At 45.6% G+C, this 60948-nt stretch overlaps 1 protein-coding gene and 1 pseudogene across 1 annotated transcript; one reads left to right on the forward strand and one right to left on the reverse strand.

The window, feature by feature from the left end:
* Positions 1-31021: 31021 nt before the first annotated feature.
* On the reverse strand, positions 31022-35066 carry LOC115312611 (annotated as a pseudogene).
* Positions 35067-45598: 10532 nt separating this feature from the next.
* On the forward strand, positions 45599-47153 carry LOC120847472 (putative nuclease HARBI1). Its single transcript, XM_040219252.1, has 3 exons — positions 45599-46069; positions 46777-47059; positions 47142-47153. Exons 1-3 carry the CDS (start codon positions 45684-45686, stop codon positions 47151-47153), a joined length of 681 nt encoding a protein of 226 aa, XP_040075186.1. The 5' UTR covers positions 45599-45683.
* The last annotated feature ends 13795 nt before the right edge of the window (positions 47154-60948 follow it).

The following is a 60948-nucleotide window of genomic DNA, read 5'->3' on the forward strand; positions in this document are numbered from 1 at the left end:
TTAGGGTCCGATGGAGCAAATCAACCACACAGAACAGTTCAAAACATCTATATAAGCAGAACCCTCTCTCTGTCCAATGTCTATAATGGACATGTTTTGATTGGTGTTGTTGCAGCATTACACCTTTTCCGAGCAACTTCGAAGCTTCGGCATTACGTTTTTGCTATAGCAGTTTATATATCCTAACACCTTTATAATTGATGCGCCCGAAGCGTCACAACTAAAGAAGCAATGCTCCTTCTCTTCCTTATAGGACTATACACTTATCTGTTGTATCAACCTTTTTAAAAAGTAAATACATGCAGCCTTGGAGAGCACTTGAGCTACATATAACACTTAGAATGTTTTTTCTTTGTTTTTAGAGAGGTTTCTAACGATAGAAAGCATTCTAAGAGTCATATGCAGCTTAATTGCTCTAAAAGGCTGTTTGTGCTTGCTTTTTAAACAAAAGTTTGATAAAAGAAAGAAATGCATGATCCTATAAAAAACATTCAAAACGTCATGCATGTACTTTTATTTTCGTCTGCAAGAAAAAAAATTACAGTTTTACCAAGGTACATCCTTGGTAAAACTTGTCCTTGACTGACAAGGCTTGTCAGGCAGGGACGCCCGGATCTTTGGGCAGAACCCAAGGCTATTTGGTCCAAAATGTTTTCCGCGTTACATGTATTGCACAGCACGGAAAAGATATGCCCCCCCCCCCCCCCCCCGAAAAGAAGGACTCATATCCAACAAACAGTAATATTTCATACGCAAACATAACAGCCAAGCTTTGGTTTCCCAATAAAATACATTTTATGAACAGTTTTTCAAACGCAACGATATAAAAACCACTAAGTTCAGAAGAGGCAGGAATTCCACTGTAATACAATTGATTGATTTATTACTATTTACTAATAAAGGAGAACATAGCAATCAAAAGAGAGATTTTCTTTTCTTCAACAAGTTATTAGCACCGAAATGTTTCAAAGGCTCTCCCTGATGGTTTTCGTTCGTGGCGCCACGCCCAGTATTTGCCTCGCTGTAGCGTCGCCAGTTGTAACCATGGCTACTTATTATCATTTGCGAATTAAGTTCGATGGTGTGTGTAAAAAGAACAATAAAAGCATGGAGTTTTTTGTATTATTAAAATATCACCATGAAAGTTGACAGCCCGGAATCGTTCTTATTTCCGTTGATTTGAAAACAGAATTATTTAACATAAACCTATCATAGTGAGTGTTTGGCCAACTTTTGAATGCCGACCAAAGAGAAGCATTTGGTCGCCCATATGTCATCCATAACCCCTCCCGTTTCTTTTTCTTCAACTGAGACGTTCCCCTCTGTGTCACTTTCTGCTTTTCTTCTTACTACTGTCTCGGCTGTTACGCAAAATGATTAACTATCACCAGCTCGCCTGCACACTCCCTGTCTTTTTTTAGACGAAATCTGTTCACAGAAACATTTCCCCTGCTACGTCACAATATGGTGTGAGCAAGACACATTTAAGTGACCTGTTACTACCAATTCTAGGTGTGCTGTTATAATATTCTGGTATTATTCGCATGGTTTTCACATAGTTCTGTTCTGCAGTAGCGGTATCTGGGTAGTCTGCACAGCATTTGTAACTTCCATTTGTGATGTTTGCAAGTTTTTGGTCCTACAGCCACTTCAGAACAAAAAGGGCTATAGAACCCAGAACTTTGTGAATTGGTTACCGAAAGTCGCATGTACCATCATACGACACCAGATGCCGCTATTCCAAAACAAAACCTTGCGCGAAACTTGTGAATTACGTCGGATGGTATGGAAATGCTCCTAAAATCAGTGGTATAAGGGGGCCTATTTTTAATTTTGCAACGAACAAGCAAAGGCGAATCTGCTTTATGGCTACCTACGCAAAAATTAAGTCATTCATGACGGAAAAATAAGAAAACAAACATTATAGGCCACATAAATAAATGAAAGTGACTGAAAAATCCCTCCAAAGCCCGTCGCCTGAAAAAAAATCAAATTACCCATGAGATAACTCTCAATACTGCTAGAGCTTAAAGTTAGAGGTAAAACCGCTAAACGGGCAACAACGTTTTGCGATACAGAATCACTGTACTAGTCTATGAGCATGACGACCGGAGGCTTCAGCTTTGTTATATTCAGTCTGGTGTATTGTTATATATTGTTATATTTAGATGTTGTTTTGATGCACCCGTTAGCGCGCTTGATCTTGAACAACCAGCACTTTGACATTAGAGCTGCTAGGTCTTCGGTGATGTTAATCGCTCTAAAGAGGTTCATTGACCCTCCACGGACAAAGAAGTGTTCGGAAAGTTCTAGGCCGTCTCCATAAAACAAAACGCAAGGCAGGCCTCGTGGAGTGTGTGCGTTTTCACTCGGAAATACAAGCAGGAGGCAGTCACAAATAACAATGACAGATACTGGAATGTAAGAAATTCAATACAGTTTTTGCGTTCAAGTAACTACAACTAGAACTTTTTCAAAATAAGCCATTCGGGAAATTAGTAACGGAACATAAGTTATAAGCTAATACCTCAGTCCATTTTTTTTAAATGCAGGAGTGGTTTTGAGTTTAAACTGCAAGAAGTTGTCCCACTATGGTCAACTTGCCTATTCTCAGATAAAATATTAATTCACTAAGGCATTTGAGAAAAAAAATAGTTTCGTATTAATATGTAGGCTACCTACTATTTCACGTGTGTTGAACAATTACGATGAAACGTTATCGTGTTTTCCGGGAATGGCGCTAATATAAAAGCATTAGAATACCAGCCTTTTTTTAAGTAAATGGTTTGTGGTTGAGATTTTGAGGTTGAGGGTTGCGATTTTGTGTGGCGTAAATTGTGATGCGGTTCAATGAGACAACGGTTGCCGAGAGTCAACGTAGAGTTGTTCGTAATCTCGAAGTCATAAAAGCTTAGAAGACGATAAGTTAGAGGGCCTTTAATGGGGACATCGTTGCAAGCGCTGGTACAGAGTACATCTGGTGCAAGCTTTTGCTTGCGACTGCAATGAGAGCTTCTGCGACGAACCAAAAATCGAAGCATGTCGTTCATTTGTTGAACGTGTCATTTATTTAGCAACTGAAGCAATCGACGCCGACATCGTGGGGGGTACTCCTGCACATTTGATGTTTTTTTATTCGACCGTTCGAACCCTTGACAAATACTGATTCCCTCTCTAAAAACCCGGTATAATTATCGCAGCCCATAGTAAAAAACTCGCCTTTGAGCACCGCGTACGAGCTTGAATATTCCTCTTTTCGGGTGCTTCTCCCATGGACTAGTGTGTATTGCTCAAGTCCATCAATGGTTTCCGGTGGCACCACCGGCGGGTCGCTGATCCGCGATCCAGCCTACTACAATAAATACCAGTGGTGACCACTGATCTCTTAGGGGACTGGATGGCGCATACCTGGTCTCCGAGCCTGTCGCAGGTGAAGCCACCGGAAGTTCGATGCTTGCCCCGGAAGTCGCGCGTCCACTGGGCTTCCTAGTGCATTCAGTCGATGTTTTCGTTCATGCTTTCTGGTGTTTCTGAGTGGGTTTTGATAACACCGTTTTGAATTGAACCCCGACAATAAGGCATTTGAACATAGAACATATGCAGGACTTGAAAAACTAGACTCTAAAAAGTTTCACATCCAATGGCTTTCCAGGAGACTTCTCGGGTCTTCATGCACAGTTACTGCGCACCAAGCAAACACTCTTGAGATGACAAGAAAACATCCAGCCCCCTGAGCGCTGTTCAAACCAGCAATTGAAAGGGTTGAATAGCCTGTCAAGCGCTCACTTCCGCAACAAGCCGCTTACTTCCAGTGGCTTCATACCTGTTTGTTACATGCACCATCAGCCCCCTAGTGGATATAAGTGGAGGTGACACTACGCCGTCAGCCAAAACGATTCATCGCGATCGCGATCGCGATGCAGCTTATGCAGCCTAGCTTCCACCCGACGTTACTAAAACCCTCAGTGGGGAAACTCACCGTTGAAACATGGGCCGCTGGTGTCCGCCGACACCGAGCTAAATACGACAACAGCGCCACCCTTTATCATTTGCCTTTACTGTGATCAACTTGAACTTTCAGACACATGTTTTTGCGTAACAACCAACGGGAAAAAAACTCTTTTTGTAGTAACCTTTATTAAAGTTTAACGCAAATTGAGGGCGCGTGATGTTTTCTAAAATCTTTAGTTCGCAAGGTTTTGCGGCACAATTAATATTGTTTTTATACAACCATGCCTCAGTGGAGATTTCAGGTAGCGCGTGCCGACATAGGTGCATCTTAGCTTCGGGAAACGGGGGTGGCGCCCCTCTAATCTCTTCCACCGTATCTGTCTCGGCGCCATAATGGCCGATTAAAGCCAAAACAGATGTCACGTGCATTTCCTCGAGTGGCCGCTTTGGGAGAAATGGCGGCGTTGTGATCGCCATTCTGGGTTCTGGAGGACGGATCGGTGCCTCTTTTCCAGGGCAGCCTTTATGGCAGTTTCCCAACTGAGTGGTTTAGTAACATTTCTTCCACCTATGTAAAATACATAATTGATGCGACCTAAACTTTACACAGATAATTTTATTTAAATTGTAGTGAAATTCTACGCTTTGGGAACAGCATTTCTTCTACAAGACCCTCGGCTGTGGCGTTTTGCAATTCTTTCTAGGGACATTTTTGGGTACAAAATTCCGATGAAGTTCCAACTCAATCGCCACTTTCCGTCAACATTATCAACACTCTGCGATGGCGTTGTTTCCCAGAGAAATTCGATGGCGATTGATCGGAGACTTTTTCCGCCGGCGACGTCCCGATAAAGTTCACCACTTCATCCCGCAAAGACAAAATGTTAGCGAGCTTACGTTCATGTTCGTGTCTAGCTTGTATTTTTCTGGGCTACAAATATAATAACTTTCTTTTTATTATTCACCCTTGAAAACAAAACCCACACAATTCTAATAAGTCGTATGTGCTCTGAATTGTGCATTTGCTGCTCACGGGTGAACAGCTTGACAATTATGCACATGACATAGATTGACTTCTCTGAGGCAAGAAAACTGTTTTCCATTCTAGAGCCTAAATGTTTTTCCTTTTTTCTTTTACGGGACGTTATACGCATATTTTTGCACATTTTCAATTTATACTTTTTTACAGTTTATAAGGCTTTCAATGCGTTGGTAAATTTTAATTAAGAGTTACGTAAACTGATCACCTCCCCATGTCTCTGGATGTAGTACGTGAAAATTCAAACGGGCAGCTCTTCCAATAAAATATCTCAGTTTCTTGTCCGGTTTCTTCAAGCCTTTGACGTTTGTTGTCACTTGTTTCACTGCTCAAAGAGTGTGGTGTGCGGTAATATAACAAGAAACAACCAAAACAAAAATACTGGTGTTTACACGAGTCTTCTAAAAGCGTTCATCATGTCTCATTCTTGCCCCGTTTGGTGAAGGTTTTCTCGCCTAGACTGTGTTATCTTTCTTCGCTTATAACTAACCTCTTCGCACTCTAGAAGATGTTCGATTTTATTTCAAACAGATTCTTAAGGAAAAGGGGCAAAAGCTAGGCGAGTGCCGGCTGCACCACGCAGTTATCAAGCGCGGCGGACATTGGAGGAGCGGATAATGTCAACGTCAGCTGACTAATTAACTGAAATGTGTTATTGAACTTTTATTTAATTTGATTGAAAGGCCATGTTTCAGTTGCAGTATTGACGGCAATTATTATTCAAAATAATAGCGATTTTTAGAAATCAGTCGCGAAAATCTTAGTGGTTTTTTAGGCCTTTTTCAATAACTTTTCGCGTTTTTGTTTTGGCCCTATTTCTGAATTTTTTTCAAAAAGAACGCCGCAAGACCTGCCCACAATGATATTTGAAAGGGAGACGTAGTTGCTTCAATCATGTCACTACCTCGACAGCGTGTACTTGGGGGTGCACCGACGACATAAGGGACGACGTAAATGAAACCCCGTACGAAAATGTCAGATATGGCCCTGATATATCTTATATAGGGCCATATATGATAATTTAAAGAGTCAAATATGGCATTGTACCGCTATATATAGGAGAAAATACGGCCGGATATTGCCATATAAGTGGGAAAATAGTGCCATTTATGGCCATATAAGTGCGTAAATACGCCCGTACATTCCCATATACGCGTGCAAATACAGCCTATATCGCTGTATAAATTGAAATACTGCCATATACGCCATATATGGGTAAAATATATTCCCTGATAATGATATATGGGCCCGTTTCGGTCGTGCAAGCAAAACATCATATGTACTCGCCGAGACACTAGTTGATTGATCTATATTGCATAAGTCTCATGGAATTGGTCAACTCTGGTTAACGTTCTTAAAGTGAAGTTATTCCATATATTTGGACCAATTATTCAATTCCGCATTTTGAAGATTCAAGGACAAATAAAATTCGGTTGTATGTTTAACGTGTGACATGACGAAGTGCATAAGATCGGAAAGCGAGTGAATCAAATAATGGATTTTAGATCGCAGCTCTTAGGCACCCGTTTCCTCATTAAGCGGTGTTGGTGTCGCCATCGGTGTAACCGCCCCGCTCAATTTAGCGAGAAACTGAACTGGTACTTATGTCACGTGACGTCAATTTTCCCGCTAAATCTAGCAGTGAAACTAATTTTGTTCATGTTTCCCCGCTAAATTGAGCGGGGAAACACGACCCGTTGGCTCACTGAAGATGCAAGACGCTACTTCGTCGTCGCGAATTCTTTTCCCTTCGAACGGCTGCGAAGCCGTTGCGCCCGGAGTACCCTACGCAGCATCTTTCAAGAACCGTTCGCGCAGCATCGCAACTTTCCGTTGGCGAGCGTCTGCCATTCATCGTGTGTTGGAAGTCGGAAGATGTGCTGTCCGTGGTGTCTTTTATGTGTAAATCTTTCGTTAAAAAATTTGAAATTTAAAAACGCGAACCTAACAGTGTACACATCATTTTAAATTTATTGGTAAAAATATATGTACATATTTATTTATGCATTTATTTATGAACATGGTGGGCAAAAAAATATTAGCGCTTATTTTTTAATTTAAAATTATAATGTGGGTTATACGGCGTAAAACATAGTATCTTCAAACTCGCATCGTTTTGGGTCACTTTTGAGCGGGACAGCTTCTTTGGAAGTTCAAAAGCTGAACTTCATAGAGCTGTAGTTCACTCGGTATTGACAGCAGGGTAGACGTAATGCATGTTTAGGCCAATCTTGTCTCCGGTTAGGATCACGTGACTACAGTCTAGAAGCTGGTGATAAGGCAGAACACAGCACTTGCCTGGAGCCCAAGGCCAGACATAGCATTCACTGAACTATCAACCGTGGGTACAAATGACAAATCCGCTCGTTGTGGTCGTTGATGCCCCAGATGATAAGCCTTCTGTGTGTGCACTCCCGTTTTGGCCTTTCCTTCTCTCCTTTTTTCTCTCTCTAAGCTGAAAGCGTGGTAGGAGGTGCGTGGTCGCGTGGTTTGACGGAAGACGCATTAGCCGTCGGCAATCGCGGAATGCGTTCTACCGGACCTAGTTTGGCGTGTGTTGCGCCCTGCGGGGCTGTTCGGATTTCTGCTTCTGTAGTAAATTCGGAAAGTCCTACACGTATATCGGCAACAAGCGATTTCTGCAAAAAAGCCCAAGAATTTTTTGTGATGCGTTTAGTGTTCCGTTCTACAAATGACATCGTGTGGAATCTTGACGGACACCTTCCTTCTCGTTTTTGTGTTTGAGATGTGGTCCTTCCGTGGCCGTGTCGACATATATCTCGGATTGCACCTTTCAAGTCCCGTCTCGTCAATGTAAGTTCGCTAAAACCTACTTCGTGAAAATTGATCGTTTTCCTAAAGGAATTCCTCTAAATTACCTCTAGAATTAGGCCGTGTCAACGGGGAGAATAATTTCTCCGAAATTCTAAAATCATGTCCCAACTGCAAGTAGAATACTGATTTGGTTTTACTCTCCCTGCGTTTCGTGATAACACGTTCCACGGCCACCTTTTCGTGGATACATGTTTCATGGACGCATGTTTCGTCGACATTAACGTTTCAACGACATTCGTTAAGCGAATATCGATAATCCTGCTTTCCCTGGGAATTAAGTTGAGCGAAATCAGGAGTGGCGCAAAGCGCAGCGCATGTAAAAATTAATAAAAGTAGGTACATGCTCAATAGCCAATTGGTATTTTTCTTATACAGATGAGAAGTCACTTTTGGTTGTTAATTGTAAAAAACAACAATATATATATAAAGGTTGCCTTATTTGATTAGGACATATCAGGCCTTATTTGGGAAGCAGATATACCCCTATTTGGCAGACCCAGATATGAATATATAAAAATTTGGGCATGTCTGGCTAGATAGCCTTATGTAAACTGGTGTGCTCGTTATGGCCAGATATGCCCAATTTGTACATAGCCATTTTTTATATATACTAGTCCACATAGGCTATTTTCGTGAAGGAAAACTTGGACTATTCTAAGCGTCATTGTGTGCAGGGCTTGCGGGGCTGTTTATGTGCGAGCATTGTAAATCCGGCAAAGAAAAGCAAACGTTGATCAATAATATCTTAAAAACGAACACCATTTTTCTCACATTAAAAAAAATGTTTCGCCTCCAATAGTAATTGCTGTCAATACTGGAATTGCAACATGACCTCTAGAGACAATAATTAAAAAGTTAAGTAACACAAGTTAGTTACTCAGTCAGGCTACCCTGACGTTTATTCCCTCATCGAATGTCCGCGGAGCCTGACAAATGAGTGCTGAAGACGGCACTCGCCTAACTGACACCCCAGTTTTTTTTTTTGTTTTTTTTAATCTGCTCGAACACCCGATGCATTGGGTTTCATGAGTATTTTGAGAAGATAAAATTTGACACTGAGGTAACTAACAAAGAATGTACAAGGCGGTGCTTCTACTAGGAAATGTAGAGACTTAAGTATATTGGTCAATAAGAATTGAAATCTCCTTTTTGTATATATCTCGAACGGTTGGGGCGACGCCAGTTTGCAAGGCAGCCAAAATTAGGGTAGGAACAAGGGGTATGCATGGCGACATTTTTGAAATGTTGCTTCGGGGTTTTCTGCCGTTGCAATGAGGGATTGGGAGTCCACTGCAGTTTTTATGGCCCTGGTGCACAGTGACCAAATTAATATTTTTTTTATAAAGTGGCATATATGATGAGCGATGCCTTTTTATTCCTCGAGAACCTCTTCGGTTGCAGGATGTCCTGAGGCGCTTCCTAGTCAGACCACCAAAACACGCTCATGAGAACGTAACGAAGTATTGTAAAAATGACATGTATTAGATTGCTGTACACCTAGTTCGGTTAATTTTGTTGTGTGACATCAGTGAGCACTGGTACAAGTCTTGCGACTTCGCTTTTTATGTAGGTCTTTTGCTGAGATTCTTGTGTAGCTGCCGAATTTTACAGATGCTCCAAGCTACCGATGTGAATCTGAGGAAGGGCGGAGAGTCCTTCCTCTCTGTCTGATATTTCTTGAGAAGTAATGTCTTAAAGCCAAAATGTTAATTTTTGGGGGGCGGTTTCTTTACGAATTTGGCGCTCCACTTGTCACCGCAGCGTCGACTGAACGAATATAAGCTAACCTTTCTTTCGCTACTTCTTCTCTGGCGCACTAAATGGATCCTTGCAGAAATTTCTTTGAGTGTGTAGAAGGCCGCAACTTCTATTTTGTGTCATGCATACTCCGAAGGATGAAAATAACCACAGTTGGCGCACTTCGTTTTAAATAGCACGCATTGGCGGCACACCTGCAGCCATTGTGGCCGCCCTGGTGTTGAGCGCGTACCTCCTACAGCATATTGCCGCACGCGCAGCTGGCCAAGTAGGCAGCGCGCGCGTGCCCTAACGGTTATCGCGCTTGCCTCCCACGCAGAAGGCCAGGGTTCGATTCCTGGCCTCGACTGCACATTTTTGTTGACAGTGTAATTTGATGTTCTAGTGAATTCGAGAACCGTCTTGCTGATTCGAGGTTAGAATGTTCTACACACCGAACCTTCTACGCCGAACGATCCAGAAACCTTCGAGGGTACATAAGGGATTCCGCAAGGCGAGCGGAGTCAGTTTCGCCCCAGCGTTCGACTCTGCTGTTACGCCGACTTCGACGCCCGCGACGCTCTCTTATTATCTTTTGTACCCTTTTATTTTTGGCACAAGTTCGCCACATTAAACGTTTATTTATTCCTGTTTATTTCTTGTTTATTGGTCACCACCCGTGACATTTTGGTGGAGGTGCGGGGTACCCGCATGCCCGTGCAGCGCTCCCCTCCGAGTTCCCGCAGTGCAAGTCCGGACCCAGCCTCCCGAGGACCGAGCGAAGACCAGATCGAGACCCGATCCAGTCGCCGCACCCAAGGTCTACCCCCGGAACACGGACTTCTGCCACCCAGGACAAGGCAGCCAACGAGGCCGACGATGGACAACCAGTCGTCGCAGAACCCGTCCGCCGCCGCCGTCGTATACCTTCCCGTCGCACCCCGGACTCCAACGCCATTCCACGGGGAGGTCCACGAGGACGTTGAAGATTGGCTGCAACATTACGAACGAGTTGCTCGCCATAACGCATGGACTCCGGAGCAGTGCCTTCAGAACGTCTACTTCGCTCTGGAAGGCACGGCGCGCACCTGGTTCGAGAACCACGAAGCGTCAATTTCGTCGTGGCAAGACTTCCAGACGGAACTTCGACGCACGTTTGCCAGCCAGCAGCGACGTCAGCGGGCCGAGGAACTTCTTCAAGCAAGAAGCCAAGGGCCAAACGAGAGCGTCGCAAGTTTCGTCGAGGACGTTCTCCACCTCATGAACCGCGCCGACCCAAACGCTCCTGACGAGAAGAAGCTGCGGTTCCTGATGCGAGGGGTGAAAGAGACCATCTTCGGAGGCCTTGTCCGCAACCCCCCAGCCACCGTCGAAGATATCGTCAAGGAAGCCACAAACATCGAACGGGCCCTTCAAGCACGGGCCTCCCATTACCAGCGACTTCCCGGCGTCGCTGCCTTCTCGACTTCCAGCTGCACCGGCCCGGACCTCCGCGACATCATCCGGGACGTCGTGCGGGAGGAAATCAGGAAGCTTCTTCCTGCTGACGCAAGCCCGGATTCGCCCTCAATCGCCGGGATTGTCCGGGAAGAAGTTCAGAAGGCGCTGCAGCCACAAGCTCTTGTCAACGTCGCTCCCGAACAACCGACACTGAGCTACGCCGCAGCTACCCGACGACCACCGCCCCCTGCTCACCCGTACACCGCGCCACCCCGACGTGAACCTCCAGCGCCGCAGTTTCCCCGACGCCAGGAAGATCGGGCGCACGCCCACCCAGAACAGGCAGCGCCACGAAAGGCCGACGTGTGGAGGACAGCGGATCGACGACCCCTGTGCTATCACTGCGGTGAAGCCGGCCACATTTACCGTCGATGCCCCTACAGACAACTGGGGCTGCGCGGGTTCCACCCGAGCGACCCGCGCCCAAGATACGACGAACGCCCTCGCGACATTGAGGAATATCTCCGACGCTCGCCCTCCCCAGTGTCGTCTCTCCGCCGTGAAGCCCGCTCCCCATCGCCACGACGTTCAGCGTCCCCAGCGCAACGACCCCGCCGAGAGAGCCTATCTCCCCTGCGTCGCCGGGAAAACTAAGTGCGGCAACGCCTGGAGGTGACGTTGCCGAAAACGACGGAAGCAAACAGCCTCCAAGAACGCCGGAGCGCTCCCACCCTACCGACGCCCAGCATCGTACCGACGTGCCTGCAACGGTGTCCAACAGCCTAAACGTTGTTATTGACGGCCTCGACGCATCGGCACTCGTGGACACCGGAGCGGACTACTCAGTCTTGAGTGGGAGGCTCTCTCGCCGCCTGCGAAAAGTGACGACGCCGTGGGATGGACCTCAAATACGAACCGCCGGAGGGCATCTCATCACACCAGTCGGAAGATGCACCGCTCGCGTCAAGATCCATGGGGAGACGTGCCCTGTGAAATTTGTCATTCTACAAGACTGTGCCAGGGACGTCATTCTCGGCATGGACTTTCTGTCTGAATATGGCGCCGTCATCGACCTTCGTGAAAACAGATAGACGCTGCGAACCCCTGTGCCACTTTCAGAGAAACCCCAAACAGCGTCAGCCGCCATCCGAGTCACTGCCGACCACGTGAACCTGCCACCGCGATCAAGTGTTGTCATACCCGTCGTTGCCGATACAGCTACCTGCGGCGAAGTTGTCCTGGAAGGCAACCTTCAATTGCTCCTGGGAAGAGGAATAGGCGTCGCAAGAGGAATAGCTGAACTTCAGGATGGGCGGACTGTGGTCCTCGTGACGAACTTCCGAAATGAAACGCAACACCTCACAAAAGGTGCCGCTGTGGGCCACGTCGAGAAACTTCGGAACTCCGCCGAAATCGCCGCGATTGCTAAAGAATCATCGCCACCTCAGCAAGGCAGTAAGTCGCCAGCGCAGCTTGACATTGTCCCTAAGCTTCCGGGCCCAAAACGGCGGCAGCTGATTAACCTCCTCACCGAGTACCGCGACTGCTTTGCGACGTCGTCGAGGGTGCGCCAAACTGCCGTTGCGAAGCACCGAGTCGTTACCGAGGAAGACGCGCGCCCTGTGCATCGATCGCCGTACAGAGTCTCCGTCAAAGAAAGGGAGGTGATCCAGGAGCAAGTCCAAGAGATGCTGAACGACGACATAATCCAGCCATCAAGCAGTCCTTGGGCTTCTCCAGTCGTACTGGTTAAGAAGAAGGACTGAACGGTTAGGTTCTGCGTGGACTACCGGCAGCTGAACGCGGTGACGAAGAAAGACGTCTACCCACTTCCCCGCATCGACGACACGTTAGACCGGCTGCGCCACTCTCGATACTTCTCATCGATGGACCTGAAGAGCGGCTACTGGCAGATCGAAGTCGACGAACGGGACCGAGAGAGGACAGCTTTCGTCACGCTGGATGGGCTGTACGAGTTCAAGGTGATGCCCTTCGGACTATGCACGGCGCCAGCAACTTTCCAGCGTGTCATGGACACCGTACTGGCAGGACTGAAGTGGCAGAGCTGTCTCGTCTACCTCGATGACGTCGTAGTGTTTTCCAGCGACTTCGACGAGCACTTGCGACGACTCCGTGCTGTTCTTCAAGCCATACGGACCGCCGGACTCACCCTCAAGCCGTCAAAGTGTCGGTTCGCCTATGACGAACTGAAGTTTCTAGGTCACGTGGTTAGTAAAGAAGGCGTTCGCCCCGACCCAGAGAAGACTCGCGCCGTCGCGTCATTTCCAGCGCCGACAGACAAGAAGGCCGTGTGAAGATTCCTTGAACTTTGTGCCTACTATCGTCGCTTTGTTCGGGATTTCGCAAGGATTTCCGCACCACTCACAAACCTCACGAAGGACGCCGAGAGGTTCGAATGGGCCGAGGAACAGCAGCAAGCATTCGACGAGCTGAAGCGACGACTCCAGACGCCTCCGGTTCTTGGACATTTCGATCAGGATGCGGACACCGAGATTCACACTGACGCAAGTAACGCAGGACTTGGCGCGGTACTAGTTCAAGTACAAGAAGGCACCGAGCGAGTCATCGCCTACGCAAGTCGGACACTGTCCAAGGCAGAGAGAAATTACTCCACGACTGAGAAAGAATGCCTTGCGGTCGTCTGGGCAATTACGAAGTTTCGTCCGTACTTGTACGGAAGCCCGTTCCGCGTAGTCACGGACCACCACTCGCTCTGCTGGCTTGCGAACCTCAAGGACCCGTCAGGACGCCTCGCTCGATGGAGCCTCCGGCTACAAGAGTTCAACAGGACTGTGGTTTACAAGTCGGGACGCAAGCACAGCGACGCTGACTGCCTGTCCAGGGCAACTGTCGAAACACCTCCCGGCAGCAGCGACGACGGTGACGACGAGTGCTTCCTAGGGGCAGTGAACACCGATGACATGGCACGACGTCAACGAGACGATCCGGAGCTGCGCGCCTTAATGGAGCACCTGGAAGGGCGCGTGAGTACCGTGCCCCGTGTTTTCTCACGAGCCCTGCCAACCTTCGCCATTCGACAAGGTGTACTCTACAAAGAGAACTTCGGGGACAACAACTCGCCGTGGCTGCTGGTAATCCCGACCGACCTTCGAGAGGAGATCTTTCAAGCATGTCACGACGACCCGACGTCCGGACACCTTGGATACAGCAGGACATTGGCCCGTATTCGTGAAAAGTATTACTGGCCCAAGCTCCCCAAAACCGTCCACCACTACACCCGATCCTGCCACGAGTGTCAGCGATGCAAGAGTCCGCCGACGAAGCCGGCAGGTCTCCTGCAGCCAATTCCTCCGCCAACTGCACCGTTCCAGCAGATCGGAATGGATCTACTTGGTCCTTTTCCGCCGTCGACCCTGGGAAACCGTTGGATAATCGTCGCCACAGATTATTTCACGCGGTACGCAGAAACGAAAGCCCTTCCTTCGGGGACTGCGGTTGAAGTCGCCAAGTTTTTCCTCGATTCCATTGTCCCCCGGCACGGCGCTCCCGAAGTTCTGATTACAGATCGCGGATCGTCGTTCATGGCACAGCTGACCCAAGAAATTCTCCGGCTCAGTCACACCAGCCACCGTCGTACCACCGCATACCACCCGCAGACCAACGGCCTGACGGAGCGACTCAACAAGACAATCGCCGACATGATCTCTATGTACGTCGACGTTGAGCACAAGACGTGGGACGAGGTGTTGCCCTACGTCACGTTCGCCTCCAATACGGCGGTTCAAGAGACCACTGGATTCACACCTTTCCAGCTGCTACATGGTCGGAAGGTAACGACCATGCTGGACGCAATGCTGCCCATGAGCCATCTGACAATGAGAGCGACGACGCCCAGGCGGTTGCTCAACGCGCCGAAGAAGTCCGCCAGCTCGCCTGACTCATGATTCAAGACCAGCAACGCGTCGACGCGGGCCGCTCAACCTTCGTCGCAGGGACGTTCACTTCCAGCCCGGAGACAGGGTGTGGGTGTGGACGCCCATCCGTCGCCGCGGCCTCAGTGAGAAACTGCTGAAACGGTACTTTGGACCATACAAAGTACTTCGTCGCCTCGGCGAGCTGAACTACGAGGTGGTGCCCGACGGAACACGAACATCGTCACGTCGCCCACCACGACCTGAGGTCGTCCACGTCGTGCGACTGAAGCCGTATTATGCTCAATAGGACTGTGGACCTTATGTGTTCCAAATGACCCTTTAGTTTACCGTTCTGTTTTATTTGCTTCGTTTTGTTTTTGGGTTGCATCGGGGCGATGCACTTCTTAAAGGGGGGAGTAATGCCGCGCGCGCAGCTGGCCAAGTACGCAGCGCGCGCGTGGCCTAACGATTATGGCGCTTGCTTCCCACGCAGAAGGCCAGGGTTCGATTCCTGGCCGCGACTACACATTTTTGTTGACAGTGTAATTTGATGTTCTAGTGAATTCGAGAACCGTCTTGCTGATTCGAGGTTAGAATGTTCTACACACCGAACTTTCTACGCTGAACGATCCAGAAACCCACGAGGGTACATAAGGGATTCCGCAAGGCGAGCGGAGTCAGTTTCGCCCAAGCGTTCGACTCTGCTGTTACGCCGACTTCGACGCCCGCGACGCTCTCTTATTATCTTTTGTACCCTTTTATTTTTGGCACAAGTTCGCCACATTAAACGTTTATTTATTCCTGTTTATTTCTTGTTTATTGGTCACCACCCGTGACAATATACGTTTAGCACCATCGATTTTGTTTTCCTCAGCAAGGACAATTAGAAATGTCCACCAGAATGATACGATGACGTCACCTGCGAGCCACGCCTTTCTTTAGGCCACTTGCGGTGGTATGCAGCCCACTACACCGATTGAGAGTGAGGGAACCTCTACAGTATTTTGCCACCGGTCCCATTGCTTTGCGAATGAAACTCCTAATTGGGCATCCTATATGGTCAAAAACACGGTGCAAATCCAAGGTCACTCCTTGTGACGGAATTTGTTCGACCTTTTTGTTTGTCAGACTTGCCTTTGTGGTGTCATAATTCTGCTAATAAATTATTTTAACTGCAATGACACTGCAGCTGAAGATATTGCATCAACTTTATCACTGTCCAGCATAGAGCTATGCCTTCAATAGTATCTTAATTATGTGGTCCTGGTAAGGAACACCATGGGGCATCTCTAAATTCTGTGATTTTCAAAAACCGTTTCGCTGCGGCTTCCTCTGAAACGTCTACGAGTAGGTTTCTTTTGTCTGACGTAACAGATTAACCCACCTGCTGCATTTGTCACGTAGGCACTGGGGGAAAGTATATTTACATTTTGAAGCTTCTGTACTTTCGTCAGTACAATTATTACAATAACTCAAATGGTCTGGATAGAAACGCCGAAGGACAGGGCCGAAGTGAAGAAGGTAACGACAACACGGAGTGTACCTGCAGTACAAGTTCTTAGAAAACACAGTGACTGAAACAGTTCAATAAAACCACGTCATTTCCAGCCATTCCACTGTCTTTCTATAAATTGCATATATCTAACTGGCCACAGACAGCTCGCTGATACACTTGTCGGCGCTCCTTGTTTGATGACGAACGCTTCGTTAAAAATGTAAATGACGTAGTTTTAATAAAGTATTTAAATTAATATGTTTTATAATAAACTTTCAGTCGCGAGTGCGCTCCTTGTTGTCGCTACCTTCTTCACTTTGTCCACGTCCTTCAGCGCTTCTATCCAGCCATGAACCAAATAGCCCACCTTTACATTTTTTGTAGCAACTCATATGGTCTTTTTTTCCTCGGTGTGTCACAACTACACAACAACCAGTTTCTTCAGGGGGCTTCTTTTTTTAGTAGGATAAATTGCATCAGCCGATTAATTTGCAGCAAGGATATAAACTGCGCCATTGTTGTCATCCTTTTTTTGGCTCTTCACTAGAGTCCGCAAAAATGCGTCCTGGAAACCCAAGAGAAGACCGTTAGATCTCAGTCCCTGCTTCTTCCGAACAGTTGTCCATTATACCTTCCAACCAGGTGCTCGCAGGGTGTGGAAAGGATTTCGTCAGCTGTGTAAACTGATGAGTGCTAATGGTTTTATCCTGTGTACGCACTGCACTGCCTTCTAACTTTTTCCGAAACGGTCAGACATGTTTTTTTCTGTAACCAGCATCTATCCTTAATAAGATTCGCGGTTAAGAAATTCGGTTCATTAGGTTGGATATTAATAGTTGGCGAGCCACAGTGTTGGCGGTAACCTGTTATTTATAACGGTGTTACCGGTAACACGTTACTTTTCGTAACGTTGTAACGTACTCGATCAATTTTTTAAAGAAACGAGTAACCAATAACGTAATTACGTTACTTATTTCGAGTAACGTGTAACGTAGTTACGTTACTCATGAGATATTCTGGAGACTTAAAAATATGACACCTCATTTTTTTTGTTTTTCTAGTTCCCAAGTCATATGAATTCTTACACTCATCCGACATACCTTAAAAAAAGACTAAAAACATAAGTTAATTATGGAAAGTTTCATCATAGGCATAATGTTTCTTGAAATATGGCGCTTATACATGCCTTAATCCTAAAACAACGAAATGTTTTATTTCAGAAATAAATAGTGACGCAAAAATAAGGTGCCTTACTTTTTATCGGTAATGGTAAGGGTAACGCGTTCCTTTTATTTGCAAGTAGCGACTAGCGTATTTCGTTCCTTTTTCTTTCGTAACACCTACAAGACTGGAGAGTGACTACTGAAAAACTGCAGCTCTACAGATTATGTCGACTCCGTTCAATTCAGTCGGTACCGGTTCTGAAGTCAACACGCTTAAACGGCCTGTGTCGCTGCATGTCGAACAAAGCGTTATGAGTTTCAGCGTCGCCTCCTTAATTAATAATATGTAGTGCGTGCCGACTAGGGTATGCGGAGTTTGGCCGCACCAATTCTGCGTAATGCAAATCGTGATAGCGCCTCTACAATACTTCATTTCAGGTCACTTTATTCCAAGACTGCTGATTCAGAACACTTTATACGACAGACATTTTATTGTAGATATTTGATCACAAGGTGTTTCATCACAGAGATATTTTATATCACCACACTTGATGCCAGAAGAACTTACGCATTATCCAGAGCCGGTGACCGATAGCAGCAACGATTAGCATCAACTGTTTATGCGAACAATTTTTTTAAATTCTTCTGAACTTCTTGCTTTTTGCGTATGATGTAAATTAAACCCTGAAACTCAACAGTGTCATGTTTAACGTCCATGCCATGTGCCGTGCTGGTTTGTATAAATGCGATCTAGGTGCTAATCTTTTATGCTTACTTTACGCAACCTCTTAGTTCTACCGTGTCCTTATATCTTACTGCTCGACTTTTTTTTTCTTTTTTTTTCCTTGGAGAGCAGGGAACACAATCTCCATAAGTTTAAACAATGAATTCTTTAGTTGAGAATGATGTTCGGCTATCTTTTTTTCCGCTTTTTTTATTAAAATGTTTAAAATAAACCTTCTCGCCTCAGTCCTTGTTTCAGGTTTATTAAAAACTCGCTTCACAAACCTTACAAGTCAATTTCGGAATATCTTTAGTTTGAAAACTTGCCGATCCGATCGAGCCGCAAGGCCCATAGTGAAAAAAAGTGTCTTTAGACAGCCACTGTAGGTTTCCAATGACCATACCTACATATGTTTTAGCTGTGACGAGCAAAATCCCGAGAAGTATGCCAATACCTTTGGCCTTCAGCCAGCTCCGGCGAAGTACTGATATTCATCAAGTTTTATAAATGTAATTATATTCCATTATATATGTTCCCATTATATTCAAAGTCCATTCTGGAGAACTAGAGTTTGCCACAATTCGATTCCTTTCAACTCCTAGGAATGGAGACACTGGGCCCATTCTCACTTCTGCAATAACCGAACTCCACCAGTTCATTCCTCTCATTCCTGAACGGGAAGGAAATAGCTATTTTCAGCTACCTTCTGTAACTGAAAATATCTGCGTAAAGCAGCAGACGTTACCAAACACGGAGACAGCAGCAAAAGCATGCAAAAAGCTTCCTCAAAGCACTCATTCTACTAAGCCGAGAGGTGGTCGCACAAAGCTATTCGCGGCATCTGCGGACATCGATCGCACGATGAAGCTTAAAAGGCTCGCAACACACGCTAAACATTAAAATCACTTAGTTTCCCGTAAACGCGTCGCACACCCTCCACAGAAACATAGTCAGTGTGTTTTTTCTTTAATAAGACCTTAAAAATGTAAAGTGCTTGCTTGGCGCAAGAAGTTACCTCGCTCTCTGCTTCGAATATTTGCGCGACAGCACCGCTAGTGCGCTGTCAGAAGCGACGCCGCGTATACATTTGCCACAAATCTCCCTACACTCTTAGAAATGCCAGGGCGTCTACTTACCCACCAAACACTCGAAGAGCCAATCTCTGCGATCTACAAAATCAGCTCAGCGAATGATGAGGCGGAACATCTGTTTAGACCTAAAAATGAAGTCTGCGCTGTGGCATCACGCAATGCAAGCATGACGTTTTGCATTGCGTAATGCCACAGCGCAGACTTAATTTTGAGGTCTAAACAGATTTTCCGCTTCATCATTCGCTGAGCTGATTTTGTAGATCGCAGAGATTGGCTCTTTGAGTGTTTGGCGGGTAAGTAGACGCGCAGGCACTTCTTAGAGTGTACACTGAAGCAAAAACAAAACCGCTGACATTGTGCAATCGCTAATGTGCCAGCACAAAAAAAAAAAACTGTAGCACCAAATATTAAAACATGCCTGAAAACATGAAAACTTTCACGTTTGTTGTATGGTTCTTGCAATTTCTTACTATATTCTATTCCTCATTTGTGTTCCACGCAAACACTAGAAGATCGGCTGGGTTAAACACAACATGCTAATCGCGCATGGTTACAAAAGCCGCTCTACCAGGTCTCGCGGCGCCAGGAACGGCAGCTTGTCTGTCTACAACTTTCCAGTTTGGGTTGTTTCACTGCGAAGGAGCATCTGCGAAGTGCATAAGCCAGTAAGACAATCAGCCGTCAGTCACCTTCAGTACATAAATGCTGTTTCAAGAGCCACTCTGACCATGCGCTTGTGAATTGCGCCCTCAACCCGTAGGCCCTACACTCTAAAAAAAGTTTGTGTGTCTACTTCCACGCATAAAACTCGGAGAGCCAATCATTGCAACTTACGGAGGCAGCTCAGCGAATGACAATGCCGAAACATATGTTTAGACCGAAAAACGCAGTCTGAGTTGTGACATTAAGCAATGCAAAACGTCACGCTTGCATTCCTTGATGTCACAACTCAGACTGCGTTTTTTGGTCTAAACATATGTTTCGGCATTGTCATTCGCTGAGCTGCCTCTGTAAGTTGCGGTGATTGGCTGTCCGAGTGTTGTGCGGGAAAGCAGACTCAGGGACTTTTTTTAGAGAGTAGACAAAAATAGACAAAGCTCGCATAAGGACCGAGCCCATCCCCCATTCGCACACTATTCCATGCAAAAGGCATACAGTAGACCTATTGCTAAAATACCCACGCATCAAGTAGAATGTAATACCCGTGCCACACGGGCAACTCGAACGCCATTTACACCGAATGACATTTGTGTGATCGGCGAATCAACTCGCAATCTGTCGCGCGTGGAATGCGCCACGCCCGGAGTGTCGCGCGCTGATTGGCCGTCCGCTCAAATGTCATTCGTTGTAAATGGCATTTGAGTTGCACGTGTGGCACGGGTATTAGCAATATAAGTAGGCCCGCCGCACGCTCTCACCTTCCCTGTATAAAATATTCCAAGTAAATAACCAGACTAAAGCCTTGACGAACGCGCGTGCAAGCCGCTATTTTTTTTAAGTTTCATACCATAGAGTTATTACAATAAACGCTAGAGGCTCAGCTGGTGCTAGCGTGCTGTTGCAAATTGAAGCAGACAGCAAGCAGTCAGAAAATGACTTCCGGTAATGCATTTCTATGGAAAAAGCGAGTGCATTTTCTCTCTGCGCTCGATTATAAGAGAAAATATCACGAATAAATCGTACGTACTAGGCACATTGGAACATTTCTCAGTCACGCAGACGAAATAATTGGTCAGTTACAGCATTTTTATTTGAAATTCTCGGCATTAAAAACGGTGTTAAAACCGCTTCGTACGTGTATTTATGTGCACTGTCGGGCACTGTTAGCGCGAACACGGCGTCGACGCTTTCCAGCATGGGAGATACAGGTGCCAAACGAACGAACGACATGTGGAAAACCAAGAGAGACGGCAAGAACTACGCAGTAACACTGGGTAAGTAACTCCTTGTGCTTGCAGACGATCAAAATAAGTTGAAAGTCACGTAATATAGTCCGATTTGCAATAAATAAGTACTGTTTTATTCTTTTTGCTCATGAATATGTGCGAAGATGCTTGTTCTGTGTTCAAATCATCACCCGCACCCTCCAAATATTTGCAAATAGGGGGAAGCCAGAGGACAGGTGCGCGATAAAAACTGCCTTACATAGGAAATAATAAGAAAACACACCTTTCGTAGTCCACGTACTTTATTCTTTACGTTTCAAACGTTTTCTTTAACCGCTCTAAAGATGCACAACGGGGTCATTTTCATATGGTGAGAGGACAGGCATATTAGTAATATATAAGCACCAACGGAATGCTGGCGAACTTTGAACACACTCTACATTCCTTTCGATCGTTATTTTGCTTAGAATCGTCGCTCGTTTCTACATACCTGCCATGGAACCGAGGTTTGGACCTGAAATATAGCGAAGTTTAGCATCATTCAGTGGTAAAAGAAAAATGCTGTAACTAAAGCACTTAACGCTTTCACAATATTATTAAAGGTACGTAGTACCCGGTACAACCGAAATAACAAAAGTTATTAATGTTACTTTCCGGCGACGAGACAAAATTCACGCGCGTTTTCCCATAGGAATACACAGGAAGACTGGAAAAGTAGACTGCATGCTGTCTGCTTCAATTTGCAACCGGAAGTTCCATAGACACTAGCGCCAGCTGAGCCTCTAGCGTTTATTGTAATAACTCTATGGTCCATACGGTCATATGCGTTTGTGCGCGGTGTGTTCCGTAGCGGCAAGCGGACGTGTTGCATTGCGAAGAGCGCTTGCGCCAAGCTTGTACACACAGTTGCACTGACACGCAGTCAACCGTAGTTAAGAGCCAATAAGAATGCGCTTATGAATAGTAAGAGAAATCCAAGGCAATATGGCGGCGCCGAGGACAGTGCCGAAGCGTTCGAACTTGGGACAATCCCGCTGCTCTCCACCGCTCCCCAAAACGAAAAAGAAAGCACTGGGAGCAGAGAGCCGAATACGTCTCGCGGAGTCGGGCGAGTGTTGCGAGCCAACACCTCCTAGAAATAAGGCCGTAGCGCTCCGATTGGTTACGCCACAAAGTAGGAGGAAGGAAAGCCATGGCGCAACTACGTGAGAAAATTTCTGTCGACGTGAAAAAAATGTTTCTTCTCAAGCGGCGCGGTGGTGTTCGTGCGCGTTTATCCGACATTAATATACGTTCGAAAAACGCAGTCTTGTACAATTTATTATATATATATAATATAAACGTAATATGCAACGTGTTACCAAGGTTGAAAGTACCAAATTCATATATATGATTATCCCCGTAGCCGCGGGACTACGCGCAGTCCCGCAGTTCCATGAACCTTTCGAATGAACCGGCTCCGAATTTCCGACGCGACATCTTCTTCCCTCATACGGGTTCCGATTCTGGTAAATTTACGTTGTGTGGGAGCTGCTGACTGTCTGAAAAGGAACGCTGAGACATTTCAGAAAAGAAAGGAACCGAAAAAAATCCAGTCATTGCATCAGGGAGCGCACACGAGCAAGAGATGGAACGACAATGTTAAGCCTCTCGTGCTGGTGCCGCTGCTCTCGTGTGTGTGTGTGTGTGTGGTTCTTTTGGTCCTCCTACCCGTCGCTTTTTTGCCGTCACCGCAGTCTCGGGTAATTTTTTTTTTTTTTTTGACTTCACTTTATATTAACGGATTCCCGAAACAAGTTCTGCTACGGTTTGAGTAACGTGTGTGGAAACTAGTCAACGATGACACTCTTCGATGACCTCTCTCTGAGGAGAGAGAGGCTTCTTGAAGTTATTGTTCAGATGTCTTCCTGATGGATCTTGTGGGACGTATGGATACGATTGACATAAACAACTTATTTACGGGCTTTCTCGGGTTCCAACCAACCCTTAATGCACACATGAACTTGGACGTCCTCCCCCCCCCCTCCCCCCCCCCCCCCCCTTTCATACACTTCCCCGACCGAAAAAGACTACCTACGCCGCTGCCGGGACTAGAGAAACACATAGGAATCGTAAAGTCTCAGTTTGGGCTGTGAGCCTGCATGGCTGTCACACATTCAAACGCGAAACGCGCACTGCTTGCACTGCTTGCACTGCCTGCGAAAGGTGTACTGGCGGCTGAACCGCATTTGCAAAGCCTTTGCGTTCGCGGTTGCTTAAAGAAGCTGCACAAATAAACGCGCATTTGATAATGAAAACGAGCGGATGCGCTTAGCGGTTGCAATTCGAACGGTGCAGTGTGAATAGAATGACAGAGCGCACCCTCGGCTCCCTTAAAGACCATTAAAAGGGAAGATTAACCGCCTTTCTGAATTTACGAAAGATTAATGAATCCAACTACTGCCCGTAATAAAAAAAATATCGAAACAAAAAACTTGCGGCCAAGTGCCGCATGCTCCATAAAAATCGCGAACAAACCACAGCGAGGCAAAGGGGTAAAAACTTTAAAAACTGAAGACAACAAGAACAACAAAAAATTCCCCGCGGTCTTTTGCTTATTGTGTTTTCAAAGAGCTCGCTACGCGTAGGCATCATCCACGTGCCGTTCTTTCGCAGGTACTAGGTCAAGGTCGCACAGATGCTCGCACGCATTCGAAGTGTGTGCCTGTACAGGCTGTTTATGTTAGCCTCGACGAAAACATCAGTACGGTAGGCCACGTTGCGTGGCGTACCTGCTGCCGCTATGCGATGTTTCATTTTTTTCAGTTTACATCTGGTGTTGCTTTCCAGCGCAAAGGAGCCTAAACGAACGCCATATACATGCATTGCGCGGTCTCCTAGAACTATTCCAACGATGCTACAACCGAGACAACGCCGCCACACAACGTCTTTTGTGCGCACGGTCAAACACATAAACGCGTGCTAAGATTTGGACACAAACAACTTTCCAAGAACTTCGAAAATATACCCGCACCTGTTCTTCTGCCTCGTTAATCGCGCTTCGTGAACGCGTTAAATTCTCTCTCCACCGCGTCGAGGTGTGATTATTATGAAAAACAATTCACTTCGAATTACTACTTCTTCAAGGTCAAGCGGTTCTGCCGGGACTTGCGTTTCTGGATTCTCCCTCGTTCTTGTGCATCTTTTCGCTCAGTCGTACATTTCAGGTAAATAACGTTCAGCAGTTTGTCCAAACTTTCCTATTCTTCAGTCATTTCAGCTGGGCGTGAAGTTGTTAGCCTACTGATGGAAAGAAATGAGGCATACCCACTTTGAGGCATACCCACGGCAGCCATCTTGAATATGAGCGAATGAGCAACTTTGTGTGTAGGTTTTTTTTTGTTTTTTTTTTTAAATATCGTTGCAGCTCTGAAGTGCATAACATATGTCGATTCGCTCTGCGTAGTTTTTACGAACATTTGAAGAGAAAGGGTATCGTGTAGTCTTGGACGTTATGGTGACCGATATAAAATTTATTTAATTTCCCCGTGTAAAAAGTAATGCCAACAAAAGAATTCTAATCGCCCCCTTATGTAAGGAAGCTTGCAGTTATAGTATATTGTTAGTATATTTTCGATATATAAAGTTTATTGTTAATATACTTCGTGTTTTTTGTTTTTGTTTTGTTTTTAATTTAGCTGGACCGTTTTGCTTCGGAACACGTCGCAAACTAATATGTGCATACTAGAAGTATATATTGCAAGGGTGTTTCTGTTAGGCCTCAGGAAAGATAAGTAGTGCCGTGCCGGTACCTGAATCGGAGAACTATTATTGAAAGCCCTCGGAGCCAGGCCTCTTGCCCCGAGCTTATGAGCACACCGAGCGTGAAGGGCGCGCCCTGCCCGTGCTGTGATGAAGCAGTCCTCGTCAGACATGCTCCCTCGCGGAGGAAGGCCATCCTAAACGGTGGGGATCAGGTGAGAGATGTCCGGGTATGAAAAGGCTTAATACGGCTTACGCGCGCAATGTCTGGGCCTTGAGTTCGGCGATTGTGCGAAGGAGTGGTCGGTTCAACCATGTAGTTGACGGGAGTGTCTGCCGAGGAATTCGATATGGTTCAAAGTATTTTTCGAGAAACGTCTCGCATAATCCAGCCTGGCGGAGTGGGGAAGTGATAAGAACCAGGTCATTCGGCAGGAAACAGTGGTGGCCATCGTAACAAAGCTTAGGTGCTTGTTGGTGCTTCAAAGTTCGGGCGCGGGCTATTTTCCAAGATGCTTCAGAGCTCGACGCGAGCTGAGAAATGTAGTTGTCCTGGTTATGCTTATTAGAAAAAGGGAAAATGGTGTTGAGGGTAGAACATGGGTCTTGACCGTACGCGATATGAAAGGAGTATTATCCCCGTGGGTAGACTGAACGGCTGTATTGTAAGCGTATGCTACGAAAGGTAAGATTTCGTCCCAGCTCGTGTGTGTGTACGGAGATAACACACAGTGAAATTATGTCCGAGAGAGTATGATTGAACGGATCAGTAACGCCATTAGTTTGTGGATAATACGGAGAGGCCATGTGATGTTTGACGTTACAGGCTTCTAGCAATGCCTCCCAGATTCGGGCTAAAAACGAACGAGTGCAGTCGCTCAGGAGGACTCGGGGGGCTCCATGACCTACAATAATGTTGTACAGAAGGAACTGTGCAATGGCTTGGGCGGTTACATCTTAGAGACGACCCGTTTCCGCTTAGCGCGTCGTGCAGTTGATGGCAACAATGATCCATCGATTCCCAGTGATGGCGATGGGAAAAGTTCCAAGAAGGTCAATACCTATCACCTCAAAAGGTTCTTTGGGTGGTGTAAGAGGTTAAAGTAAACCACTGGGGAAGATGATTGACTCTTGCGCCGTTGGCACTACGAACAGGGTCGTAGATATGTGCAAAGACTGCGACACATGCCGGGCCAAAAAAAGCGTTGACGAACTCGGGCGTAGGTCTTGAAGAATCCTAGGTTGCCAGCAGTTGGGTCGTCGTGTAGGGAGCGAAGAATTTCGGGACGAAGCTTGGAAGGGATCAAAAGAAGCCATCGCCGACCGTCGAGCATGTCGTTGCGTCGATAGAGATGGACATCGATTTTTGTGAAGTGTTGCTCCTTTTGGACGAATCGACGATTGGTAGAAGTTTGAGTACCGTCAAGGTGTGGTAGAATTGGCCGTATCCAGTTGCCCGAGCGTTGGACGAAAATAAATGTGTCAGCAGAGAGAGTGGCGAGAACTGCACTGTGTGATATTTCTGATGGTGTTGACGCAGGAGGCTTCGCCGGAGGTAAGGGGCAGTGTGAGGGTCCGTCGGTGTCGTTGTGTTTGCGTCCAGACTTGTACGTGACAGTAAAATCATACTTTTGAAGTCGGAGGATCCACTGCCCGAGGCAGCCAGACATGTTTTTGATAGCTGCAAGACAACAAAGGGCGTATTAATCGGTAACATCGTAAAAGTGGGGCCGTGAAGATATGGACGAAATTTAGATATAACCCAAGCAATGGCGAGACATTCTCACTCTGTCGTAGAATAATTTGCTTCGGCGCGTGTGGGGATGCGACTAGTGTAAAAATGACTTGATCCGGAGATTATGGAGTAGTCCGCTGAAACAAGACGGCTCCTAAACCGTGTCTGCTGGCGTTTGTATGTAGAGATGTAGCAGCTGACGGGTCGAAATGGCACAAGACGGGGGAGGTGTTGTGAGTTCTTGTTGTAAAGAAACGAATGCAGCTGCACATGCTGGGGTTCATTTGAATGGAGCATCTGTCTGAAGTAGTTGATGCGAGGGGGCCGCGATTGCCGCAAACCCATGAATCAAGCGACGGAAGGATGATGAAAGACCAAGAAAGCTTCGCAGGGCTTTTATGTTTTGTGGAAGAGGAAACTTGTGAACTGTGCGGAGTTTCTGGGGTCGGGGCTTACTCACCCTTCAGTGAGAACGTGTCCAATAACTTTAACGTTTTTGGCAGCGAAATGACATTTCTTTATATTCAAGTGAAACCTTGCGTTGCTGGAAAATGACAAAACTTGAGAGACTTAGGTGATCTTAAAAAGTGACAGTAGAGATGAAGTCATGACGAAGATAACATAGGCAGGTTGTCCATTTCTTGCCACGGAGGACTGCATCGATCATTAGCTCACATTAACTTCATAAATACCATATAATGTTGCAAATGCAGTTTCTTTTTCTTTTTGTGTCTCTGCGCAATCGGGATTTGCCACTATCCTTATCGCAAGCCGAGGGACGAAAAGCATAAGAAACCTTGTAGACTGTCCGGTGCATCGTCGATACAGGCAATAGAATACACGTCCTTACGGGTGAGCTTATTCAGACGACGATAATTGACGCAGAAGTAAGAGGAACCAACTTTGTTCCTTACAAGCACCACCGGAAATGACCAAGGACTTGAAGAATGACAAATAACGCCTTTCAACTGCATCTTGTCTATACGCGCTCTTGTATGACTTTGCGCTCATTGAGTAAAACGCGATAAGGTTGGTGTTTTACCGGTTGTGAGCTTTTTGTGACAATGCGGTGTTCGCCAAGACTGACTTTTCCTAGGCGGGAAGGTGATGAATCAAATGTTGGTCGGAATTTGTCTAAAATAGTCAGCAAGTGTTGTTTTTCTGATAGTGACGAAAATCATCACTGGACTTCCTTGGGTCGTGAAAAGATACGGCGAGAGGTGCCTGGTGCGTCGTTTGAAAAGGGTCTTCAGCAATAACAGCTATGTGTTCGTCTCGAATGGAGTGAACGAAAGCAAGTGAAAAATCCTTTGGGAAGAGCGACGGGTTGATTAGTGGTGTTGGTAGCTTCTAGTGTAGTTTTTTTATGCAACGAAGAGTTGTAAGGCTAAAAGACAACATTTGGCCTTTCCGTAACAGCACCTCGTGGCGAGGTTCTAGGAGGACGTGTCTGGAAATGAATGAAGGAATTAGCGCTTCAAATACCGATGTTGTGCGTGGCAATAGTTGAATGTCGCCAGTCACGCTGAGTTTAATGCCTTTTTCGCAGTAATTGTGGGAGGCTGAAGCGTCTTCTGTGATTGACAGTTGAAAAGTTGAAGTCTATTATAACCTATGATGTTGCCAAAAAGTCGCAGCCAAAAATAATGTCGTACATACATTGTTCAAGAATGACGAATTCAACAACCTAGCGGCGGTCCTGAATCCCAACGCCAGCTATACAAAAGGCAGAAACAAAAATCGGGTCAGCTGCGGCGCTGCGAAGTAAGTTGGTCGTAAAACTATTTAACCTTCTTCAGTGTCTTACACACATCGTTGTGCATCACAGATACAGCAGCAACAACGTCAATAAGCGCGGTAAATGAAGGATTGTCGATGATGACTTGAATGAGATTAGTCGGGAGCCAAGAAGGACTTTTGATTGGTCGGAAACTGGCAGCTTTACCTCCGGAAACTTCAAATATTAGTTTTCCGAACGAAAAAAAGGATCGTTCTGGTCCCGGGGTCATCGGCGAAACTGAGCGAGGTAAACGATGGGGAGATGGTGAGCGTGATCTTGGGAAGCGTGAAGGGGAGTGTGAGCGTGTATAATAATCGCTGTAGTTCCTGCTCATGTAATAGCTTTTTGCTAAGGTTTGAGTATACCGGGAACTGTGCGGTCTGGCGTAGCTTGCTGTGCTTTGCCACGCTGCATTTTCATCAGCTCGACGACGTCGACAAAAGCGAGTCACGTGCCCAGGAATACCGCAGTAGTAGCCCACCGTACGGTTACCTGGAGTCTGGTACGCGGTGAAAATTCTGGGCGTTTATAACTGGTAGCAGAAAGAGCTGCTACTGGGGTTTTGGTGGCAGCTAGTGCTGGGGGTGCCAGCTTGCGATCAATCTCTGTGCAGGTTTGTTTTCGTGGGGCGGGTTGGCAAAAGAGCGAAAAGGAGCAAGATGAACTTACTCATCCCTGATGATGGCGCGAAGATCTGTGGTGGGAGAGGTCAGATAAAATTGACGTCTGCGGGAGGCTGTAGTACAAAAAGGTGAACTACTTCTTCGGCAATACCTTTGAGCGCATGTCGAACGCGATCGTCTTCAGGCATATTAGCGTCGGCCTTTCTACAGATAGTAAGGACACCTTCAATGCAGGAGGTACATCCTTCGACCGGTAGCTGACTTCGGACATTCCAGCGCCTGTGCGATGCGGCTTTCCTATCTTCAGGACGTCCGAAGATTTCAAGAACACAGTAAGTGAACGGAAACGAAATTTAACCCCCCGTTTGTTTTTTTCTGATACAGACCACGTTATGGGAGCATCCCGTCGTAAACATCAATCCTTTGTTTTTAAATGCCAGAAAACTAACTAATCTTAAAAGAAATGAAATGATTGCCAGATTGTGCGTGGATGGAGTTCTCAAACTACGCGAACCTCGAAATAGACAAGAAGGTTAGCCAGATTGGGCTGCAGTGTGGGGCCCGTGTCGTCACAGGCCCCGCATGCAACTTCACACTATCGTAGTTCAGGTGCTTCCGCTTAGAGACGTTGCAACTATGTTTGGTGACAGGTTAAGAGCACAGTGGAAGCTCTGCCTCCACCTCAAGCTTTCTAGCCGTCGTGGCGCGAGCATGCGCACACGCTCAAAGCTCGACGGAAAGTATTGAGCACATTTTACAGGCGGATCCTCCTCTGCACTTTTAACCTGTCACCCAATATACTGTCTACCATTTTGAACCCTTGCTTACGGTGTGTTGTTACTTTTTTGCAGGCCTCATCTCTACAACTGAGGAAAGACAGCACTCTGCAGCTTGCCCTTCGACCAGCGCTCCCCAAGCTGGTGAACCAGCAGGCAATCAATTGCAGGACGACGACGCTGGAGACCTACCGGACAATTATAAAACCAACAGAAAAGAGCTGCGACGTCGGCGCAATATTTTTAGCTACCGCCTCAAAGATCACCTTCGGCATCCTTGCCCAAAAAATGGCGCATCTTGAGAAGACCATTCCGAGCCAACGAAGAAAATACAGACAAGATTGTTGCAGGATACGTTGTGCTCCATAACTTTCTTTTAAAGGATGCAGAGGTATCAGCCACATCGTACTGCCCTCCCGGCACAGCCGACCACGAAGACTGGGAAGGACGGAGCGTCAGTGGCAGTTGGAGGGGCGATACTGACAATGAGAACGCCACACCTCAAGGCGTCCCCAGAATTGGATACAATTCAACCATGCATGTTCCATTTTCCTTACTGTGTTGCTTTATCTGTGCTAAAGTCAATGTCGGGCTAGTATACGCAGCAAATGTAGGACTTGAGACTGTCGACAATTCCCACAAGAAGTATCATCTCTAATAATTAAAGGTGTGCAAATAGTGATTTGCGTAACCGAATCGAATAGTGATGAAACCGAACCAGATTGAATACTTTTTAAATACTTGGTAAAAGTTTTATAATTCCAAGTCTATATGACATTCTAAACATTAGCTGAAAGCCCCACCTGCAGTGCAAACTTTTTGTTTTTGATAGCAAAAGCATGCACGCACAACTAAATCGCAGCGGAAGCCACCCAGTGTGTGCTGGAGGCAGAGCTTCTGCTGCACTCTTAACCTTTCACCGTATATGGTGTGGCTGTTCTATCTACAGGGAAGCGTACAAGGTGCAGGCAAAGCTCACCAACCACTTAGTGAACGGAGGAGCAGTCCCCTGGCAGGACAACATGGTCATGAAACCTGGTGGAAACTAATAAAAATAACTGCTGTTACAAGTGATTTATTCGTTCCTAGTTCAGGACTCCGCCTCTTGCCTACAGATGGCTTACATTTCCGCTGAAAAAAACATCATTGTCTATTTCGTGCATTGCCTGTAACAGGCTACGCTCATCAAGGAATCTCAGTCGACCAGCGAATGCCATGCTAAAGGTGTGAACAACGTCCTGGCAGTTCTCGGCCCTCCTGGTACGCCTCTCTTGAATGTGCTGCAGTAGGCCGACACAGGCACCGATGGCGTCCTGCGTACCAGAGCCGCTCTGTTCTGGCCTGGTATAACAACTTTGTGTGATACAAGCTCAAAATAAGTACTCTATAAATTGCTCACCTTGACTTGCGGGCAGGTGACTGACGTGCCCGCCGTTGTTCATTTTGCCTGTATTTGTATACATACGAGTTTTATTTTCTGCAAACCTCTAGGGCGTCAGTGTAGCGTGATCACATGTGACATTCATTGTTAATTTAAATTATATCATTGATAATGAATACAAATTTTTTACATCAACAATCAAACTATGATAGAGGAAACCTTACATTGGGCTACCGCCTGTCAGGCCCAATGCTCTCCGTCCTTCGGGCCTGCCAAGAAAGGGATTTTGATGTATTTTAAATGAGGGGCTTTAATAAAAAAAAAAGGTGTCATTGTGAAGCAATGGCTTCCACTCATCATCATTTCGCTCATCAGCCGTGTAGATAAAGCAATAATTCCGTCCACCTGAATAGATCAATAGCAATCTTCAACACATTACTGGAACACCCGATACCAACCTTCCTTCCTCTAGGTGACCACTGACATCGTTGGTACCACTGGTCTTGGAGCAACTGCTGGTGCCACTGCTGTGACAGCAAACAAATGTATAAATAACAAGTTGTGCATATTTTTAATGTTGCTTAATGAACTAAAACCGACCTCATTTCACCATAAAAATCCAAGTTTGTGTGGAGGCTGAAATGACATGGGGGTGATTTAGTGCTTTTGTATCACAGAGTTCCACACATTTTTAAAGAGGTACGAGTACATACCTTGGAGAGGGCGTCACTGGCTTCATTATTTCCATCATCTGAACGTAGTGGGGCCAAGTTATTTTGATCACCTCCCCTGCTCCAGCACCACTCTTCATGCGGTGCTGGGGCATTCTTGAATCTGTTCGCCAAGACACTTCCTGAAAAAAATGAAACCGTGATGCACGAACTTTTGACACCAAAACAAGCATATGCATTGTAAGAAATGTGGCTCAAACACTGACGCTGCTAACAAAGTGCTGAATGATGGTTACTCAAGCGCTGCTCTATAAGTATGCTCATACGGAGGAGGTGCCTTCTATACTCCGTTCGCGTGCCCCGAGTTTTTAACAACGCTACCGTTGCACGAGCGCTCGTTCACCGGGGATTCCTTCCAAAGTCACGTGCGCGCGCTTGTCCGACAGCACACGCGCACGTTACGAACAGATGTTTGCTTGCAATAGCCGTCGGTCAGCTGAGTCTTGGCATAGCGCATCACACCGAAATTGGTAGTTTTCCTAAAGGCCTGTTCACACATGTAGCAGAGCGCTACAAGCGTAGCGCCGACCTCGCGCTAAGCGCGTGCTGACGGGAACGTTCACCAGCTTTGTGTCGCACCGTCAATATTGTTGTTCATGGCAGACAATAAGTAGCGGACGACACGTGAGAAGCGCTACATTAGCGCTTCGCTGCATGTGTGAAGACGCCTTAACTCGCAGCTGAAGAGTATTTGAGAGCTTTGGAGGACAATATAATCCGAGCCAAATCACAATATTCGTTCACGAGAGCAAGAAAAGTACATACCATCGACACCGCCGAGATGCACGCCGAGGTTGTTCCAAAGCTCGACCTTGTAACTATTGTCTTTATACTTCAGATTCCTTTTTTTCGTAGAGACAAGGATACTGTTTTATAAGGCCCAATAGGACCTCCGTCTTTAACGTGTATTTTCTCTTCTTCGCCGATTCCGCTGCACCGGTGGTATCAGCGGTTGCAATCTTGGGACTGTTGGGATGCTCGCGTGGCGTCAACCAAACGTCACGGCAGCATCGAGTTCCTATTGGCCCACTTTCGGGAACCGCTCCGCGGTCGCCGAAAGCGATTCTGAAAATTCGGTCTCGAGCCGATCCTGAAAACGCCCCCCAACCGCGCCGCTCCAGCCGCTTTTGCGACTGGGAAAGACCCGAACCGCCTCGCGTTTGCGGATCCGCCTCCAGTGTGAACGGGCCATAAGGCCTCATTCACACAGCCGTTTTTTACCCCGTCCGGGCGATAGAGCCGCGCGGCGTTCCCGCCGGGGAGAGGGTTTTCGGACCGATATCGGGCCGCTGGAGTCGAAATGAGCCGAACGACGGTATTCTACGTCCCCGGCGCCGACGGGAGACGGGGGACGCCGGCGCCCTGCCTCATTGAGGGACGGCCAATGACAATATAGGAAACTTTCGCTTAATTTGGCGGACTCTCAAAAGTTGGATGACCATGGGCACGGCCGCGGAAGGGTGATTGACCGTACTCTATAGGAAAAGGCGGTGAAGGCGTAAAGAACTGCTGATTCGGAAGAAGCACAGGCAGGTTGCACAGCTGACGACTACGGCGATGACAGGTACAGCCGACATTCTAGGTACTTTTTCCCTGCTGAGTTGTTGACTGGTCGCGTGACCATCGCGACTTTAAGAGGGGTGATTCAACAATTTTTGTACTTTGCGCAAATACCGCTTAAAACGGATCCCTGACGTTAATGACCCATGAAACACGCGTTCGTTTTTCACACCACGCAATAGAAGTTCCAGAAAAAAATTAAAGGTAAACGAGCAGCGTTCACCCCCTCAACTCGCAGCCAGAACAAGCGGCCACGTGATCTGGAGCCGATTATATGCCGCCAATGTTGATCATAGTCACGCGCTGGGGTTGGCAAAGCACAGGACACGCGCCGAGTTCCAGACATTGTTATGGCTCGGCTATTGTCGTCGTTGCAGTGATTGGACACGGGCCACTACCCGAATGCATGTCGAGGCATCGATTGTCACGAGCCAGATCGAACACGTACGCAGTCTTCGCGTCCACTGTGTGAGCAGCATTTGAGTATCGTCACCGCAAAGCTCGATGACGCATTCCCGGGGATCGTACTGTTGCCATTGTCCCCACAGCTCCGTCATCAAATTTCGCGAAGGAGCAAAAGGCGGCTTTGGAAGGAGAGAATGAAAGAAAAGCTCCGCCTTCATCCTCTGATTTCCACCGAGATGAAGACGCTTCTTGGTCAGTGGTGTTGCGTTCGAGTGTTCTTGGGTCCCACTAGTGCCAGGAAGCTGGTGTAAAGTAAGAAATATTCCTACCCAATGTTGTTGCACAGCCCCTTTAAAGAGGGGCATCCTTGGCGTTTACCCAAACGTCGTTTTTCTTTCCGTCTACTTTCTTGTTCTGTGTAACTCAATTATATATATGCTGCAATTACGTGTTCTACTCGGTGATTCCCAGCCTCCCTTCCGAATTCCCCTAATTTCTCGTGCCGACTTCTGCCACTTGGAATCGCTTGTTCGCAGAACGCTTCTCAAGAAAGGTTCATTGCCATCTAAATCTTCGTTTCAAATATGTCCATTCCTTAGGGTACGACCGCCATCTAGACGCTGTGCTTCGAGATGTACGTATTCCATTGCAGCCATAGCAGCTGCCGGCACGTCCAACGAAGAGAGGCGAGCAGTGGTGTAAGAAGGAATTTACTGCCCGTGCAAGCAGTCTATGGACAGTTCCGTCACTGAGCTAATCTAATAACGTTAATTGGTGTATGGCCCATCCTGGAGGCCGTGCAATGCCCGTCAGTCGGCGCTCGGGGAGGCGCGGGGCCACATCGCCACTGAAATGCTATGACATAATTCGTATTTCTCCTACCACCGTCCTATAATCAATCGCTTGTGCCCATCGATGAGTTTCATCTCCAAAAATGAATGTAACTCGCGTTTCGATCTGTACGTGTTGCGACTGCATATGTGACTTCCGATTGAATACGTTTGTTTCGTGTTTTGACTGTTGTTTCGTATAGTTTTTTTTTTTTTTGTATTGTTGAGTAGTATAAGTTTACCTCATGTTTAAATACTTGTTTTGTTCAATTCATTCTGTGACCAAGAAATTAATTTGTTTCATTTCCTACATACAGTTAATTAATTTCGCTACGTAAAACAAAATCTGGTACATTCAATACATGCCTGTCATGTCACTGGACTCAACACGTAGACGTTGTCACGCCTAAAACTTACGGCCGTGTCGTACACACAGCCTGCCGCTTTTTTGTTCTCTAAAAACTGACACAAAAAGAAAACAAAAGTAGAAAATGAGCTTTTATGGAAATTTATGTTTTTACCGAGAGATACATATGGTAACCACAAATATGGAATTTCGACTAAGGACTCACTCTTGACAGCTTTTAAGCGCTAAGTTCGTACATTTTTCTGCCTTAATATGTCTCTCATAAATTTTCTCCCCAATTAGAACTGTACATAAAAATATGTATATAGGGCGAGACTACATAAGTTTCCAGCTGTTTCTAATTATTTACTATAAAAGCAAAACAATTATTTTTTGTTTGTTTTTTAGGTTGTTTCTTTCTTACACGTTTTTGAATGCTACGTTAGTAAGTTGGTAAGGATGACAGAATACTGTTTTTTGAGTCAAAATAGACGCCCAACGAAATAATGGTATTATTAAACTAGAAAAACATGACAGAAACGTCGACAGAAATATTGGCCGAAAAATAGGAAACCTTAACCTACTAACGTTGCATGTTTGCCGTCCCATTGCATGCCTTTACTAAGACGGAACATAAAAAAAAGATCAAGATCCAGTGTCACATTTACGAGTTTCTTGTTTTGTTCACGTCTATGCACTAGTGATGAAAACCTGTCGATAAGTATACGTTCGACATTACTGATAGTGTAAGCCAAGTCTAGCTAGCAATTGTAAAAAGCCATTGATAGTACTATTGATAGCAGTCTATTGTATATGCATGGATAGCCGACGATAGTAAAATTGTCGATGGTCGACTATCGTAAAGCTATGGATGTAGTACTGTAGCGCGTTCGATCTTCGTGTCGTGATGGACAAATAAGGATGATGCGACTGACTCCGAGCTTGCACGAAAACGTTGTTTATTCTCTTGTGCCGTCCGGTTCGTGTCAAAAAGTAACGTCGTTGTCTTTTAACGGTGGCGGCAGATCGATAGACCACTATCTTCTATTTACGCACCACCTTACCTGCATGTAAACCACCCTGCACGGCCTTCCGGACGCCAGTTTTTCTCCTATCTGCCTCGTCGCCCTGCTCGCAGCACAATACAAGCGGTCCTCCCGCGTTCTCTCCCGCCCACGCCCGCTACAGTCCTTTCGATGGCCGACAATTGTAAAACTAGAAATAATAGCTTTAATACGCAATAAAAACGTCAGGAATCCACTCAGAAAATTTCGCCCAACTTAAAACAAAAACACAATTGAAATGAGCAACTTCCGCCACAATTATTCAGGAATAATCTGAAAACGATAGTAGACTCTTGGGAAACGGCAAAAAACCTGTTGGGTGGGGAGTTATCAACTTTTAACTGTCAAAGAAGTGTCGACAGTATGATATCAAAAGCAATGAATAGTCTCCTATAATAATAATTCAAAAAAAACTTTCGATGTACAGGGCATGAAAACGGGAGCTTGAGTTAAGCCGCGATTATACCGCTAATACATAATTCAAAAGACAGTTTGCGCACACTGTCCGCGGCGTTTTCATTTTCTGTATGATGGTCGTATGGCCCTAAAAAAACTGTCTTTAGCCATGCGCATAAGTACCAAGTGCCACAAAGTGAACTCCAAAGGGAGGCTGACGGGGGTCCCCGTGTGGCAGCTCACGTCCGTTTTGCAACTTAGGCCCAAGTCAGCCCGACCTGGGCTGCCCTCCGGGCTCTTCTCATGGGACCAACAGTGGGCCTACTTGGGCAGCCCACCTCAGGTACCCTCGTGGGACCTACATGGGGTCTCCTTGGCCAGCCTGAATGGGTTGCCCTTGCGATACTCACGGGGTGCCTACTTGAACAACCTACATGTCCCCCCTCCTCCCTTCGTGGGACCTGCAGGGGGCCTACTTGGGCAGCGCACCGCTTCTGTTGAGGGAGCTCTAACAAGCACAAAGTGAACTCTAAAGGGGAGCCGACGTGTGTCCCACTTGGGCAGTCCACGTTGGTCTTACGTCGGTTTGCTTGGGCAGCCCACATGGGCTCCCCTCGCGGAACCCACAGTGGGTCTACTTGGGCAACCCACATGAGGTCGCCCCTGGAAGCTCAATTCGTTTGGTGTCATTTCTTAGTTTCCTTGCGGTGTGGCGAATTGAAGTCCATACTGAATTGAGCATGCTTCACTTTCCCCGTGTGCCTACATTTTGATAGATCAATAAAACGTCTTGAGCAAGCCCATACAAAATTGAACTTTTCACATGTATGAAATGGAAAAAAAACTGTGCGTATTTCTATTCAAAATCTTGTTGGACAGGTAGTCGGGATATATAGCTAGCTTGAGCCATCTACATGCATTAAATTTTAGAACATATACGACATTCTGACGAGCGTGTTTCGAACGCAGCCTCAAATTGAATACCCTGTAAAAAAATTCACCGCACATAAAATGACCTTCTTAACATACACACTGAGTAATAAGATAGGAATAAAGTTTACCAAGCCTAAAATTTCTTCATTACGCTTAAAATATGCGATCCTCGGTGATTTGGTATCAAACTACGCAGATATCCTACGTGAATTTCCACAACACACAGTAAATATTCTCAATATTAGCGCAAAGCTCGGTTTTGGGAGTTGCACAGGTAGTCCAAGTTTGGCATTCCCATGCTTTGCCCTCTTGGAACCCACAAATTTGCTAACCTTGCCCCCGGATAGCCGAAGTGGAGCCCAGGGGTCATGCATGCGGCAGCCCAAGTTGGGCATGCCCACGTGGTGCCCCCGTGGAGCCCATGTCTTTGGTAACTTTGCCCCCGCATAACTGAGGTGGAGCCCACGGGGGCATTGCACGGATGGCCCGATTTAGGCATGCCCACGCTTTGCCATGGTGAAGCCTACATCAGTGCTAACTTAAACCCTGCACAACCAAGGTGCGACCCATGGGAATTTTACTTAGGCAGCCGAAGTTGGGCATGCCCACGCCTTGCCACCATGGAGCCTGCTCAATCGCTAACGTGGCCCACACACAGCATAGGTGGAACCCACGGGGGTTTCTATGGGCTGCTTAAGTGGGCATGCCCAAACTCTGGCACCCTGGAGCCCACAGCGTTGCTATTTTGGCCCCCCCAGAGCCCAGGTGAAACCCACGGAGGTTTCACCTGGGCAGCCCAAATCGGGCATGTCTAAACTTTATCACCGTGGAGCCCGCACCATTGCTAACATGGCCCACGCACAGTTGAGGATGAGCCCACGTGTGTTTTACATGGAAAGCCCAAGTCTGGCATGCCTACACTTCGCCATCGTGCAGCCCATATCATCCCATCTTCGACTCCGTATAAACGAGGTGGCACCCACTGGGGCTTCGCATGAGCAGCCGAACTCGGGAGCACCCACGCTTTGCAGCGGTGGAACCCCACACCTTCGTAAACATGGCTCCTGCAGAACTGAGGTGGGACCCACGGGGGTCTTCCGTGGGTAGCCTCACTCGGGCATGCCCACGCTTCGCCACCGTGGAGCCCTCATATCGGATTCGGCCCCCGTAGAGTCAAGGTGGGTTCCATGGGGGTTTTACGTGGGCAGTCCAAGTCGGCAAGACGAGCATGCCCGCGCTGCACCACAGTTGAAGCCACATCATCGGAACTTGGTCCTCGCACGGCCGAGGTGGGGCCCACATGGTTCTTACATGGGCAGCCCAAGTTGGGCATGCCTGCGCTTTGCCGCCTTGGAGTTCCCTTTTTGGTAAACTTGGGCCCCGCAGAACCAAGGTTTGACCCACGGAGGTTTTACATGGGCAGCCCAACTCGGGCACGCCCACGCTCAGCCGCCGTAGAGCCCACATCATCCTATTTGGCCACGTAGATTGGGGCTGGGTCCCAAGGGGTTTTTACATCGGGCAGCGCAAGTCAGGCATGCCCACACTTCGCCGTAGTGGGGCCCATATAATCGCATTTGCCCCCCCCCCCCCCCCCCCCCCCCCAGAGCCGAGGTGAGTCCCACGGAGGTTTTACACGGGCAGCCCAAGTCAGGCATGCCCACACTTCGCCGTCGTGGGACCCATATAATCGTATATGGCCCCCATAAAGCCGAGGTGGGTCCCACGGAGGTTTTACACGGGCAGCCAAAGTCAGGCGCGCCCAAACTTCGCAGCCGTGAAGCCCACATCCTCGCAACTTGGGCGCGGATGACCGAGGAGGGACCTACGGGGTTTTTATATGGGCAGCCCATACTCGCGCGTGCCCACGCTTTGCCCTATGTTCGCTAACTCTGCCTCCGCATCGCCGAGGTGAAACCTAACGAGGCACTGTGTGGGCAGCCCATATTGGACATGGCCTCGCTGCTCCCATGTGGACCAACGTGGGTTTCGCAGGGACTGCCCGAGCCCCCATTGCCCACGTAAGCCCCACATGGGCTTACGTGGGCAAAGCAAGCCTGCTTCGAACATACGTCAGGTGTGTTCGCAAATAGTTCTGTCGTAATGTGTGAAGCGTGTCGTTCGTGTGACACACGGGCAGCGGAACTGCGGCTTTAGTGTTTTTTTGCTGTGGAGGTATGTCGGGCGCCGTGAAGGCTATTAGAAAAGAGGCGAGTTCTGTTAGAAAGTTAATTAATTTTATTGTTCTCACCACCTTTTTACATTTCTCTTCTTGGGGCGTCATTTTGTTTGGCAATTGGCACTCGACCTCACAATCGTATAACCGTGACTTGAAATGTGCACTAAGATATTCGTACTGAATTAGATTGGACGAGAAATGTCATCATTGTAGACTTCTACAAACCGAACAAAACAAAGAGTGTCTGTTACGTCAATCTTTCCACGCTTGCGTCGCACTGCTGACGTCATCTGCGGCGCAGACACGTGTTTGCGAAGCCGGCGCCGGGCGGAGGGAAATATCGAGCGTTCTTTGCACGCTTAGTTTCAGTTTCAACCGGTCTGCGAGAATCACTTCGAATGTCTTGATGTCAATTTTTCGATACATTTGTGTACAGAATTCAACTTAAAGCTCTTTGAATCCTTGAAAATTGGGTTAAATACAAACATTCACGAGTAAGTTCCAGCGAGCACTGAGTGGTGCGAAAACCTGTTGCCAGGCGTCTTGAGAGGCCACACGTGCGTTACAGTCTAGCAGCTTTCGTTCGTCATGCCCGAAGGCACATAAAAATTGCCAATTAACAGAAAAGGGTGTAACGACCCCGATGCATGACACCAGAGCCCTTCAGGGAGCAGCTGTTTAACAGCCATTTATTTGCGCTTCGACGAACACAGCCGTAGTTTACGGTACGCAGATGTCATAAACGCGAGTATAAAGTGCGTTTGTTTTGCCTCTTAGCTTATACGCCCTGCCCTTCAAGTGCTTTACTTGCTCTCTCTCTCTCTCGCCCCCCCCCCCCCCCCCCCAACCAGGAAAAAAAATCGCTAAATGTACGTAAACGACATACTAATAGGGGCGAATATATTTCAGGTGAAAGGGGCTAACGAGGGTACACGATCTTGCATAAACGCATTCGCTCGGTCTTCGTGAGATATTTTGGAAGTCATTTTTCAAGTACGAGATTTTGTTTACAGGTGCCGCTAACAGGGGCGCCGCAGTTTTGGCTAGGATTTGATGTATCCGTCTCTCACATTTTTTTTTTTAGTTCATATGTGGAGGTTCCTTTTTTCGTACGCCATCTGTGCGGCAAATGATCCTACGCCTTATTTCGCCACCACCACTAGATTGAGTCGTCCGGACAGGCGCGTGTCTGAGCGTTATGGTGGACGTTATGAATTTCGTAATTATACTTATTAGCTAAGTAACAAAATTAATTTACTAAGTATCTCTATAATTAGTAAAAAAAAACATATAGGCATTGAACTAAAAATTACTGAACGATAAAGCAAACCCTTAAATCGGTCAATGTTAGAAATATCTGAAGCTCGTGTGAAGCGCGGGGGTGTGATTCGCCCGCCGGTATTCGTAGTTTCTCTGTGCGTGCTCCTCCACCGGCTAGTCCTATCAACTGCAGAGAGCACGCAGTGACGTTGTGCCTCTTTCGCTGTTTGATTGGCCCTTCAACTCATAACATCGGCCGCGCTCGGACCGAAGCTGAAACGAAGTATAATAGGATTAGCAAAAATATATCACTAAAAAGCTGCTATCTGGTATGCCTATGGTTGTTCCATGTAAAAAAATATCGCCCAAATCACCACCCATGTCTAAAGTACGGTATTCACATTCACTTGCTTTTATCGCCTGAAATGCTAAAACGTGGTGAGCCATAATTTTTGTACTTCTCTGGCCGTAGAAACTTTTGCATAGAAATAAATGCTGAAGCACCATGCTACAATGCAATGTGCAATGCATAATGTTTAAGTGAACACAAATACCTAACTGGTGTAAACGGTTCGCAAAAATGTTGTCACGCAGCACTTGCGTGAAATAATAAAAGAAGACGACGACGAGAAAATGAAAGGGGCTGGAATAAATATGTGGTTGATTGAGTGAGACCAATCTGGTAAACATTTTTAGATCTCCACAAGTTTGGTGCAGTTGACAGGATTAGTGAAATGTACATAACTTTTAACATTCGTTCATGTTCTCGAGAAGAGAGAGTTTTCATGCAGCAGTGTTCAAGACAATGTCATGACAGATCTACCTTTACACTTTACCAGTTCACAATGGGTTTAGCTAGTCATAGAGAAAATGAGGAAGTCGATCACGCAACTTCTCAGCTCAAGACCAGTGAAGATAAAACTCGAGCTTTTAATTTGACAAGAAATGGTGCTACGGCCGTGTTGGACAGTTTTCGCAGAAACATCAACAACTACGCCAAACACAACGATGATGTTGGTAGTCGTTTCACTACAACAACAAGAAGCCCGGCGAACTAAGGTGCTCCCTATTGAAAAAAAAGATATTGTAGCATTTGTTGAAGAAACATTTTATTACTCATAAAACTATATAAGTCGTATAAAACATTCTAAACTTTCTCTCATGCTTTTCATGTGTAATGGACACATTCACGTAATGTTTTTGTTTTCTTTTTTACACTGACTTTAGGCCGTTGTAACTATAAAAGACAAACATTGATAGAGAGTAAAGCCTTAAATGCTCGAGGGTCATTCACCCTGTATAGAATGATATAATGAATATTACAAGTATGCAACCAATTAAACTTTCCGGAACTCAGAGCAGAGTTTCATCAAGAACTGCACAAAGGAGTGCATGATCTTCGCCAGTTGCTCACTTAAATGCAAAGTGAATGGAGCACAAGTTTTTTTCACCAGTTTCAAAAGCCGCCTGATAAAGGGACAGTATAAAGCCATCCTCTATAAGTGCAACCTTAAAAGCAACTCCGTGGAAGTAAGTTTTTAGCTCAAGCTACACTGCATATGACATCAAACCTCACTGCGTTGATGGCACAAAAATGGATATTTGCGGTTTGAACCAGAGCAGGACACCGAGTAATCAAGCACATTAATAAAGGCGTCCGCAAAAATACAACTTTAAGCCAGAATATAACTTCAACCAGATCCAGGCAGTACGCTTTACGGAGGCAGAGGAGCAGATAAGATGTTAAGAACAAGAAAAAGACTCGTAAAGATGACTTAAGAACCTCTCTGTAGATGCCAAATAAAACTTTTCACCTGTCTAGCAGTTTTTTTACAAATCATGGCTGATATCAATGAACGTGAGACGCACGCCCTTGTCGATAGCGAAACTTTGGTGTCAATAGTTGACAAGGATAAAACAAATGTTTTGAAGGCACATATGCGGAAATATCTGCAAGCTTATAGTTATTATAATAAGCAATAATTTTACAAGAATTGGACGGCTAGCTGTTGCCGTTCCATTACAGGGCCAGATATATTTCATATACAACCATAGATATTAATATAAGAAATTATGTGAGGAAATATATTGCCATATAAGGGAGCAAGTAGGGACTTATATAGCGAGGGACGGCATATATGGCCAGGTATGGTAACAGATATACTGATGACTGGCAAAGTATTACCATATATGTCTATATTTCACACCTTATATGGCGTGCTTTTCCCATATTTAGCCGTATAATGCTCTATGTGGTTTCTTATATAGCGCTATTTTCCCTTATTAAGCCATATATGAATATATTATATGTCCCTTATTCGACAAGGGCAGTGCATTTTTAATTTAAAAAGTAATACCAGCTATTCATTTATGGAGAAAAAAACGACATCTTGGCAATTCTCAATCCTAAAATTCAATTTCCAAATCATTTTTTTAAATTTTCCTTTTAGTCGGAGCTATATTTTCTTTTCTTTTCTGGAAAAAAAAAGCTTATCTTTTCTTGACATGGATTTTATTAAAAACTTACAAGCGTGGATTCGTAAATATGGCTCACGTATTATTGTCTGGAGCATTTAATAACTACCGGAATAAGATTATTTCTTCATCAATTATGTAATATATTCACATGTGTATGAGCAAAACTCTTTAAACAAAAAATATGCATGCTCCTTCGTTTTAGATTTGTTTTACGGCTTTAACAGCAAAACGGTAAATCAAGAGGCAGCTTGGATGTGCGTAATCTATCACAAGAGGCTTAAAAACCAGTCTTGTCTCAGTCTTTCGTAGTGAAACGCAAGTGCTGAATGGGCCTTCATAGCTGTACTGTTAAGCCTTCTGCGACTTCATACGACGACGCCTGCCAAGGCTGCCCAATTGAGAAGAAAAAAAAAACTATATGAATCTTAAGTAGTTATACCAGAATTTGAACTGTACGTACGGTTATTGAGCTGACCAAATTGTAAATTAAGGTTCTAATACCTGAAAAAATGAAGACCAGAATGGGTAAACTGAGAAACGGAACTCGCCAAGCTTGCGGCTGAACTGACGATACTGCTCAAATAAAAAACAAATTTGACAAACTGAAACAAATGAAGTCGCCATACTGCTCACTAAACTGATCTTAATGTCCGTTGAGACCGTGAAACTGCTAACTAAACTGGTAGACGGGCTGTAAAACTTAAAAAAAGAACTGGTAATCGAATTTGCTTTTTTTTGGGGACAATTATAGTGTCGGGCTTCTCGAGATACGTTCGAAGCTTTAAAATTAGGAGAGCAACGGATGTTCGCACCATGTGCAGAAGTGATCGATTGGCATATTTCAAAATCATGTCCTACAAAAATAAAACTGAAGTAATGGTCAACCAGTGTTTATTGTAGAGTTCACAAAGAACCAGTGGACTTTACGCTGACATGTTTGAATAATAACAAGAACTATAATAATAAAAAGAACAAGAAGAAGAAAAAGAGGAGGAATTATTTACATTGTTATTATTATTATCAACGGCCTTTATGAATGTGTCCTGAATACAAGTTTTGTTATTATTATTAATAAACTAGCGTTGATTGCAGTGTCCAGGATTCGTACCGGCACAGTTCAATAAAATGCACACAAACACACGTGTGCGCACACGCACACATAAGCACAAAACACGCACGCGGACGCATGCACATGTGCGCACATATACACGCAAGCGCGCACACGCACACATAAGCAAATACGACAAAGGAAACGAGATAGTTTCGGTTTTAGACAGAAAAGATGCCCAAAAAGATTTAACTCTGTTCGGATAAAACTTAAGATAAGCTACACCTTTCTTAATTTTTACATTATTATTGAAGTGATTTATTATTATTGTTAATATGATAGTGATTTGCAATAAAAGTAGTTTCTCAATGGTTATAATGTGATTAATTCAAAAGTGCAATTGAGCTAATCAAGAATGACAAACATAATCGCCAGAGAAGGGGAACAAAAGGGAAAAAGGACAAACCCAAATCTCCGAACACAGCTAGGTAACTGGTGCGCGACCGAAAAAAATCCGCCTCGTCCTGGTATCGAACCAGGGACCTCTACATTTTCAGTGGAGCGCTCTACCAACTGAGCTAACCAGGGCCGGTTTTCTCGAAGCGATGGTAAACCCATTTTAGTAAACCACGGTACCTAGGAAGGAAAAAGTACCTAGGTACTGTAATAAACGGCTGGATATAAAACCACAATAATTATTTTTGATTGGGCAGTAAGATGCGTCATCTATCGGTGAAACAAGCCAGTCATTTTGTTTATTCTCTCTTTCCGCTGCTTGTTATCGCTCTAGTATGGTATTTTAAGTCAAAATATAGTAATGTTGTACTTGAAGACCAATTTATTTGCTTCAGATGCTATGAAGAAATTTTAGCTACCATGCTAGAGTTTGTCGACGAATATTTGAAAACGTAAGAAACATTTCCTTCAATATGTTTCGCCATAAACAACGCATAACTTTCCCGTGTCCCTTCCAGTCTGGCAACGCCGCTGCTGTAGTCTGGTTTTATTCCCTGCGACGCACGTTTCTACGGTTCCTGCTGATCTCAACTGTTTGCCCTCTCTTCCGCTTGCCCAACCGATCCACCGATTAGCCCACCGACCGACTGCGGACTTACTAACAACTGATTTGCGGACCTATTTGTACTTTGATAACGGAAACGATGTCGAACGGGACGAGGCGTCGACGTCGACGAGACCGCGCGTACGCGCAGTACGCTGTCGTCATGCTGGGACGACAACGTGTGTTCCAGGACCGCCTCGATCCGCTGGAAGAATTCGACGAGGATGCGCTGCAGCAACGATTCCGGTTTGGTCGCGCGGGAATTATGTTTCTCGCGGAGACGCTGCGCCCGGACTTGGAGCGGTCGACGCGTCGCAGCTGCGCCCTGTCCGCAGAGCAGCAGGTGATCGTCGCTCTGCAATTCTACGCCACAGGCAACTTCCGGATCACTGCAGGCGACTACGTCCACGTGCAAGTCTCTAGTGCTTCACGGTCCGTGAGGCAGGTCACCGTAGCTCTGGCACGTCGTGCAAGGGACTTCATACGGTAAGACTTCATACGGTAAAGAGTTCCTAAGCGTTCCGAATCAAAAAAAGAAAAGTCAGATTGTGTTGAGTTTGGTTATGAGTAAAGCTATACGCACTCCGTCGTGCACCTCGGCCGGAAAGGGCTATACGCACTACGCGAAACTGCCCTCCAGAGAAAAGGGGAAGAAGGAGTTACCCTCTTATCAGGATTCTCCTTTGTGCCTCCCGGGTTTGCACAGGCGTTGCTATTCTCCTGCCAGATGATTAGAGAAGATTAACCCGTTACTCAACATTCTTACAAAGGCAGTTTCCCTCTCTTCCTTTTACGTGGTGTTCAAAAGTATGCGATGTGACGTCAGTGCAAGGAGCTTGTAACACGAATGGTTACAACGTGTTTTATAAGCGGTGGCATAGCATAGGGTTAAAAAAAAAAGAAAAAAAGATGGCATAGCATAGGGGCATATACCGTGCATAGGGGGTAAGGTGTAATGAAGCAATATTTTGCTTCATACATAAGTGGACACGGGTTCGATCCGCGGTGTGGGCCCACTTTTTTTTTTCTAGAACATTTTGTTTTGTTGAGGCATTTGGCGATATTTACGACATTTCTTTTTTACGATGAACACTGAAATAGAAAAAAACGAATGTTGTCGGCTAAACTTTGCATTAATGTGCATGCTAGGGTATTGTGCTGTAAATTAACTTGTGAATGTATTGGCAATGCAGGTGGCCTGACGTCGCAGAGAGTGCTGCCTTGCAGGAGCAGTTCTTTGACGTTGCCGGGTTCCCTTGTGTCGTGGGTGCTGTTGATGGCACCCACATTCGAATCCAGGGACCGCGCGTGCACGAGGAGGTGTACGTGAACCGCCACCTGTACCATTCCATCAACGTACAGGTGGTAGTTGACGCGTCCTGCCGCATACGCAATGTGGTTGCGAGATGGCCAGGAAGCACGCAGGACTCCCGGATTTTCACCGAGAGCACACTATCAGTCAAGCTGGCCGATGGCGTCTACGATGGCCTATTGCTCGGCGACAGCGGCTACACCTGCCAGCCGTGGCTGATGACGCCCTTCCTGTCGCCATCATCAGCAGCAGAAGTGAGGTACAACACTGCACACACCACGACAAGGAGTATTGTTGAAAGGTAAGACAAGGTCACGCATCGTGGTGGGTTACTGGGCTGCTATATTGAAAAGAATGCCACTAGACAACGTAACGTTTTGTTGTCATAGCACAGAAGACACTGTTAATTGTAACGCCCCTACATACAGTTTTGTGTTCTCTAGACCAAGCAGAAAACAGTGGTTGCACGGAACCTAAAGAGAGAAGAAAGAAAATACTATCCCAAGAATATATATTTATTTATTGTACTTTCCAGTGCCCCTATACAGCCCGAGGGCCTGCATAAGGGTGCACTGTAGACACATATATGCAGTGTTGCATAAAAAGCAGACACGCAAAACGCATGCATAGTATCAAAAAACAAAAACGTGAAATATTCTCCAACATATTTTTTGGAGAACATATCACATTGTTCGTTCGTTAGGGGCAGGATTTGTTACATACGTGTGAAAGGCAATATTTTGGTTCAACCTGGATACAGAAGAGCAAAAAGATACAAATGAAAAGCCGTGTTTTTTTTTTCCGGCCCCACCTTTACAGAAATTACACGCCTACTTGTCATACATTCTAAAATACTCCACACTGCTGGGACTCGCCGTAAAAATGTGACAAATTGCACCGGGCTCGTGTTGCTATAGGGAAGTCGTTGACAGACATCTTCGGACTGCTAATGTTAACGACTGTTTGTATGAAACTGTGTTTCGCTTACACTCAGCTATGAGGAACATTTGTCGAGGGAAGTTTAATATGGTGTACATGTAAACATACTGTTATATATCTGGGCAATGATAAGAAATGATTGCCGGGTTTTCGGTAGGCTACAGCATTCAGAAAGTATGAAGTAGTCTCAGCCCTAATATATTAGTGTAATTTAAATAAATAATACTCATTCTGTCCATATGATGCACGCAGGACAATAGGCCAGCTGAAGCGCAGGTTCCACTGCCTGCACGCCGAGCTGCGCATGGAGCCAAGCAGATGCTGCGACATCATCGTGGCATGCTGAGTGCTCCACAATCTCGCCAAGAGATACCCCTGCGCGATGCCAGAGACTGTCATCCCGCCTGAGGTTCCTGTGGAGCCCATGGCAGCCGGCCGTGGAGACAGCAGCGAGGCCCGGCGTGCCCTTGTCGACCAGTTCTTCTGTTGAGCGTAGGTATGTGGGTATGTGGTCTTTTCAATTCAAACTGATATTTTTTTAATGCGAGAAACATACAGAGATATTGTCCTCTCTGTGTGTTTACCAGGCTCCGTAAATGGATAACCCTAATAACAAGTTGAATGTGGCACGCGATTTCATATAATAAATTTTCTTGAATGCTTCGTGGCATCTTTTGACCGTGGGTTTACCAGCAGCTAATATAAGGGGCTGGACCAACCCCAACATATTCCTTAAAGAACATAGATATTTTAAATCTTTATTAAGCACTCTTCATGTATGGTTTCAATACGAGGGTAAACAGGCTTTGCGGAATTCACTTGTTGCAAAAGAATGGAAGTGTTGGCAGATATTAGAGCAAGCAGATATGTGCTGCGACTGCTATCCACTTTTATTTGCAAAAGCGTCGCTTGGAGGCGATGCAGCGCCCGTCCTATGCCGCTCAGGCGTCCACCCTCATATTGAAGACGTCTGTACCCTTTCCTGATTCCGAACATTATAGCAGAAAGAGTGCCTCAAGCATTGCAAACCATATTGTCTCGCAAACCCTCTTCATTGCAGCATGTTTTTTGTTGGTTGCAACAATGACAAGCACTTAAGATGTAATGTGGCGGTGTCCAAACAAGGTAACTCTTCTGAACAGCATTGCAGGCACGGATCAGAATCATTCTCGCCTCATCCAGTTTCGCTTGCAGCGTACCTCATTGTAAAAGGTTAGAGTTGGTGAAGCAGCATAATTGCAACTGCGTTTAACAGTGAAATTGCTGCATGACCCATGGAACCACATACGCAAAAGTCCTGCAATATATTGCTGTTGTGTGCCTCGGTCAACAGTGCGTGCGGCGTTTGTGCGAAAAGCTTCGGCCCACTTCTGTGTGTTGGTCATCGTGCTTGTCTTCGTACTACAGGCTACGCGAACATCAATGTCCTCAGTGCGAGTAATTATAGGGGTGAGCGAAATAATAGCCTTAAAAATAATACCATTTCATTTTATTGCGCCTCTGTCCTATAAGTTTGTACCATTATTACCATATTTAAAAGTATTCTACAGGTGAGAGGAGTCAACCTGTATGCGTCACAGTAGTGGCCTGATTATAACAGCCACTAATGGGTCATGTACATAAGAGGAATAATTCTGTCATTGGTTATTTCACTTAGTAAAAGAGTTAAGGGTGTATAAAATCGCTGTCGAACAATGTTGAATTATGGTAATGCCTGTTTACTTCGGGAAGTGAACAAAGAGAGTACAGAGTTCCTGAACGGTGTAAATTCCGCGACACACTCTCCTCGAACAAATCAGGCACACCGAGTGGTCACACCAGTAACCATGCATTTAAACACATAATCACTGTTTGCGCCGTGCAGGCACTTCCTAGGTTATTTGCTTACTTGCTGTTTTGTTTTGTGCAGGGTCGAATTGTTAAGCTTCTTTCCTTAGTGCCCAACAATGATATTTTTGACGTGTCGACAGGCTTGCGCACATGTATGGAAACTCAGCTGGTTAGATTGTCGCTGGTGTCGGATACCAATGTGGTACTCTGGAATACTGAGGAGGTGATAAAAATATTTAATTATTCGTTTAAATTACTTGCACCATCTTACTGGCTGTCGCATAGGGTCGAGTGTTTTTCTCCAGGGACGACTACCCCATAACATACTGAGGTTTTCACAAATCCTTGCATTTCAAAATGTACTTTATTATTTCACATCCGCCCTTGCTTCGTCAATCTAAAAAAAAAAAAAAAAATTAGTAAAACTTAATGCCCCCCCCCCCCCCCCTTGGTCTGTTCTGATTACTCCTTTCCCAATTGTTTTTTCAAAAGCTCAATTTGAAGTTCAGCCTGCAAGGTTTGTAGCCTTAGCATTTCAGTGTAATACTGTTTAGCAGCATCTGCTGCAGCGATTTGCGCATTGGAGGCATCTATTGCTCTTTTTGTTGCCTCCCTATCCAACAGGAGGTTCTCCGCCTCCATCTGCTGCTGGTCCTCAGCTTGCTGCTGATACCTCTGCGCAGCTTCCCGGCACCAACGTCTCGTCTGCAAGACACGGGGAGCTGCTGCCCACTCTTCTGCTGCTGCCACCCTTTGGCCGCTTCCTGACGCCCGAGGCTGCGGCGCTGCCGTTTGCCTCAAGCTATCGCTGTGACAAATGGATATGCAGGAAGTCATTTGCTGTAGTTATTAGAACTGTGCAGGCAACATACGTATAACATACAGTGTCTGTAACCCCGACATTATGCTTGAATTTTGCCACAGTGTACTTAACTGTAGAATAGAAACTCTCTGATGCTTCAAGCATCTCCGAGTGGACCACACACATAATGCTCATAATATCCCGAGAAATTGCCCACCCAAAACTGAGAGCACATTAGGTAAAAATAAGGGGTAGGCTAACATTCGGTGTTCACAAGGTAGCTCAACTTGAGCCATTGAAAAATAGAAAGTCCTGCTACAAATCAGGATGGGCTATCTGTTGGGGATGAATCGTCTCTCGGGATATTACGGTAATATTCCTTGTACCGGTTGCAACTTTCAGTATTTCATTACCTTTAGCTTTCTTATAAATTTCTTAACCTTGCCGTTTATTTCACCTAAGGATGTTGTGAAACCAAACATTCAAGTCTCGTTGTTTACGAAATCCACGATGCTGCAAGAAAGTCTTCGCTTGGCTATGTATACAGTCAATCTCGCTATGGCTTTCGACCCTCCTGTTAAACCGATAACTGATGCCATCAACGCTACCTCTTTCCTTTTTGCGTTCCGCACTAGTTCGTCACAGCATAAACAATGAGTTTGTTCACTCATGCGTAACAACACGGGTGTACCTCTATTTTTTTTTTCAAAAGGAAGCATATTGTCTTACATGTTGCACCTGTTGGTTAAGCGGTTAGAACTAAATATCACCACCTTGCATTCCTTCAACGATCAAAAAGTGTACTACAACTCTTCTTTGTTTGGATATCTGGCTTTGGTACATCGGTAGTTCTGTTGTCTCGTTGTTAGCTATGTTAGTAATGAGCAGATTTTGCTGCATATCCTTCTGTGTGTGTTTTTTTGCAGGTTGTTTGTAGAGCAATTATGCAGCCGTATGAGTAAAATGAAGAGAAATTCATGATTACATGCTTGTCATAAGTTACCCAAAGGCAGTGCAGTATGTCCGCTAGCCTGGGCTCCCTATCCCTAACCTGCATCACGCAGTAGTGATACATGAAAGTGCGCTGATTTCCAATTAGATATTGTGTGTATGGCACTATGACAATTTTTACAATCTCCCTGTTCTCACACCAGTTTCTTAGGGTCCCACCATTAATAACAGAGCTGTTCTGCATGCCCGGCACCCAGTGCTGTTGACTTGTCATACAGACTGATGTAAGAGTAATCCACTCACTCTTCCGTGTCACCCTCAATGACATCGAGCCCACACAGGTTCGGCGAGTCGACGCCGATCACGTCGAGAACTGCCTGAATTAGGGGCGTCAGTTCATGGGGGTTCGGGCCGGCACCTACCAAATGAATGCACATTATTTTCATTCCGTAGTCACCCGGGCCCCAGAGGCATTGCAGAGTGGAGGGGGATCAATAACCAACTACCAAGCTAGAATATAAACAGCAGAAATCCAACGGCATTATGAAGCATCAAATGAAAGCATAGTAATTTATACTGTGTGGCAGAAATGTAACTTCTTAACATTGCAGTGGAGTGATCTCGCAACAGTGACCTTCCAACATGCACATCGCTGCGTGCAATTGTGCTGCAGTAAACCTTGTACATAGTGCTTTCTGTGTGCCTTGAGGATGCAGTAGTGTAGGGTATTCAGCGACGTGTTCGACGAACAACTATGCCCCAAGTTTTAGGACTGTTTTCTTAAAAACAACAGAAAGGCACAGTTTAGGTGGTGTGCTTTCAACATTTTGATCTCCTCTGTCTCAGGTCTACCACACTTTCTGCTGTTTCATGTGTGTCTCGGTTACTAAAACATGGTTAAAGGAAATTTCAATAAATTGTTTTGAGATGTTGCCTCTTGATTTTATTACTGTTTTCGAACAGGGACAGGAATGTAGTGGAAACTTACACGTCAACACTCACTTTTATATCTGTCATCAGTCATGCCATAAAAAAATTAAATGTTAACACGGCATTATAATCCATGGCAGAAAAGGTTCTGTTTATTTTTTGTGTACCTGCCCCCCCCCCCCCCCCCCCCCCACTCATCTTTAAAGCGAACAATTGAAAACTAGTTTGTTTTTCGAAATATGCAAATTCCTCCGACTCATCTGTGCGCCCTTCATGCTTCTTGTAGGCGCTGTAGACCTTTCTGCATTTTTTCAGGAGGTTTTGCCACGCCTCCTTCAGCTGCTTTGCGGTCCTCTGAGCTCCCTGCTCATTCATTGCATCGGCAATGTCGAGCCACGCCTGCTGTCTCGTGTGTGCAGTTACTGCAGGACCGAATTTTCCCATAATTTGTTCCCTTCTTGCCCCAACTTCCCGAATTAACTTTAATCTCTCTTCTAATGTCATAATTTTTTGCCTCTGTTCGCAAGCACTCGATACTGACGCTTGGTTCATTTTCAACCGACGTTTGCGGACAGGACACTATCGTCTGCTACCTTGGTTTCTCTACCGGCACACCTGCGTTTTGCTATATATCGCAATAAGACTCAAGATAATCCTAATATCTCTTTTAAAAACGGAAAAAAAAAGCGAAAGGATGATCTCGTCAACTTTCTTTGTGGTAGGTGTTTGTTTATTTCTCGTTTCTGCGACTTCTGCAGATGACATCGGCAAGGTTGATTTGTATACCGCGCTTGTACTATCTTTTCCATTGGTGGATGCATCGACCGACCGTCGCGGTCAGAACCAGACGCAGCGGCACTGCTTCAGCGTAAAGCCAAGGTTCTCGTCACCGTTGAATTGCTGGCCACCGGGGATATGTAGAAACCTCGATGCTGTCGGCATACTGTCGGCGCACTGCGAACAAAAAACAAAACAAAAAAAAACAAAACGGTACAATGTCCCAGCTGTTCACTCGGAACGAAGACTTTATCGAAGATAACCCCCTTTCTCCGGAAAGTAATCGCTGCTCGCGAGTTGGCGTGCATAGTGTAACAAATTAAACCTGTTCGTATACCAACGCTTGTTCGCAAAACATTTTTTACTCACCATAAAAACACTTGCAAGGCTGATGTACCGTCATATGTCCTGGGGGGCTATGTTGCGCTTTTTGCACTCCCAGGAGACTAGGGAGAGGGAAGTGACGTCAACAACACAGCAAATGCAGATTGGATGTTGATTTTGTTTTCTTCTGTCAACATCCAATCTGCATTTGCTCTAGTCGTTGACGTCACTTCCTTCTTCCAAGTCTCCTGGGAGTGCAAAAAGCGCAACATAGCACCCCTGGGTCCCGGACTGGTGAAGAGTGATGCGTTCGCGGAATGATGCCGTCGCTTAGCTTAGTTGTCCCTCTGAACTACCGCTTTGCTTGACGTGCTAATAGGTTGATGGTGCGTCATTAATATAACAGCCGGATCGAAATGAATGTTCGGCAGAACCAAGCAGAACTATTAGCCCTCATTAAGCGGCGTCGCGGCCATTTTGCTTGTAGGTACTGCTTCTCCCTCGGCGCCCCTGCTCGCCCAGTCACGTGACCTAAAATTCCCCGTTCTAGGGACAATAGTTAACTTTAAACCACGGTTTGCGTTCGAGAAAACGGGCCCTGGCAGGAGTTGAACGTTAGTAGAGCAAACGGGTTTCATCAGCTGCCACCAGTCTAACACCAACAAGGGTGAATGGCCTACATTTTAAGGTTATGATTATAATGCAATTATAATTGCAACCGTGGCCCGGCTGTCAACTGCACTTTGACCTTCTCAACTACAGTGGCGATAACTTCAGTGCTCGCGCCTACGGATCCCCATGTGGCGGGTTCGAATCCCGGCCGAGGTGCCCGCAATCTGACGGAGGCTAATTGCGGAGAAGGCGCCGGGTAACCGAGCTTTCGGTTGCACGTCAAAAGATCCCCAGGGGGTCTAAATTAATAATCAGTCCTCCACTGGGGCGTGCCAGATGCCCGTCGTTGGTTTGGCACGTAAAATTCCCAAATTTTACTTAACTTCAGTGTTCGCTGCAAACACAGCAAAAGAGTATACGCAGCCGGGAAGTCCTCTTCCTCCAACCTTCACAAGCACCTCGAAGTGAGGTTCGACTTTCATATCTGGACATTACCGCTACGCATGGAGACGGAACGATGGAAGGCTGAAACCTCGACAGCGCTGTGCAGCCTCAACGACTTTCCACCATTAAGAAAGCTTTCTAACCCTGAATACTGCACTGCCCTCTAGCTCATCCGTTGAGCGCATCCTTAGCATGGAAAAGGATGTGCATCGGGAAAGTTAAGGGGTGATAACTTTGTAAAGTATTTGCGGCTGCGTTACGTAAAATAAATAATTTATTATTTAGTCCATTATGTATTGAAGCTGCAAACGGTTTGATTCAACAAAGTCGCGCGACGGCAATAATATATATTTCAAAAAGTGAAGTGAAAGTTTTCTGAGTTGCAAATAAATATAAATCATAGTCATCGTGTGCGTTCATCAATATCTTCATAGTTAAATTTAAAAAAAACGAAAGTGCTTTGAAAGTAACTAAGTTTTTATGAAATAACTGTAACTTAAATACATTTTTGACAAATTATCTGTAACTGCAACTAATTACTTTTTTTAAACTAACTTAACCAAGACTGCGTTCAAGCGCCGTCTGACGGCAGCTCACACACTCAGTCGCTGTCAAGTGCAGGTCATGCTGGCTCTGACCTGTAGTCCCAACAGCCGCTCGCCACCGAATTGATTCCCAAAGCAGAAGCAAGAAAAATGTTACAGGAGCGATCAGCATGCTTTCTTGCCTATGTTATGTCTGTGCCATAGGGACGCGCCATATCTTCGCATTTTTATAATTTTGAGTTTTTTTTTTTCACATTTCATTTCATGGATTCATTATTTCATCACGTCCAGAGCGCGGTGGTGACCTCGTCGTTTGATATTGCTTTTGGCAAACAATAGTGTCTTTGCCTGTGTGCATTTGTGTGCCGGGTTGGACTCACGCAGACTTGTGCCCGTTACTTCAAAAAGAATAATTAATTACAATTACTTGACCGTAAAACTAACGAATCACTGTTACGAATTACTAACTGTAAAAATACATCGATTAAGTACTTAGTTACTTTACTTGATTACTTTTCAATTACTTCCGGAAAGACATGCAAAGACGTGATTTGCATTAGTATATATCCTGTATCTGCTGATAAAATGAATTATTTTCGATCTGTAGATAGCAACTCATTTATATTTGTCTTCCGCAAAGCTGAAGCGAACCAATAGCGGTATACGCTCCAAATCATCGCGAAGCTAAAAAACTGCAAGTAGCATCACATATAAGATTTAGATATATGGGGCTGATACATATTTATTTGCCAGGTCCAAGTTTAGGAATATATAAAGTGGCCCAGATATGGGCATTTAAGAAATTGGGCAGATATGACCAGATATCTATATAGGGCAATATGTGAACCTTGTATGTGTATCTGGCCATATCTCCCAAATTCCTCATATATACATATCTGCATTTTTTTTAATTGAGTCCAGATACGACATTTTTGTAACGGTTGGCGCTTGTTAGTGATAGAGTGGCGCTGGTTATTAATGGAGTAGAATACAAGTGCCTACTCTCCCGGCCAGACTTGAAATGGCGCAAAAGAAGCAACTACTAGAATGATGGAGAGACGTCGGAAAAAGAAAGGGCGACGGCATATTTTTGGTTTACAAGACACACTCAGATGCTCAGCAGAATCTTTTACTGCAGCTGTGAAAATTCGGAGCTTAAACATGCTCTGACCTTTTCAGAGCTGTTTTTGCAGCAACTCTCCAGCTACTGAAGAAATCAGGGTCTCCTTCAATCTTAGTGAGAAAACAATGGTGTGTGAGCCCTACAACATGACTAGATAGAAGAAGGTGCAGCTCAAACAGGTTTTACAAGATGTGCTTGAGGCTGACATGAATTGACCTTTTGTGCTTTCGCTTACGACACCTACCCGCATTGCACCTACTGAAGACGAACCTTCAAGCTGCACGGGCTGTCGCTCTTCAAACGAGAAGAGCAGGCTGAGGTAATTTATTTTTCAATGCCTCGAACCAAGACCATTATCAATGTAACGACAGTGCCGATACTTTCGCGCATTGATCTCTGCAGAATATTTTTGAAACGTTCCTCAACAAAAAAAAAAAAAAAAAAAGTTGTATTAAGCCTTCGCATTTCCTTTCGACCTGTGGAAATTGAACCGCCTCCCTCTGGCATCATCATAAGATCACAAACCAGCTGTACACGTACGACATAATTCTCGACACCGAAACAAAGAATAAACAGGAACAACATTACTCACAAGCCATGTCAGCACTTAGCTCCGGAAAGCAAAAGGTTAATTCTAAAAAGAGCGAGTTCGTCCAGCCCCAGGCTCTACAAGAATTACAAAAGATGAGTCTGTTGCACGAATTTCGTAACCGCACCTAAGCCACATAACGTACACTTTATCCCAGTGTAGCTCAAGTTGCTGGACCCCTTAGAGCTTTCATTAACGACTACGCAATGAAGACAAAATGTCTCACAAAAATAACACAGAAGGATGTTAACGTTTATAAGACGGAAGAGTGTGGGAGAGCGTACCGCAAAATGGTTCAAGCCATTTATCAAACCTTATCTCCTTTTTGTCAAATCTTATACTCCTGACCGAACTAAGGACTGATGCCTCAAGTTATAGGACAAGGACTGTGCTTTAACATAGGAACGGGATTGCGAAGCAGCCTCGCTGACAGACATCACCTGGAACATGATGGTAACTCTGAGGCTGCTAGAGAACAATAAAAATAATAAGATGACAAAAAACAGAAAACAATAGTGCACATACCGTTTTATGCACAATATACACAAGTTTGCCTGCACTCTAAAATTTTTTTCATTAATCTTCGAAACATGGTCATCTTCAGGAATAGGTATTACACAAGAGAAGAAAAATAGCACTAGAAGTTGTTAAGGCTACCAAGCATTTTTGTTAATATTTTTCAGACGCGTTACGTTCAAGCTGTTCAAAGGCAACCAAAACCTGACTCATCTTCTTAACATGTCACAACCAAAAGGCTGACTTGCGAGGTAAACCCACACGGTAAATAGGCAGTCAAGGATAAAAATATTCCAGTCTAAATATCATGACCCCATCTTACTACGTTTTATTTTATTCGGGTTTTCAAAGATAAACTACGTGTCCAAAAAAAGGAAATTCTTATTACTAAAATACATATAAATTGGAATATCGCTATTGCGAAGTGCTCAGCTACGCGTCATCGCGCTTAGTATTTTTGGCAAAGAATAAGAAATAATATCGTAATTAAGGAAAACAAATCCGGCGAGCAAGTTTTGCGTAATAATATTATCTATATATCGTTTAACAATATATCCATAACAACGAAGCTTTTTTTTTTTATAATATGACGACAATGGCTACTATATTAGCAAACCAAGAGAAAAGCTTGTCGGGTGTTCCTGTAAATTAAAGAAAAAAAACCATGTAAACAACGTATCGCTAGACTCGCCAAAATCGAAATCGACGCCGTAGAGCCTGAAGTTTAAAGGGGCACTGACACATCAAAATCATATTTTTTTTTTATTATCCGAAACGGTCGAAAACGATGCCGGGACATTACCCTCAAAATTTGAAATTTGGGAATTCAGTATTCGTGAAGTAAAAAAACAATTTCCAAATGCCGAATTCGAAGTTCCCGCGCGATCGGCGCCGGTGCCTTGACGTCAAAAATTGCGGAGACCTGAGAGTCCCCTTTCCTGTCACCACTAACTGCTGTTGCCATGGCGACCCAAAGCGAGGAGGAAAGGAACGAGCGCCGGCTAGCGCCGGCGTTGCGGCGGACCGGTTTTGAGCGGTGTCGCCTGTTTTCCGTTGGAGGATACAAATCCAGGAGACGGCACCACAACGAACTCCCGATTTTTGGTATTTCAAAAAGAAGGGCCGTAGTGCGTTCGCAATTGCGTTAAAAAACATGTTTTAGGATTGCCGTCATTAAATGTTATAGAGATGCCGCCTACAAAGCTTCTAAATTTCCTGATTTTTGACGTCACCGATCAAAAGAAGCGAGGAGGCGAGAGGCGGGAAAATCAAACGCCAAAAATAAAAAGGCGCGCGTGCGCGCGGGAAAATTTTTTTTCGCGATGCGGTTTTTTTTGCGTGTCTATGGCTGCAACTTGCATCGTTTTAGACAATAAAAATAAATACGACCTTTGGGATGTCAGTGCCCCTTTAATGATCGCACAAGCCCGTGCCCTGCAACCTTAAATCCGCTTGATAAATCGGCGCTTAGGTTTTCTTAAATGCACCGAAAACCATTGTTGTGCTGGAGCTCCGTGTTTTTAGTGAATTCCGATAAAACCTGGGGAATAGGTGGCCGAGTAGGCTAGCGCACACCAGCTCGGAGCGTGTGGAGCGAAAGCTCGCGTTGCGGAACCCAGGGGATCCTTGGCTAAATCCCCCACGCCCTGCCCAATTCAATCTGAACGAGCATCGTCCTGGCGTGCGGTCGTGTATCACCACTGCATGGTGCACGTTAAAGATCCCAGGCTAGTGATTGTACTGTACTGGCTCAATTGCTAATCTAAAGCTGAGAGACAAGTCGCCCGTTGAGGTAGACTAAGTTTAAGGTGTATGAACACACACACACACACAACGATTTACATTTTACTTACCGATAAAACCCCAAAAAATTACGCCGAGTACGTTATATCAAAATCGATTCAAAATCGAAAACCCTGAATTGTAGCTATTCTTGAATAGAAACAAAAAAAAGAGTTTTATAGTAAGAAATATTTTCCTACAGCTTTATTTTTTTGTGCTAACCTAAAACGCAATTCGCACTGAACTGTCCGCAAAAATGTTAGCTTCTTCGGGAACCACAGCCCTGGCCTCGTTTCCTTCTCTCAGGGGTATTAGGACGCCTAAAGGAGCTGTGCAACGATATTCAGTTAGAATGTTTTTCACTATACACGAGCTTACTGGCACTAGTGGGAGTCAAGGATACTCGGACGCAACTCCGCTGGCCAAGAAACTCCTTTGTTGCGGTGTAATTTCAAAGACAAAAGCGATCATTTTCATTCAATCTCTTTGCAAAATTTGATGACGTAACGTGGGGATTGCAGTACACCCATATGACGATATTTAAATGCTGTTCATAGATTGGACCCGAGCATTGCGTGGGCACTCGATTTGGGCTCGTGATAATTACTAGCCCGAGAAGCATGCGGGTAGTGGCCCGTGTCCAATCGCTGCAACGACGACAATAGCCGAGCCATAACAATATCTGGAACTCAGCGCGTGCCCTGTGCTTTGCCAACCCCAGCGCGTGGCTATGATCTACATTGGCGGCATATCATCGGCTCCAGATCACGTGGCCGCTTGTTCTGGCTGCGAGCTGAGGGGGTGAACGCTGCTCGTTTTTCTTTAATTTTTTTTTGGGGCTTCTATTGCGGGGGGTGAAAAACGAACGCGTGTTTCATAGGTCATTAATGTCAGGGATCCGTTCTAAGCGGTATTCACGCAAAGTACAAAAATTGTTGCATCGCCCCTTTAAGTGTTCGGGTCCTGCGCATGTCCTCGGAGGGTGGTAATCCCATACACGTACTTTGCTTTTCTTCGGCGCATATGATCCCCGATAAAAGCCGATTTGTTCTTCGACACCCTAAAATTGACGCAAAAAACGCCGAATATGTCGCAAAAGATAAATCCTCTCAAATCGAAGGAAAATAAACCCCGAAAACACGGGTACCTATTGGGCAGACATGCACGCTACTCAATAAGATTAATCAAATTACTTATATTCAAATATATGTTGGAGTAATTTTTTATAATTTACTTACAGCGTTTGGGAAGTAATCACAAGAGTAATCTAATTACTTTTGGATGCACTGAAATTACTTCTAACCTTTACTATTTTGCCCTCACGTTTCTAAAGCAGCCCTTTGTTTATACGACTTTTCTGCGAAGGAATTCTCGAATGAAGTCTCCGAAAAGAGGATAATTTGACGAGAAATCGGTGGATGAAGAAGATAAGTTGCCTAGAATACTGGGATTTTAATATAATAATGTACAGTACGAAAGACCCGTTTCAAACCGACAGAAAAATGTGTCGTTTTCAAAATTTGAAGTAATCGGTAATGTAACAGGTATTTTTTTCCAAGTAACGTTTTTCTTGGGTACTTTTCTTTTCGAGTAATCAAGTAGTCCAATTCAAAACTTCTTAATCGAGTGTAATTGTCATTGTAATCGATTGCTTCTTTCGAGGAACATGTACAAGACTGCTCATAAGGTCTTGACACGCGACGCATTCGAACAGGCGTATGGATCGTGGGAGACGCAGGTGCTTGGTAGGCGGTCAACTCTGCCGCCTCCCGCGTCCCTCCGAAGGCGCCCTTCAGTCGACAGAAATCAGAGTTAAGGTCCGTTCACACACTTGCAACCGAATACGACCGAGAGAGACGAGGCTTGTTGAAACCTCTTAAAATTTCTTG

The sequence above is a fragment of the Ixodes scapularis genome, unplaced genomic scaffold (assembly GCF_016920785.2).
Source record: "Ixodes scapularis isolate PalLabHiFi unplaced genomic scaffold, ASM1692078v2 PGA_scaffold3__209_contigs__length_174095766, whole genome shotgun sequence".
NCBI classification, from domain to species: Eukaryota; Metazoa; Arthropoda; class Arachnida; order Ixodida; family Ixodidae; genus Ixodes; species Ixodes scapularis.

Coding starts and splice junctions, on each gene's coding strand:
- LOC120847472 (XM_040219252.1), top strand. CDS start 45,684: ATGTCGAACGGGACGAGGCGTCGACGTCGACGAGACCGCGCGTACGCG. Junction 46,070..46,776: donor CGTGCAAGGGACTTCATACG/GTAAGACTTCAT, acceptor TTGGCAATGCAG/GTGGCCTGACGTCGCAGAGA.